Below are 60,948 nucleotides of genomic sequence, written 5' to 3' on the forward strand. Positions count from 1 at the left end.
CATCTTCCTCTCCTAAACCGCTTGGACAATTTTGATGAAACTTCAAAGGAATGATCCTTGGTTGGTGCTTGTTCGAAATTGTTAAAAAAAAATAATTCCATGCAGAACTCTGGTTGCCATGGCAACCTGAAGGAAAATATAGGCTGTCGTGTCCGCGCTGTGACTTACTCTTATATGGACAGATTTTAAAATGACTTGCCATATGTTTTCGACATACCAAGACAACGTGTCGTGTGCAAGACCCATGTCCCTACCTCTAAGGTGAAAGATACACTAAGTGTTTATTCACAATGGAATGCTGAATATGAGGACATAAAGAGTGTTGGCTGTCATTTAGTATGATTGTTGTTTTTTTTCTATGCTCAGAGGCAATTTAATATAACTTGCAATATGTATTTGACACATAAAGGCAAGATCAACTTTTTATGTACTTGTTCATAGATCAATGTCACATTGGGGGGCATTTGTCACATACTTTGACAGCTCTTGTTCAATATTCTTTGAGAAACAAGCTATATTAATAACAAAGGTTAAACTCTTTTACTCAGGTGAGCGATTTAGGGCCATCATGGCCCTCTTGTTTCTATTTTTCATCAACAGTTAAGTTATCCAATCTTACTGAAACTTAGAGTTTTTGTCAGCATGATAATCATGACTGGTGCCAATATGAGTTGCCGTCTGGTAAACATCCAGGTCACTTAAAAGACCAAATGTTCAATCCTTTCAGAATGTCATCAATGTTAATTCAACCTTTCAGAATATGAGTAGTATGATATTAAGCACCAGTGTTGAAATGGATCATCTGTGGTAAAAAACGAGGTCAGACCTGTTTCAATAGGGGTAAGCAGAATTTACATTAGACATGAAAATGCAAAATCACATGTCAAATAAAAAATCTGGCATAAGTGTGTTTATCTGATTAACCCCTGAAGAGCTAGTTGTTACATTAGATTACCAAATCAATGTATAAAGGAGTGATTTTCTTCTTACATTGGCGTCTGCAGTATTGTCTAGGCATCTGGGTAGTTTGGGAGAGTTGAAAATTTAAGTTACAAACATCCCTAAATACTGTATGTCGACAGCTCTGACTGGTAAATTTGGTCTCAGTATGCCTAATTATTTACTGATGCCGATCTGTATGTCGAACAGTTTTTAAGTCCAGATGTAAAGATTTAATCTTTATCAATTTTCGAACACTTTTGAAAAAAAATGTTTCATAGATAATCTTGTTTAATCAATGATGTTGTCAAATTACCATTAGTTTACAAATCCGATCTCATAATGTTGATGTCATTATGTGTTTTACCTTATGTCAAACAGCATGCAGAATTTGCAACCCTTTGCGATACATCACTAATGTATATTTCTGTGTATATATAAAGGGTTCCCAATAAGTTTCGGTTGAACCGTCTCATATAGTAAAGTTACCAACCAGCTTCTACTTATTCTACTGAAAATTCATTTAGTTTTCCAAATTTGAACTGGCCCTATTGCCATTTGAACCATCCATGTTGGCTGGCAGCTGGTTCTTATTGAGAACACTGTATATATATATATATATATATATATATATATATATATATATATTGAAAAACTAGAATAATGAAATTAATTTGTCATTTTTAAATAATTCAAATAACGATTTGTCAGCATGCTTAATTTCTCCTGAAGTGTGACACAGTATTTGTTTAAATACCTATGACAATCTTTCCAGGGACAAAACAGAGACCGTACAAGCCCGTGAACGAAGGGGTGATTGGTGTCTGGTGGATTCAGTCCAATTTGGCCAGAGAGCCTTAAACATTAGAACAGAACAAATCTTCATGAACAGTTTGAAGTTCTACTATGATGGTAGGTTTATTTTTCATTGCTGTTAGTTGAAGTGCTGCTTAAGCTTTGGATTTAAGCATTTCCAGTCAAAGGTATGTAAGTATGTAATTCTTTAGACCTTGCAGGTCAAGGATAACCCATGAAAGTGCAACCACTTTTTTCCAATGTGTCCTTTGCTTTTTGCTGAAGAGATAGGATGCGGTAGAGACAGTGGTGGGATACAAGGAAGTACATGTGAGATACCGAGACCCCTTGGTTCTTTTACGTGCTCAGTGCAAAGCACCAATACATGGGGTTCAATCTGTCTGGGTTGAACCAGTACTGAGTACACCTATTTTCTAGCGATAGAACAAACGACCTCGGATGCCTTAATCACTAGGCCACTGAGACCTAATAAACTTAAACTAGCTGTGTTCTTGTTTACTATTATTGCACATATTCATTTTTTTACAGTGATTTTTTTTCGTGAAATTTACCGCCGAATAACGGCTGTTTCCCGTCGCCGAAAATCGTCCAATTTTGCCAAATAATAGTCATATTTTCCCCAAAAAAGGTAATCAATTCCCCTCAGAAATGAAATAAAAAATACTAAAGTTCTAAAACTTCAAAAGAAAATAAGAATAAAAGACGATGAAAATATAAACAAAACAGTTATTTCCCCTACCGTATTTTCCCGACTATAAGACGGGGAAATTTGGTCCCGATTTTTAACCTTAAAGTAGGGGGCCCGTCTTATAGGCGAGTCTATAAGAATTTCATAAAGAATAGAGTCATAATCAGGAATATTCAACAAAGGGTATTCAACTGACTTACTTATTGTCTGTTGATGACACCCCAATGAAAGTGACACGATCACACCCTTTGGATTAAGACGACCATCTGCTTTGTTTCGCTACGATTAACACCTGATATAATGCTTGTTATCGGTCCAAACACGTTGTTTTTCACAGGAGACATATTTTGCCACCTTTAAAATTAAAATATTTTGACAAAAAATAATTTAAAAAAATTCATTTTTTTTCTATGTCGTATATAAAACTTACTTTTTCCTTACTATAAGGCTTTGCATATATCATGCACATACACGTAACTGGCAGATTTCAATACACATTTCATTAATCGTGTCATTAATTTATCCGCAATCATCAATGGTTATTTCAAGGGCAGTAATGTCAGGTGCTTCCATGCTTCCCGGTTCATTGTTTTGAGTGATAAACGTCCTTGGTTCGGTGAGTATTACCACTGTTTTCTATATGTTTCAACGATAATTTTTAGAACCGACCTTGTGCACCGAATGAAGAGCAATTGCTCGTTTACGAAGACGCTTGTTTTGGATCAAAACAATGTCTGTATTAAAATATCTTGTGAAAACAATGCACGTTCTTACTAGGCTTCCCGACTCGCTCAATGCATTTTTTGCTTCAAAACAATACCGTTCTCTTGCGTACAAACCCCACCCGATGCTAACGAGTTGAGACAAAAACACCAGATTTCATGGGCAAAGTTAGGGGGTCGTCTTATAAGCGGATCTCCTTATAGTCGGGAAAATACGGTACATGCAAGCATCTATTCACAGAGACATACAATGATGTAATATCCGCGTCATGGTAAAAGATGGGTTTTCATTGGTTTAACTATATTTTTTATCCAAGCAGAGAGCATGTAACAGAATAAGAGTTAAAAACATTGTGTTAAAAACATGTGTCATTGTCAACAAAAGGATTAATAATTCAAAAGTGACAGTAAATTATTCGGTGCAGGAGGGGATTAAAATAATTAATAGACAATGCTGTTCTTTGTCATGCCTCACCTACATGTTTACATACATGACATTGATCTGCATTGCCAATATCGGAAAATGAAAGAACTGAGAAGTGAAACTGAAAGTTGACAACAGGGTGAAATGACAAAGTATTTATTATTATAATGATGGTGTATTTACTTTTTGATGAATGCCGAAGGAAACATGTTGATGAAATTTTACAAAATTCATTCATTTGTTTTTTTATCAAAAAAATATTGATATATTCATACCATTCTCTCTATGAGTGTGAAAGTCATCATTTTTAATAGACAGCAGATTTTGTATCCAATTTAAGAGGAAGATATTTAGCCCATTAAATTGTCTCTGAATTTTTTAAGAACTTGTTTATCAATCAATTGACTATTTCAAAGAGTTAAAACAAGGGATTAAACAATGTAAGGTGTTAACAGAGTCAGTTCATATTATTATGAAAATACCAATGTTATTCATTATAGTATTATATAAATTATATCCTTTGTAATTATTTATGAAGAATTTCCCAACATTGATAGGGATCATTTGGCACAAAAATAATGTTTTACATGTTTTGATGATAGTAACTGTCATTGAAGAGAGTTGAAACAGTTTTAATAGGTGTCTTTGTTACTGGTTGTTTTAAATGATTATTTTAATGTTCATTGTATTTTCCCAATTTTGGGAATTAATGCGCTTATTTTCCCAATTGTAAAGCCACAGGTGGTTTTGAAATTTTAAATAAAAATCACTGTTTTACTTGTTTATTTGCAGCCAGGTTTTTAGACAGACCACAGACCTAGACATCAATGGAAATATGACCAAACCACATCAGTTGAAGTGTCCCCAAGAACAGTGTATCGGTGGGAGATCAACATCGCAATCATTGAGAAGAGTTTCCAGTTCTACTATGATGGTATGTTTAGTTTTCTTTTTTGGTGGAGAATTGTAACCACCTTGGAAGCGTGTCAGGTAGGTGTAAGTTACTAAAACAGTACAATGTATTTCAAATTCTTGAAAAGAAAGACGTTTTCCTTTGAAAATTTAAAACTTTCTGATTTTGTGGCCACTGCAGTGATCAATGAATCTTTACCCTTAAAGTTGCACTCTAACAGAGACTACTGACAAAAGATTAGATTACAGATTTTTATATTTATGTCAAAAAAATAATGTTTTATGCATCTTTTCATATTCTGTTAATAACAGTTTAAGCCATAAAACATTAAATTTCGAAGGGAAATATGAAAAGATATGATCTGATATTTAGCTCGACTATTCGAAGAATATGGAGAGCTATACTACTCACCCAAGCGTCGGCGTCTGCGTTGGTGTCACACCTTGGTTAAGGTTTTGCATGCATTCACACATAGGTTAATATCTCAGCAACTACTGGAGGTATTGCATTGAGACGTAATACAATGGTACTTAACCCTCCAACCTACTTAATTAACCAAGTTAGATAACTCTAGTTTGCATTTAATAAAAAAAATATGCCTTTATTATTCAACTTAGAAATTCTGGTTAAGGTTTAGCGTGTAAGCACACATACATGAGGTATTGCATTGAGACTTGATACAATGGTACTCAACCATCCAACTAACTTAATTAACCAAGTGAGAGCCCTGAGATTTGTGGTGACAGGTAGATGACCCCTATGGATTTTGAGTTCATAGAATCAAAGGTCAAAGTCACAATTCATATAGATCAGAGCTACAGATAAGGGTTGTATGGGGCGTAAATACACTTTAAAAATCACCTATTACGACATAAAACAAACAGCTGTTCATAACGGTACAATTAAAAAAAGAAAATAGGGCGTTAAGTTCTTTCGAGTATTTTTGACCGTTTTTACGTTAGCCGTTACGATAAAAGTATTTTTGCCGTTTTTACGCAAGCCGTTTTGACTAAGTTTTAAACTGGTTTGTTAAAATTGATTCACTATCCTACGCACATTCGGAACTCCTTGGCCATTTTATCGAAAACAACTGGAAATAATGGCCAAGAAGCTCCGAATGTTCTACGCAATGGTAATTGTGGGATGTAACCGATGCGTAGCGTTTTTTTAATCGATTCTATTCTCTGTTAAAAATCAAATTAAACAAATTAAAATGTTGCTCAGCAGATTAGTCAGGAATAGTTATTTGCTGAGCAACATTTTAATTTTGTGTAAGTTCTTATATGTGTGCTATTAAAGTTCATTAAATGACATAAGTCATTCATATTTGTAATTTAATGTACCAGTACCCTTTAGAAATCACCATTACACTTTCATGAATGACCCAAGGGTGTACCATACACTTTACCAGTTTGCATAAGAGTATAAAATACACTTTAAGTAAAAAAGTTATCTAGCTCTGATAGATCATTAGAATTTACACCATACTTACTTATTCTCTGTTGATTGGAGAGTGCATATTTTCCTGCAAATATCAGTCATCGTCTGAACATGATTAAAAACTGTACCTTTTATCCTCATTCTTTGAATGGTCATACTCTTGAACTGCCTCAAAGGCATCCAATGTCAATGACAAATTGGTTGTCATTTCAGTCCACACATATTTTGTTTATTTGTCGAAATATTCCAGACAACATGGCGTTCAGGGGGGCACATGGCGTTCAGGGGGGCATAATGTTGACAAACATCTTGTTGATTTAAATCTTAATTTTAAGATAATTTACCTCTTATTTTATTATATCCATTAATCAATGAGAGTAGCTTCCTTAAGTGAGATGTAAACAAACATATTTCGGCTTGATAAGGACTCTGGAAAAGTGTCAAAAGCCTAATACTCTATATAAGACTCAGGCATTTAATTTATAAGAATTCTTAGGGACAAAAGTGTGTCCTATATTCAGTGATTTTAGGTAGTCCATTTTTGTCTCTTTTACAAATGTTGATCATATTTTATTGTGAAAATCAGTTAATCAAATTACAGAGAGGTGCTTAATTCAAAGATTTATAAATCATTTTACCCATATCTGTGATTTCAGAACTGTTTTATCGGGTACAGAGGCAATTGGATACTAAAGCCAGAGGGGGAGAGGGCCTCGTTATTTGTGACCAACCTGTACATTTGGTATTGAGGCAATGAGACCTGCCAGCCATTCAGGGAGAGGGCCTAGTTGTATGTGATCAAACCTCTGTGTCAGGTATGGAGGCCATTAGACCTGCCAAGACAACAAGGAGAGATCCTCGTTGAACGCTGAAAGTGACCAGCCTCCACAAGCTGTACAGGCTAGTTAAATATATAAACTGATGAGTTGTGTGAAATGTCAAAATTTATGAAAGGCTACTATCTGAAGAATGTACACATGTGTGAGATATTATTTAGTTAGACCTAAAAATGCTGACTGTTTTGTTCATGATTACCTATCAACAAAGATTTTTGAAATCATTTACTTTAAGTTAAAATATACTAAACAACATTCTTTATATGAATTATGAGGTATGCAGTACCATTGTAGTATTTCTCCTCCTGATATATCAAACAAAAAACTTCAGAGATTGCACCATGCTGGCTTCAGGACCTAATTTCTCAAACAAGCTAAAGTCCCTCGTAATCTAGCCGGTAAATCAGCTAGATTAGATATTTTAGTTCTTTTTATTTAATTTGAATTACACTTATATTTGAACACTTTCAAGACTCTGAGAATAATCTTCATTGTTTTGAGAAATCCAGTTAAGGCCAGTTAGCTTAGATAATAATATTTGGAGAAATTGGGGCCTGGCCAAAGATCAATGTGTTAAGGATTCAATTTGTTAGTTCAGATAGAGGATCATTCTGAACTCCTTGGTCGTTTTCCATTGAAAACAGCAGGGTACTTCAATTACTGTTGTACTTTGTAAAATTAAGATAATAGTATTATTTTACTGAAGTCTTAACTGTTTACTCTGAATTTCTAAGTTAAAATTTGTTGTAAGTGAAGTGGATTGTTTCAAAACAATTGATATTCCCAAGGGTAAAGTCATTCAGAAAAACTGCTATATTGAAATTACAACATGATCTACATGCAGTGTACATGTAGTTCAATGATAAGATTTCTGATGTTGTAAACTGTCCATTTACATCCAAAGTTGTTATTATTGGAAAATGGCTGAGGAGTTCCAAATGATAGAATATAGTTCCTTGCTCATTCTAGCATTATGTTAATAAGTGTTCACTAAGGGCTATTCCAGTAAAGCAAATAAACCCCGGGAGAAAGGCAATTATTTATATATAGTATATAGGTGGGTGTCTTTTGTTATCCTTAATTTGGAGGCCACAAAGAAAAATTTGCTTATGTAGGCGGGTGGCATAATTTAAAAGTGCCTTCCCCCAGAGGGGTTTATGTTTAAATGGAATAGCCCTTATCTGATATATAAATTTACTTATATATATATTTATATATTAATCTTGCATCCATGGAATGTCTGACTGCACACGGAAAACATGATAACTACATATAACAATGTATCTTTAACTTGATGCGGTTCATTGATATATTTTATCAAAATAGAATTATGTGGCAAGTTCTTGATGGGGTTATGAAGCCTGCAAGGACAGAAAATCAAAAGTATTTTGAAGGAAATGAGTGGCCAGTTTCTATTACTCTCTTGAAGGGGCACATGACGGCCAGTGGTTGTCCAGTACTGATCATGGTAGGGTTGGTTAAATTTGCACGCTCCCGACTGCTCCTTCTGTTAATGGTTACTATGGGTTCAAACTATTTGTCGAATTAATAATGCATTTTAAATTCTCTACTTGCTGCAATTTCCAATATTCGAAATTCCCACTGAAAATTATAATAAAGATACTTAACCAGTAAAGAATAAATATTGCATTTAGTGTACCTGATGGAATGTGTTGCGTCTATTTAAGGTTCAGTTTTGATTGGTGGCTGTTGGTTTTCTTGTATCGGCCAATTCCGTTACAAATGTTGAAACCTTGCTATTCTGAGTGACTCCCATTCCAATATCCTGTTGTTATAAAGCTTGTTGGCAGACTGTGTCCTCTGTATTGAACATTCGTTCCTTTAAGAACTGCTGTTCTGTTTTTCAAGTCTTTGATATCTGCATGACTAAGAAATTTCTTACCATATCCAATTTCAGCTTCTTCTGGGAATTCTTGATTATGTCTGGAACTGAATTTGATTGAAAAATCTTACCTCTTCAATTTTTCTGGCAAAGTTCTCTTCAAATAGGTCTCGCGCTTCTTTCTGGAATGACAAAAACAATGATGGTCATAGAGTCGATTATAATTACAACCGACATAATATCCTATTGGCCAGGGAGAACGCATATGCATGTCAAGATCTCAATTATGTACTAGTATTGAAATGATAAGAACATGGTATACATCACAAGCACTGTGTACACTGACAGAACTCAACTACAGTGCTGACATATCTGGTGTTGTGTGTGCTTTGAATAAAAGTCAAGCCACTTGAGAATTTAAACATAATTGTCTATTTATGTATTTCTCAAAACATGCTGGATGAGAAACCGAAAAAGTTTGTTCTAACATATCGGACATTTTTAAAAATGTGTTGGATACAAAGAGTTTACACCTCATTTGTTGGACTGCTGTTGTGACTCAAGCTGTGATAAGTCAGTCGGTCAGACAGTACAGTCAAGTAGGTCCCAGTTATCAATCAGTCTGTCAGACAGTCCAGTCAAGTAGGTTCATGTGATCAGTAGGTCAGTCAGACAGTCCAGTCAAGTAGGTCCATGTGATCAGGCGGTTGGTCAGACAGTCCAGTCAAATAGGTCCTAGTAATCAGGCGGTCGGCCAGACAGTCCAGTCAAGTAGGTCCATGTGATCAGACGGTCGGGTCAACTGGGGTTAAAAACTAGGTCACCAGGTCAAATTAAAAGAAAAGCTTGTTAACACTATAGAGGTCATATTTATGACTTTATCTTCAGAAAACTTAGTCAGAATGTTAATATTAATAATCCCTAGGTCAAGTTCGAATTTTGGTCATGTGCAGTCAAAAACTAGGTCAACAGGCCAAATTGAAGGAAAAGCTTGTTAACACTCTTGAGGTCACATTTATGACTGTATGTTCATGAGACTTAGTCAGAATGTATATATTGATTAACTCTAGGCCAAGTTTGAATCTTGGTCATGTGCAGTCAAAAACTAGGTCACCAGGTCAAATTTAAGGAAAAGCTTGTTAACACTCTAGAGGTCACATTTGAAACTGTATTTTCATGAAAATTGGTCAGAATGTTGATATTAATAATCTCTAAGAAAATTTTTAATCCGCGTCATGTGTTGTCAAAAACTAGGTTATTAGGTCAAATCATAGGAAAACATGTTAACACTCTAGAGGCCACATTTATGACCATATGATCATGGAACTTGATCAGAATGTTATTCTTGATGATCTTAATGTAGAGTTTGAAACTGGGTTCACCGGATGTGTAAAACCGATGAGTGCAGAAGCAAACTATTTCTGGCTATTTAACGAAATCAAAAATCATCCAACACTTTAAAACAAATACATTAAGATGGGAGTTTTTTGTTCTAGAAAGTTTTAGACTTGAAAAATAAAGCTAATGCGACAGCATATCTTTAGAAACATAGATTCACAATGTTATCAATTTATGTAGAAAACATTTCGTCTTATTGACATTGAATCGCCCATCTTTTCAAGCTATGGAGGCCATAAATACCATTTAATTAAATTGAAGGCTACATGAAACCTATAAAAACATGTTTGTATCCCTTGGCCATTTCCATCGTATGTACTTGTATTTGGAAAATGACCGAGGGGATACGAATGACCAAAAGTACATGGATTTCTAGACATGATGAAGATGAAAATATTTCAAAACCGAATCACGCGCCCTAGCTGTGATGTATTCGAATTCCCTGTTTGATATTTAAGCGTATACATTAGTTAAATGACTGGCGCAGATATATAATAAACGAAACAAAATAAAATATCCATACATAAAATATATACAAGAACGAGAAACACTTCTTTAAACCCAAGCGTGTGAATGTCTAAAATGTATCAACCACATGACAAGACATCGGTCAGTTTGATATCTGGAGTCAGTGTTAATCAAAAACGCGATAGCGAGTGCACGAATTGGCCTTTTGTGATGGGTTACGACAATACCTGACATGTGGCACCTACACAGATTGCTTGAAAAGAGTTTAACGAACAAACAATAAATCCAAAAATTACTCGATTTCAATCGAATGCCAAAACGCCGGCATGTTTTTGTTTTAATTTAGATTATTTGTATACTCTCAAACTGCTTGAAAGAACAGACTTCTTATATCTAACAAACATTTTGAATTGTCTACACTATTTTGTTTTCGTTATAGAATATGAGACAGTTTCTAAATAGCTATACGTCAATTATCATTTAACAAAACATTTACATAATATTGAACAAATAACATAATATTGAACAAATAATTGTAGTCTATTTGACCATTTTGATACTTCTGGTTTACTTCGAATAAGAATTTGAAATAAATAACGAAAATTTGAATCTCTACAATAGCTTTTTTGTGGAGAACACATACTTCTGAATTCCAGCCCGCATGCCACGTGGGCACTGATACTAATTCCTTGTAAAGCGTTTTTACGAACAAACCATGAATTGTCTACACTCATTTTCTCTCGATAACACTTACCTCTCTATTCCTGTCCGCGTGTGAATGACCTTACACAGGACAACTCTGATGGATGTTCCCGGCTCCCAGTCCCAATCCGACTCGCCGGACACATCTAAACACATCGGTTCTGCTGATGCCGTTGCAGTTAGCCTTTTTTAGCCATGAATTGTCTACACTCATTTTCTCTCGATAACACTTACCTCTCTATTCCTGTCTGCGTGTGAATGACCTTACACGGGACGGCTCTGATGGACGTTCCCGCCTCTCAGTCCCAATCTGACTCGCCAGACTCCTCTAAACACATCGGTTCTGCTGATGACGTTGCAGTTAGCCTTTTTTAGCCATGAATTGTCTACACTCATTTTCTCTCGATAACACTTACCTCTCTATTCCTGTCCGCGTGTGAATGACCTTACATGGGACGGCTCTGATTGACGTTCCCGGCTCCCAGTCCCAATCTGACTCGCCAGACTCCTCTAAACGCATCGGTTTTGCTGATGACGTTGCAGTTAGCGGTGTTGTTGATGATGATGATGATGATGATGATGATGATGATGACGACTCTCCATAAACTATCCCTGCCATACTAAATCTAATAACTCTAATAACAAACTCAAATGCGAATATATCAAAACCAAAAAAACGACTCTGCCGTACCGTGGTCTGAAGCTGTTTATATACTGGTCAGAGTGATAAGAACCATATGGAGCGAAGGGGCGTGGTTGGAATTTATTTTTTTATAGGATCAACGGAAGCGATACTTATGAACATATCTTGTCAGTAACTAAAAATGCTGACCATGTTGTTTCGGGAAGGATATGAGGGAAGAACACTTCAAACTAGATTTTATTTACAAACTTAAGATTTTAGAACATTTTCCAAGGTCCTGGCCTTCGCTAGAGCTACATCCCAGCAGAGTGTGGTCACATTTCTATTCTTGTACAATGAAATCATTATAGTTAAGGCATCAGGCACCTTTAGAAATTACCACAAAATATGCTCTTGAACGTGTCTAGTAAACCATAACTGGCTGATTGTAAGCCTTGTTATACCTTAAAATATGCATCTTTTGTTCACGGGAATCATGGATTTCATTCACTCAAGTGAAATCCCCGTGCTCTTTATTGTTATCCCCCTCCTTGAAAAGGCGAGGGGATATAGTAATGGTAGGCGTGATTCCGTGCATGCGTGTGTGTGTGTGCATGCATGTGTGCGTCCGTCCGTCCTACATTCATTTCTTTGCATCTCCTCTTACATTTCTCATGCGATTTCTACCAAACTTTCACAGATTGATGACTATATAGTGACGCAGCGCATATTTTCGGGCTTTGGTGATTCGACCATTTTTGAAAGAGTTATTGCCCTATCTTTATTTTACATTTAAAATTGGTTTCTTCGCAACTCCTCTTACGTTTATGACTATATAGTGATGCAGCGCATATTGTCAGGCTTTTGCAATTTGACCTTTTTTGAAAGAATTATTGCCCTTTCTTAATTTTAAGCATTTCTTATGTTCCTGAGAAACTTCCCTTACCAATGACTGGCTTTCGTTACAAAAAATGCCCCCATGAGGCGGGGGATATAGCCATCTGTGACCGCTCTTGTTCAAGATTTGAAAATCACGCGGAAATATTTATGCATGTATATAGAGAAGAGAATTATGCAACATTATTATGTACATGTATGTGTATACATTTCCAATATCGCGTGATACATTGTCTTATGAAACATGAATTCAAGGGCATCCACCATGTTTAAGTGGTAAGAGAAGGCCAATTATCAAAACTTTTCTAAAATTCATGTTTTATTCAGTTTTGAGTAATGTCACACATACATCATCTGCAACATGGTTTGGTGAATAGGAGATGACCATTTACCAAAGATGATTCTATGAGATTTGGGTTAAAAGCATTTGCATTATTTTTCGCAAAAGCATTTTGACAATATAACTATGACATTATGCTAATATGCCCTATATATAAACACGGTCAACAATTTTGTTTGTGTTGCTGAGATCTTTTGGAATAAGATATGAATTCAACAAAATAATGAAAACATAGTGCATTCAGTTCCATTCCTTGTTTCCCTAAAGTTAAATAGATCAAATGTAATAATATATCATTTTATTTATAGCAAGTATGTTGCCATAAAATATATACTTTGATCGACATTTTAGTTTAGTATCATAACTTTAAAGATATTGAACATATTGTGGCTTAGGAGGCAATATTAACATGTTTATCGTTCGCCTGCTAAATCGGGCCATGGTGAAGTTCAAGTCCGTTCCTGAAGTGAAAAAGTCGATCAACTTCAAATTCTTATGCACATCACATACTAAACTGAAAGACTCGTGATTATTAGCGATTCTCAGACCTAAAAAAGAATCTTCTCAAGGCTAAAAAATTGTTCAAACGTGTGTTTGTATTTTAAGCCGGATAAGTGGGTTTTCTATTTTGCATGTCACAGTGCGTTTTAAGGCTTTTAAACATTAAAACGGATGCAATAAAATCATCAAGGTATCATCCTGTGACAGTTCTTGAATTTGAAGATATTTATCACTCTTGTGACAGCTCTTGAATTTGAAGATATTTATCACTCCCGTACAGGTCTTGAATTTGAAGATATTTATCACTCCGGTGACAGCTCTTGAATTTGAAGATAATTATCACTCCTGTGCCAGCTCTTGAATTTGAAGATAATTATCACTCGTGTGACAGCTCTTGAATTTGAAGACATTTATCACTCCCGTGACAGCTCTTGAATTTGGAGACATTTATCACTCTTGTGACAGCTCTTGAATTTGGAGATATTTATCACTCCCGTGACAGCTCTTGAATTTGAAGACATTTATCACTCCCGTGACAGCTCTTGAATTTGAAGACATTTATCACTCCTGTGACAGCTCTTGAATTTGAAGATATTTATCACTCCCGTGACAGCTCTTGAATTTGAAGATATTTATCACTCCCGTGACAGCTCCTGAATTTGAAGACATTTATCACTCCTGTGACAGCTCTTGAATTTGAAGACATTTATCAATCCCGTGACAGCTCTTGAATTTGAAGATATTTATCACTCCCGTGACAGCTGTTGAATTTGAAGATATTTATCACTCCCGTGACAGTTCTTGAATTTGAAGACATTTATCACTCCCGTGACAGTTCTTGAATTTGAAGACATTTATCACTCCCGTGACAGCTGTTGAATTTGAAGTTATTTATCACTCCCGTGACAATTTTTGAATTTGAAGACATTTATCACTCTTGTGACAGCTCTTGAATTTGAAGATATTTATCACTCTTGTGACAGCTCTTGAATTTGAAGATATTTATCACTCCTATGACAGCTCTTGAATTTGAAGATATTTATCACTCTTGTGACAGCTCTTGAATTTGAAGATATTTATCACTCTTGTGACAGCTCTTGAATTTGAAGATATTTATCACTCTTGTGACAGCTCTTGAATTTGAAGATATTTATCACTCCCGTGACAGCTTTTGAATTTGAAGATATTTATCACTCCCGTGACAGCTCTTGAATTTGAAGATATTTATCACTCTTGTGACAGCTCCTGTTTTCATTGCATTTGTATTTAGCTTTTCAAATAAACATATTGAATAAGGATAGGCCATTAATAATTAAGTGATTTTGAATTGCACCACACACATTTGGTGACATCCTTTGGCCATTTTTCTGTCTTAAATATTGGGTCAATTATTGCAGTTTCTGTGTGTCACAGTTTATCAATAACAACAAATACCTTAATTGCATAAACAATCAAAATGTAGTGCATCAGCAAAATATTGCTGCAGTTTAAATGATCACATGAGGGTATCAAGAAAACTATACATAGATTGAACATAAACTATTATACAACATTTCTTCAACATGGTATTTGTGGCTCAATAGTTGCACAGGTTTTCATATCACCTTTGCATGTTGGTATCCGGTCTGTAATGTTGTCATGCACATGGACTTATCATAGTGAGTTCAAATGCATAAAAAAATACAAAATTGACATCACAATTTATACTGGATGTATATACATATACAGTATTTTGTTCCTTTATCTTGAATGTAGTTACATGGGTGTTGCACAAGACTTTGAATGCTTAACACATTTGGCGTGTTGCAAAGTTGAACCACGCATGACAGAATAAAAATCGGTACACAAGCTTAATTAAAATAAATTGTAAACCTTTTTATTTGTAATTCAGTTGAAACATGTACTTAAACAGCTAGTGCCACTTTGAAATTGGGAAGTTAATAGGCATTTCATGCCAAACAACAAAATGGACCAAAGGAAACTAAACGCTAACTCATACTTACAAATGCTATATATTATATACATTACAAATTTGTAAGGAATCATCTTGTGGATTTGTCAGGAACAGACTACAGTGAGATCTCCATGCTGATTGGCTACCATTATAGTCCATGAACCATTCAGCTCACAGTACTCTCAGTTCAAATAACCCCCTTCCGTACCAATCTTCTCCAGTGCGGTCTTTATTTCGTCCGCTTTCTTTTTCTGGCTATGTCCTGAATTTAACTATATCCATCTTAATATAGCCTAAAGTTGAACAAATAGTCTTACCTCTTCCATATAGCTTATTTCTTCTTTTATTTAGTGAGATCTTTCAGTAGCAGCGAAGCTCTGGAAATACCAAACCGAAAAGGCCAATTATCATTAACTGTTGTATATATATATACTCTTCAAAATAATTTAAGGACCACAAAATCAAAGGGCTAAGCAGATTCGAACCTCCAACGTTTAGCCAAATTAACAATATAATGGTCATCATGGTCAGTTTTTTTGCTTGGACGACCTCTTTCTGCTTGTTCAACAACAGAGCCTGTATCCAGGTACCTCTGCCACACACAACCGACCACAGTATGGCTAACTTTAAACTGAGACTGGTTCAACAACAGAGCCCGTATCCAGGTACCTCTACCACACACAACCGACCACAGTGTGGCTAACTTCAAACTGAGACTGGTTCAACAACAGAGCCTGTATCCAGGTACCTCTACCACACACAACCGACCACAGTATGGCTAACTTTAAACTGATACTGACGGTGCATGTACAGTTACACATCTGTATTTTATACGGAGGAGTTGTATTATGTGGTAGAGAGTTTTGTTAGTATTATGTGGTAGAGTGTTATGGTATAATTGTGTGGTAGAGAGTTTTGGTAGTATTATGTGGTAGAGTGTTATGGTATAATTGTATGGTAGAGAGTTTTGGTAGTATTATGTGGTAGTGTTATGGTATAATTGTATGGTAGAGAGTTTTGGTAGTATTATGTGGTAGTGTTATGGTATAATTGTATGGTAGAGAGTTTTTGGTAGTATCACAAGTTTCTCTAGTTTAAAAACATTAGGATGTCTGTAAAAGTAGAGTCTCAGATATTTCTTCCGTTCTTCATCAAACATATTACACTTGAAAAGATAGTGGAATTCACAATAATGTGTTGAATTAAATACAGAAACAGGCATATCAATAAAATAAGTTAGTGTTGTCTTTTGTGGTGACTCATTGCAAGTATGTGTTGAATTTATTACAAAAACAATACAAAAGCAATAAAATAACTCAAAGCCGCCCGTCTTTCTTCTTTGGTGGTGAATCAATCTCTGAAACAGAAAATAATAACGTCAAGAGCAACTCATTGAAATATGTTTGACTTTTCTAGGTCCTATATCATCCTTTGAATTAATGAATCAATAATTAAACAAATTCTCTAAAACCAGAAGCGTCTGATCTCATAAGTGTTGTAGTGCAAAGGTAAATTAATTATTTGCTTACATTAACTTAAATACATATTTTGTCTTCACTTGCAAGATAAACAAACAGATTTCGATTAAATCATTAAGGAGGTTTTGATCTATTTCTTGAAGTATGCTACAAATTCATACATATTGAGCCAGTAGCTTATGAGAGATCAATATGTGTATCAGTCTCAGGAACAGAATACAATTTGCTCTCAATGCAGGTTGGCTGCAGCTATATTCCACAAACTGCTGAAGTCAGGAGTCCTTTGCAACATTTATCCCCGTCCTTACCTGTCGCCTCTAAGGCTGTGGTAATTTCTCGCCTTTTCCTTTTGGTTTTGGCAATTTGCTGTAAAATAATAAATTCCAGAATCAGTATTTTTTTGTATGTATAGTGTTGATGAAATCAGTGTATGCACTTACTTGTAACAGAAACTATTTAATCTCTGAGACCAGGAATTGAATTTATATCCACCTTGATATATAGCCTCAAGTTGAACAAATATTCTTAGCTCCTCCATGTCGCTTATGTTTTTCTTGTATGTTAAATCCTTCAATCGGAGCGACGCTCTGGAAATATGATGCATCTGATGGAAAGAGCTTGAGATGTTACGATTATCTACAACACTGGTCAAATGAACGTAGAAGTCATCTTTTTACAAACGTGAGCTATATTTTACCTATCAAGGTCAATTATTGCTACTTATACTCATTTACCTCATCAACTTAAGCTCTCCGACCATCCTCTCGGAGCCTTTTCTGTAATATATAAATACGCAGTGTCATGTAAAGTGAACGCGTTTACTTCCATGTACATCATGTAAAGAAAATACAGTATATGGGCTAATATGTTTACAGAAAATGTATGGTGTCAACACATAATCTCAAGTAGAATACGTGTCTTGAATGGCACAAATAAATCTAATAAAGATGAGTAAATAATAAAATGTTCAAGCAGATTAATACATTTTCATTATTAAGGTAAGACATTATTTCACAGTCGCCAAAATTGATTTTATGGCGATAATTGAATTCACATTGAACGTTCTACGGGCCGCAAAAATGATTATCGGCCCATGCCGCAAAACTGTTACTCGCTGAGCCATGCAAATAATCAGAACTTATGAGATTATCGCGATCCCTGTACAAATGAGTCACTATATACAGTATATATTTGTTAAATATGTATTAAATAATCTAAACCTATTGGAGAAAAACCGTTAGAAGGTCAACTTGTTTTAATATCACTTTTTCGTAAACGAACTGAAGTCACAATTTAATTATGTGATTATAATTTGATTGTATTAGATAACTTTAAACACATGCATGCTATCTCATGGCCTTCACCTTTGGCTGGCTTGCCATATGTTTCTTTCTGAAATATATGAAAACGTTGTTCCATAAATACATGATTTTGATTCACAATGCTTTCTGAAAAAGGATTATGATTTAATCATTTCGATGGTTTTGAACTTTTTCTTTTAAGTATGCAGTAATCATAAATATTGAGCCCTAGCATGTGAGGATTCAACTGGTGTAACATTCTCAGGAACAAAATACACTTTGCTCTCCATGCAGATTGGCTGCAGCTATATTCCACAAACTGCTGAAGTCAGGGGTCCTTTGCAACATTTATCCCCGTCCTTACCCTTCGCCTCTAAGGCCGTGGCAATCTACCGTCTTTTCCTTTTGGTTTTGGCAATTTGCTGTAAAATAATTAATTCCAGAATCAGTATTTTTTTGTATGTATAGTGTTGATGGAATCAGTGTATGCACTTACTTGTAACAGAAACTATTTAATCTCTGAGACCAGAATGCAGATATTCAATTGAATTTATATCCACCTTGATATATAGCCTCAAGTTGAACAAATATTCTTACCTCCTCCATGTCTGTTATCGACTTCTTGTATTGCAGATCTTTCAATCGGACCGCCGCTCTGAAAATACCAAATCAAAAAAGCAAATTAGCATTTACTGTTGTATATATACATAGTGTATCTGGTGAAATAATTTACGACTACTATGGGTGAATTTTTACTGCCAGTTGAGGTTTTTCATGTAACAGTCTTATCTGTAACATTGGTTGAATTGTGTAAATCTGGCAGACATGCCTAGCATGCAAACATGGTTAGTTTCTACAATGTACTTAAATTGTGAATATCTTTGTTACTACCCGGTATTTAAAATTCAGATTTAGCTCAATGCAAATGTGAGTATGTGACATATTCCACACACAGTTCAGGTCAGGGGTCATTTGCAACAATAATACCTACCTATTTCCTTCTACGCTGTTGCGATCTTTTGTCACTTGTGTTTCTTTCTGGCTATTTGTTGTTCTGTGAAGTAATTAACCCCTGAATCAGTATTGTTTGATATTCATAGTTTTGGTGAAATCTGTGACTATTCACTGTTTTCATTTGGCAACATCCTGTAAAATACATTGGAACCTTAGAATTATGTGTACATACCTGTTGTCTTAAAGACCTCCTTGTATTCTTGAATTGGCCTTAAAAAGTTGGGTGTATGCACTTATTTGTGAGCCAATGAGAAATGTGTGGTTAGATTGTATGCTTTACAGCAACCACAGCAAGTATCCATTCATCCATACTGACCCATCCATCTTTTTATCTTTTTACTGACCCATCCATCCATCTTTCTACATATGTAATCAAAATAAATAAATGTTATTAGTCAACCTTAAAATTTACATAAGGTTTAAGAAAATTCCTATCACTTCCAAAACCTTTTTCTGGCATCATTCACCAATTCTCTTTATTTCAAGATTGGCTCTGAAAACCAAAAAGTACAAGGTATCATAAAACAATAATGAGTATATTTGTGGTTTGGAGTTGATAAATGTTTAATCAATGGGGTTATTAAACAATTCTTACCCTTCCTTACTTCCCCTTCCTTACTTCCACTTCCTTACTTCCCCTTCCTTACTTCTTTTCCTAACTTTCCCTTCCTTTATTCCCCTTCCTTACTTCCCCTTCCTTACTTCCCCTTCCTTACTTCCCCTTCCTTACTTCCCCTTCCTTACTTCCCCTTCCTTACTTACTTCCCCTTCCTTACTTACTTCCCCTTCCTTACTTCCCCTTCCTTACTTTCTTCCCCTTCCTTTGTTTCCCTTCCTTACTTCCCCTTCCTTTCTTCCCCTTCCTTACTTCCCCTTCCTTACTTCCCCTTCCTTTCTTCCCCTTCCCTACTTACCCTTCCTTACTTCCCCTTCCTTACTTCCCCTTCCTTACTTCTTTTCCTAACTTTCCCTTCCTTTCTTCCCCTTCCTTACTTCCCCTTCCTTACTTCCCCTTCCTTACTTCCCCTTCCTTACTTCCCCTTCCTTTCTTCCCCTTCCTTACTTCCCCTTCCTTACTTCCCCTTCCTTACTTCCCCTTCCTTACTTCCCCTTCCTTTCTTCCCCTTCCTTACTTCCCCTTCCTTACTTCCCCTTCCTTACTTCCCCTTCCTTACTTCCCCTTCCTTACTTCCCCTTCCTTACTTCCCCTTCCTTACTTCCCCTTCCTTACTTCCCCTTCCTTTCTTCCCCTTCCTTACTTCCCCTTCCTTTCTTCCCCTTCCTTACTTCCCCTTCCTTACTTCCCCTTCCTTACTTCCCCTTCCTTACTCCCCTTCCTTACTCCCCATACCTTACTTCTCCTTCATTTCCTCACCTTCCTAACTTTCCCTTCCTTTTTTCCCATTCCTTTGTTCCCCTTCCTTTCTTCTGTTTCCTTAATTCCCATTCCTTCGTTCCCCTTCCTTACTTCCCCTTCCTTACTTCCCCACCTTACCTCCCCTTCTGTATTTGGAAGGTCTGTGACTTTTAAAAAACTACACTTCCTTGAGTTATTGGTTTTGTTTTGTGGTAAATAAAAACCTATTAATATGACATATATTATAAAAAACTATAAACATGATATTAAATACAACACAAGACAAATGTTAAAAAGACATAATACTGGGTACAATACAATAACCACGCCTGTGTAATGAAACTCAATAAAAAAACAAATGTGTGTAATTATTTAGGTATTATTTTAATACAAACTACTAATCTTTAACTATATAATGATTTAAAAGTACTCTCCTGAGGATTTGTATTAATGCGATATACAAAACAATAACCACGCCTGTGTAATGGAACTCAATAGAAAAACAAATGTGTCTAGTTATTTAGATATTATTTTAATACAAACTACTAATCTTTAACTATATAATGATTTAAAAATACTCTCCAGGATTTGATGCGATATACTAAATTGAAATGATATTTGAACAGTTTTGTGATAAACGGTAACATTAGCCAAAAAGAAAATGCTGCCAAACTTAACAATTTGATGTTCAAGTCAAATTAAATTTATGATTAGAGGAAAACATAGAAGGTTAGTCTGTTGCAGCGAAGATATAATTATCAACCAATGAAATTATATATTAAATATATAAAAGCTGTTTAATACATAACCCCAATGTATATACATGAAGATGACATGGACTAAACCAATGAAAATAACATGGACAGCACAAGTGACAAAACAAATCAGACTGCAGGGGTGAAGTTGACCTGTCTACACTTACAAGAATTTTTCAACTGCTCATTTACCTCTTTAAACCATGTTTTTCACATAAGGATTTGTTGGGTGGTTTTTTAAATAAAGTTAAAAATGAATAAAGAGTAATCTGTTGAATACAAATTTTAAAAACAAAAATGTTGTACAAATCCTGTTAAATAATGTAAATATCCTCAGTGTTCAACAGTCTCAATTCATGAACCAAACAAAGAGTTTATTCTAGTAAGTGCTGTTTGAAAGAGCAAATTTCTTTTTTAGTTACAAGAGAACATCAAAAGGGTCTGGTAACTTTCTCTTCTGTAGATGGCATGACAATGACACAAATATGGAGGCTATTCGTTGTCAAAAGTCCAGACGTGTATGTGTGTATTTTAGGTTTGTATCATTGATGATTTACCAATTTACATTTTACAACCGCCAACTCATCGGTTGTATGTTTACATTTTACACTGCACATTTTCATTTTTCATTGTACCGATTGGAGTTTTATTCTCATTGCATCTATTCATCAGACGATTCAGTCGTGTTTATAAGTTGTGTATGTTAATTTAAACACACGTTATTCTGTGAAAGTCACATGCCGGGTTTTACATTGCGGTGTGTAGAAGACAGATTTCAGTTCGTAGTTCTACAAAATACATTGTATGGTGGTAACTTTTCATTCGCAGTTGAGATGGATTTAATTTTATTTATAGATAGCTCCGCCTTAACCATGTCTTAACTCCGCCTTAACCATGTCTTAACTCCTCCTTACGTCTTTCGGAAATTTCCGCTATCACTCGGCTCTATTTAAACCAATTATGGATACTTTGGACCATGGACATTGCGAACCTTATTATGGACATTACGAATCATCTATATTATGACACTATGGACTATGATTTGGAAACAGGATGGATTATAAATTATTTCATGTCGAATAAAATAATATATGATATTACAACATGTTTTTGTCTGTATAATAGTAATTAATACGCACATATGACATGAAATGAGATGTATGCAAAATGATACTTGACTCAAACACAACAAAATGTAAGCTGTTAGCATTAAATTATACTTCAAAAATGAAAAGTCCCATTGTCTTATTTTTCTTTTAAAGCTGCACTCTCACAGATTGGCCGTGTTGACAACTATTTTTATTTTTTGTTTTGGAATTAGCCAATTTTTGCGTAAATGTCTGGATACCAGTGGTATAAGACTGCTGACAAAAGATCAGATACAGTTTTTCAGTTTTACGTTCGCAAATTGATGTTTTATGGCTAAAAGTGATACTACAGTAACGTTTTTAAGAAAAATGAAAAAATGTCGGCAGTTTTCCAAACAATTTAGATCTGGTTTATTGTGAGTAATCTTATTATTTGTATAGAAAGCATTGTTTCCAAACTTAGCCGAGTCTGGGACAAAAAAAGGTTGTCAAAACTGTCAATCTGTGAGAGTGCAGCTTTAAATTACTATAAACACTATTTTAAATTCTACCATTACAGGGCACTTTCTTGCCTTTTTGCAATGTTTAAGATTGCAAGTAATATTAGATAATTTAAAATTTACGAAGAAAAAAATCTAAATTTTCATTAAGTTGAAATTATTCACTAAGATGCCCCAGAGGTTTCTTACCTGGTAGCTGGAACTGTATGGATAAAATACACTTAGATTACAACTTCATATAACTCGTACATTATACTGTAACGAATATTATTTTATAGGTAATTAATAAAGTATTTTAATGATGAAGTCAATTTATTGCTAATTAACAATTATTACTTGCTGCTAGCTTTTATACCCCACCCACACTCAACAGTCAGGGCTTTTTTCACATTTAGGTGAAGCGGACCTAGCCCTTTTGGAGGGGAAAAATGGCACGTTTGTTTTTCTAATCTAAGACTCACGATATCTATTTTTTCACGTTCTTGAAATCCCCTACTTGATTGTTATGGTTCACAGTGGCAGATCCTGTAATTCATAACTGGGGGACACAAGTGGGTTGGAGGGCTAATCTTCCATCCACACGGATATTTTGTTTCAATGATGTATTGAAATTTCACGTTTACACCATACATGCTTATTAAGATAGTAAATGTATAACATCAGACAAAACTAGGTAGATATCATTATGATGTCCATCAAATGTTTCGTGGGTTTGCTGGAGCAGGTTTTGAACAGGGACTTGCGTTAGAGGGGCGTTACTTAAGTGGGCATGACATTAATATGTTTAAAATGTGGGAAGTGGGGTTAAGGGGTACTCCCCCTAGAATATATCAAATATTTTTAGTCTGAATTGGTGCATTATGGCGTAATAAAGTACTTTTTTCTGAGAAATATTGACAAACAAATAACCTTTAAGTTTACTTGCGGGCCAACTGGGGGGGGGGGGGCACAGGCCCTACAGCTCCCCACCCCCACTGAACGATCCGCCCATGGTCCACTTGTAAATACAATAAATGAACAATTTTTGCCTGCTTGGGTATATAAGTAAAAAAAAACTGACAGTGGAAGTATAAATCTGGGTCCGTGAGCCCAGCTCAGATACACCCAACTGCAATTGACTAAATGATGTGGTAATTTAAACCCATTTAGGAACATTGATCGTCAAAATTAAATAAAAGATGAAGTTAATTTTAGTTTTTATTGTGAAATAAGAGAGTACTCGGACTTACAACCGGAAATTTACAGGAGGTAGGCAGAGATGTTATCTCCCTTGCTTGATTCGGCGGAAATAAACGAAAGAAAATCTGATTCGTTAGCTCCGCCCATTCACCTTTGTTTCTTTCGGTGACATTTACCGTATAAGGTATAGGCGAAATCGTCTATCCTTGTAATTCTGAACTTGTCAATTGACTTTTGTAAACCTGGACTTGTTGGACTGCAAATGTTCACTTTACGAATGCGAATGTCGACTGTAGGATTGCAGTTTTACATATGCATGATTCGGCTTTCTAAATTACATCATCATATTGTTAAAGGCAAGTTATACGATCTATGTTTTAGTGAGTTTATACAGGGTCGATCTGACAAATATACATTTTGACTACTATAATGACAAATGACAAATCAATACGGAACAACTGACGAATAGAAACAACAAATAGCACGTCTACATTGACAAATGTAAGAGATATTTAGTACGATTAAGAAGCACATTGTGGGAATTACACGTCTGGACTTTTGGCAACGAATAGCCTCCATACACAAAAGCTATAACATAAATCCTGACTTTTTTTACTTCAAAACAAAATTATTCGAATTTCTTTAATATGTTATAAAACAGCAAGAAATCTATGGATAAGCCAACGTAATAAATAAACTGCTAAGTTCAGCTTCTGTACAGGTCAGGGTCTGAAGACAAAGGCTTCATATGGGGACGTTCTCTGGTTCTTCAGTTTCAGTATGTTCAAGAACAAAGTGTCGTCATCATCAAGCATGTGCACTTCAATCAGCTCAAAAATGTCCCTCTTCCCCACAATTGAAGCACCGGTTACCCATCATCTGTCCTAGTCTCTGGTTCTACCTAGGACTATAATTTTGTCGACGCTGTGGATCTTCTATTGTCTTTGTCAACCTGTCATTGAAGGAGGATAGGGTTTGTCATAAATAATTTGGATCAGAGAGCGATTTTTAGTAGTTTGGCTGAGATGCAGAAGAGAGAGTTCGGTCGAGGGGTGGGGGAGGGGGCAGGCATTTTTATTTTCACTTCCAAGCTGGTTTCTTCTTTGCCTGCCCCCCATGGTCTTGAACACGTTTTCGTTTGTTGCGACTTTCACGAATTTACGTCGCTTGACCAGCTCCTGGGGAAATAAAATGCATTGGATGAGTATTATTGAAAAATAAGTGAGAAATGCTTTCTGTCTGTCTGTCTTGTTTGTATGCCTGCCTTGCCTGCCTGCCTGCCTGTCTGTCTGTCTGTATGTGTGTCTGTCTGAAGGTATATAATTATGTATATACATAAACAAATGTTAATATTCAATCTCTAAATTTATTTCCATACCAACTCCAACGCTTCCAGTTCCCTCTTCTCTTTATTTTTCTTTATTTAAGTTTAATGTTTCATATAACAATTACTAGTAAATATCTGGTTTGGAGGTGAAAAATGTTTGATCAATTGCAACATAACAATGACAACACCAATTAATGATAGAATCTGGATTTTTCACACACTAGCTGTCCCTGGCTAAGCAAGGTTTCTCTAGAAGTGGTATTTGTAGCATTGGGGCTTTTTCATACTGAACATTGCATTACAAATTTACAGATAGGACACAAACACCTATACTGAATAAATATATGCATGTATAATAAAGAAATATAGTTGTCCATTATAATTAACCTCCTTAGTGTGACCATGATCGTCAATGCAGTTACCTGGGTGTTGCATGAGACTTTGTAAGCTCAATACATTTGGCGTGCTGCTTTTGCCAAATATCCTCAAACTCCTACCATGCATGACAAATTACACAAAGTACACAAACTAGTTTAAAATGAACTGTAAAACTTCATTTCTTCTCTATCTGTTATTCAGTTGAAATGAGTTTAATGAGTTCTATTTACACACACTTCAGAATGTGCATTCTTAGCCGTGGTAAAGTAAGAGTCCTAAAGGCAATGACATCTCCATGATTTCTTTCTGTGAAGAACTTGACAAACTCAATAGACAAGATACCTCATGGCCTTCACCTTTGTCTGGCTTGCTATATGTTTCTTTCTGAAATATATGAAAACATTGTGCCTTAAATACACGATTTTGATTCACTATGCTTTTTGCAAAAGGATTCTAATTTAATCATTTGAAAGGTTTTGAACTTTTTCTTTAAGTATGCAATAATCATAGATATTGAGCCCTAGCTTGTGAGGGATCGACTTGTGTGTCAATCTCAGGAAGAGAATACACTTTGCTCTCAATGCAGGTTGGCTGCAGCTATATTCCACAAACTGCTGAAGACACGGGTCCTTTGCAACATTTATCCCCGTCCTTACCTGTCGCCTCTTAAGGCTGTTGCAATTTCTTGCCTTTTCCTTTTCGTTTTGGCAATTTGCTGTAAAATAATAAATTCCAGAATCAGTATTTTTTTGTATAAATAGTGTTGATGAAATCAGTGTATGCACTAGTAACAGTCTTACTAGTAACAGAAACTATTTAATCTCAGAGACCAGGATGCAGATATTGAATTGAATTTATATCCACCTTGATATATAGCCTGAAGTTGAACAAATATTCTTTCCTCCTCCATGTCGCTTATCGACTTTTTTATATTGCAGATCTTTCAATCGCAGCGCCGCTCTGAAAATACTAAATCAAAAAAGCAAATTAACATTTACTGTTGTATATATACATAGTGTTTCTGGGGAAATAGGTTTTTCAACAGTCTTATCTGTAACATTGGTTGAATTGTGTCACTCTGGCGGACATGCCTAGCAATCAAACATGGTTAGTGTCTACAATGTACTTAATTTGTGAATATCTTTGTGACTACCTGGTATTTAAAATTCATATTTAGCTCAATGCAAATGTGAGTACTGTCACATATTCCACACACAGTTCAGGTCAGGGGTCATTTGCAACATTAATCCTCAGACTTACCTGTTTCCTCCTACCCTGTTGCGATCTTTTGTCACTTTTGTTTCTTTCTGGCTATTTGTTGTTCTGTGAAATAATTAACCCCTGAATCAGTATTGTTTGATATTCATAGTATTGGTGAAATTGGTGACTATTCACTGTTTTCATTTGGCAACATCCTGTAAAATGCATTGGAACCTTAGAATTATGTATACATACCTGTTGTCTTAAAGACCTCCTTGTATTCTTGAATTGGCCTTGAAAAGTTGGGTGTATGCACTTATTTGTGAGCCAATGAGAAATGTCTGGTATAAGATTGTATGCTTCACAGCAACCACTGCAAGTATCCATTCATTATTCTATGTACGAGTATATTTATACCCCCACAAACGAAGTTTGAGGGGGTATATAGGAGTGAGCTTGTCGGTCGGTCGGTCGGTTTGTCGGTCGGTCGGTCTGTCGGTTTTCATGGTTTCCGGACGATAACTCATGAAAGGCTAGACAGGTTTGAAAAATTTTTGGCACACAGGTGTAACATCAGAAGATACAGGTCAAGTTCGATATTGGGGCTGGTGGGGCCAAGGTCAAGGTCACTGTTACTAAAAATAGAAAAATGGTTTCCGGACGATAACTCATGAAAGGCTTGACAGATTTGAAAATATTTTGGTACACAGGTGTAACATCAGAAGATACAGGTCAAGTTGGATATTGGGGCTGGTGGGGCCAAGGTCAAGGTCATTGTTACTAAAAAAAGAAAAACGGTTTCCGGACGATAACTCATGAAAGGCTAGACGGATTTGAACAATTTTTGGTACACAGGTGTAACATCGGAAGATACAGATCAAGTTAGTGAGCTTGTCGGTCGGTCGGTCGGTTGGTCTGTCGGTCGGTCTGTTTTCATGGTTTCCGGACGATAACTCATGAGAGGCTAGACAGATTTAAAAAAAATTGGTACACAGGTGTAACATCAGAAGATACAGGTCAAGTTCGATATTGGGGCTGGTGGGGCCAAGGTCAAGGTCACATTTACTAAAAATAGAAAAACGGTTTCTGGACTATAACTCATGAAAGGCTTGACAGATTTGAAAAAAATTTGGTACACATGTGTAACATCAGAAGATACAGGTCAAGTTCGATATTGAGGCTGGTGGGGCCAAGGTCAAGGTCACTGTTACTAAAAAAAGAAAAACGGTTTCCGGATGATAACTCATGAAAGGCTAAACGGATTTGAACAATATTTGGTACACAGGTATAACATCAGAAGATACAGATCAAGTTCGATATTGGGGCTGGTGGGGTCAAGGTCACTGTTACTAAAAATAGAAAAATGGTTTCCGGACGATAACTCATGAAAGGCTTGACAGATTTGAACATTTTATGGTACACAGGTGTAACATCAGAAGATACAGGTCAAGTTCGATAGATCCTTCAAAAACTAAATAAGTGAACGAAAATAGTACTTTTCTAAACGATTCTAATAAAATCTGCCACTTTACACAGATTCAAAACATTTTGTTGTATTATAAGTGTATGATGCATTCAGAATAAGAGTAATGCATCCATTGTTATCGAACCGAACTTGGAGATGAATTTCTGTTCCTGTATTTTTGCCCCTTTCCCATCCTAACAAGCAGTTGTCTAGAGATAACGTACAATAATAAAGTCCAATTAAAGAAATAAAAAAGAAACACCGCAATATAGCGAAACCAGGTTTTCAATAATTAATTGAAAAACTTCATATATCGTTGTGAGAATCATTTTTAACTGTTTTCTTACTTTTAGTAACATTAGTTTGTCCCTGACCCTATGAGCCAAAATTGGAAGTTCACCATTCATAACATGTTTGTCGCAATATTTAAACCCTAATCAAACGTTCGTTTGACGTCACACTCCTGCTAGCCCGCATGCACAACGTGGACCTTTCTTATATCAAGACTCCACTTTCTAGAAAATGGTTAAAAGGATAAAACAGTGCTTAAACCAAACCCTTCAAGTCGATTAGGGGGTCGTTATTTGAGTTTAGCATAATATGAGGTAATGTGATGCCATTGTGTGATGGTCCTGAAAAGATTATTATTATTATTATACCTTATTTATATAGCACTTTTATCATAAAAACACATACGTTCAAAAGTGCTTAACAAACAAATATACGTATACAAAAAAACATATATAGAAAGAATAAGGCAGATACACATGTTAAAAATAAACACTACGGCTACATACAACCAACCTTTAAAATCATCAGAAGGTATTAAAAAGTATAAAAGATAAGAAGCAATACTAAAACAGTACTTAAAAGACACGGGCCGAGTAAAATTCAGTGTACACACATCATAAACTGTTCTGAAAAAATGACCTAAGAAGTACAAATACTTATGATCAGATAGATCGTGTACAATTTACAAAACCAGTGGAATAAAACTTAAAGCAACATTAATACAACCAGTAAAATGGACATACGAAACAATGGCACTAGAATAACTACAGAATGATTAAAAAAATTAATAAAATAAATAAAAAATAAACAAACGTGAAAAATGACAAGTTAAGGATAACTGTGTATAATGACAATTAGTTCCCATATATTTCAATGAAGAAGTGTGTCTTCAGGGCTCTTTTAAAAGAAGCATACGTGTCACAGTCCCTTATTCCTCTTGGAAGAGAATTCCACAGCTTTGAGGCAGCAGTCACGTAACTTCTGTCACCATACATAGCAGTCCGACTTCTTGGTACTCGTAGTGTTATAGAGTTATTGCTTGATCTTAGGTCTCATAGGGGCTATATACCTCTAACATGCTTTTGATATATTCCGGTGACTAAGATGTGGAAGAATTAAGCACAGTCATTTAATAGCTGAGCTTTTAAGATCTGTGGAGAACTTGCCATAAAACAATGATCGGACGCCGACATAGACGCCGACTCTAGGGCAAGTAATGAAACATCCGTATTCTTCGAATGGTCGAGCTTATAATAGTATGTCTTTCTCACAGAAATATGATCAATACTTTTGTTTATATAATGATTCGGAATGGTCTTACCGATTCAATTCACACTAAGAAAAATCCAAATTGCATGCACTTGACTCAATAATTTTATGTTAATTTAATGTCAGCATTCATGCATTCGCCCTTCAACTGAACCATGGTTTGTTTAAATAAAACTGTTTTAGATATTATTTTAAAAGGTCAGAGGAACATTCACAAATGTGTTTGAGTAAGTCGCATTAAATAACAGTGTTAGACAATTACATTTTAATTAAATGCATTTCACTGGATTTAGGAAACTTTCGTTATATACCATCCATTGTACTTACTTGTTCTCATCAATCTCTTCGTACTTCTCATACATTCTGAAAATGGAGTAATACTATATAAATACTAAGCTCATTAGCGTAAAGCACGATTTCTTTTGCACATCAATTTATTAATAGGTATCTTAATTTGGTATCTAATTTCACATTAAATCAATCAATAATGTTCTTTATTTTATCGATTAAATTCATATGTATACTTGGCGACATCTTAAGGAAAACAACAAAAAAGATATGAGATAAAAGTACAAATAATTTGTTAAAACGGTTCTTACTGTGTTATTTCCTCGTGCGTTGTTGGTTCACTCTGAAAATATAAAATGAAATAGAAACTATGTTGAACATAGTGTTACATGAACATATCATTCAATTAAACAAATTGAGATGTCAGTAACATCTTTTGTTTGCCTTCCTCTTAGTCAAATGATCCTTGTTTAAAGTCAATATACTCGTAATCGAATAAATGTCAAATGCCTTTACCATAACATGTCAACATACATACGTATAACAGTCAATCTATTTCTATAGAAATAATTTCACCGTACACAAATTAACTTTCAAACATATATGCACATACCCCCCAATCTAACGCACACACTTACGTCTCGAGTGAGTGGTATTTAAGACTTTCTCATTACAGGAATTAATTACTTAGTCGAGTCCGTATTGGGGTATGAACGCTGTTGGGCTTGTTAAAGTGTAAAGTGCCAAAGGGCCCCACGCATGCTTTATCACTGCCCTTATCTCCAATAATGGCATAAACCGCATAACTCATTACTTATATTTAGACCAATAGTTCATTTATCAATTGCAGTCTTTAAAAAAAATACTGAAATTTTAGAAAATGTCTTAGTCTTCCTTTTTCAACCATTTTGTAATAAGATCGACCGGCCTCTACCGGAAATAGTTTGTTATATGATCTCATAAAAAGCGGGGAAAACAACTTCGTGTTTGATTTGTAAGGTGAAAATGAGACGTTAGTGACAATAATATTATACGTTTTTCGCGACATGCTGACACAAAAGATATACAATCTTCAATGTACATGTATAGTTAAACTTATACGCGATCCGAGCATATCCATTTGCGTTCATCGGGTGAAAATCAAAATCGTCGAAAGGGCCATTCATTTAAGGAATGGAAGTTGACGTGTAAATATTGCTTAATGTAATTATGGTCTACTAAAATCGTTTGTATGAAAACCCTTCGAAAAGATAGACAGATATCTACAGGTTGTGTCTGGTGTATGATTTTCTTCACTACCTTGTGGGGAATCCGCATAAATTTCTTTCGCAGAAACTCCTTCAACTAGAGGAAGAGTAAATACCCACGCTGGTGTATAAAGATATAGGAAGGAATCATTAAGTAACAATATACAGAAAAAAATAAAGAGTACATAATCATTTATTTTAACAGGAACTGTTGCAGGACAGCGCATTCGACTATGCGCCACTTTGTCTTTGAAATGATTGTTATAAAATATGTGCCTTTCAACATCAAAATTAAAATAAACCTAAAATTAAAGGAAAATCAGAAACGCATCGATACAACAAAAACCTGGTTTTCAATGTAACACAACTTTCTCGCTGGAAAGACGTAAAATGTCCCTCTCTTTCAGCAGTGTGTCGAAGTCAAATTCGTACGATTTCTTTGTCGATTTTTCTCTGCGAGTAAGTTCTTGCAATTACCGGGACAAAAGCTCACCCTTTTCCTCTAGGTCGCGGATGGAACCCTGAACATCCACTGCATTCTCCAATCTCGCACCACCAGATGCCATTTTTCAGATTTAATTCTTAACAATGACCGCTCGGCTGGAGGAGCGCTTAACAATGATTTAAGCACTAAAAACAGCACCAGAATTATGGGAAAAGAGTGACGTCAGAGAGCGCTTAATAATTATCGTATTTAATACTAAATACTTAAATTTTTTGTGACATTTAGTTGCAACTAATTTTTTTCTATTTTAGTAACAGTGACCTTAGCCCTGTGGACCCAAACCTAATCCCATGAAAATCCTCTATTCATGTTTCCTTTATACCAACTTTATTCAAAACATGTCGACCCATACTAAGTTATTCAGTACCAAACACTAATGTAGTTAAAGTAAAAGAATCTTGACCGAAGAGACTCTTGAGACAATTCAATGAAATTCTCCATAAACTATTTTCAAAACACAAAATACAAAGTTTAGTCACAATGAATCAACCCTTACTAAATTTTAACAACTAATATTTTTAACATTTTTAGCAACAATGACTAAGACCTTGACCAAGACTCTCCGGGCCCCAAACACAATCCGTGGAATATATAAACTCCTACTTTATAATAAGTTTGGTCACAATAAGTCAAACCAAACAAAGGTTATCCAGAAACAACCACTTTTTCTACTTATAGTAGGCCCGTAAGAGTGATCCTTTGAAAAAAATCCATTAACTGTTCATACATGTACATACCAAGTCTGGTCACTTTATGTAAAACCCAACTGAAGGTATTCGAAACCATATGTGAGTTTGTTGCAGGCTTACCATCAACCTGTCCGAACAACAATGAACATCATTCTAACAACGAATTTTCCGTTGGTGAAAACTGGTTAAAATATAAAAAAAGATGCCGGTTAAAGACAAACAATTGTAAAAGAAGATGAGAAGAAAGTTAAACGAAGGCCTTTATTTGTATATAGGGTAATATAGAGTTATGCAACTTATTTATAAGATTGTCGTCAACTAGCTATTTATTGAAGCATTGAATCAAATGATGAAAGTATAAATGTTGTATTATTATTACTTCATTACTGATGTCAATTCATTTTTATGATTTTCATGTTATGTATGCTTGTTATTGTAATATGTTGTACCCCCTTTATATTTTAACAATTGTCCGGATTTCCGAATTTACTTACACTCTGTTGTCTTGTCGCTGTTTTTCCATTTCTTTTATGATTATTGCAGAAGTCTTGTAGTAAATGAATATGTTGATAATTACAATTTCAATTCATATATAAATTACATAAGTATACCTTGAATCGATGCTGTATAATCCGTTTATAAATTTGAAGTACACACGACTGTTAAATATGTCCGCCATTTTTACTGAAGGGTTACAGCGCAGTATTTATATTTATTAGATATTTATTCATTGGAGTAAACTTTTCCTGTATGAATTGTAAAGTTAAATTGTTTCAAGCATAAGTTTATTATTGATGTTTAATATAAATGTGCTCATGTTACAGATTACAATTACAATGCTGCGAGTGTACTATTTGATCCAATTGTTGCAATGACACTATTTCGCGGATGTTTGATAATATTATTTCTGCAGCATTAAGATATTTGTTTTATTATTAGATTGTTTAATTAAGTGTTAGAATAAGATGCAATTTGTCATTCTCGATCGATTGATGTATATATTATTATGATTGTCTTGCGAGACTTTTCATATTTACTTGTTTTATTGTACTCGAGCCTTGGCACCTTCTTCTCACCTGCAAATGTGGGCTGCAGCCCTACAGATCAATCGAAAGCCTTGCAGCATTGCTGCAGCATCTTGCGGGTATATAAGAAGTGTCAAGTTCGAGATTGGGACAGTTGACATTTCTGAAACTTGAACTATTTTCAACATCTTGAAAATAAACATGCGAGGTATGTTCTTTTGAAACGTATTATAATTAAATCAACATGCATTTTTTATTAAGTAAATGAACCTCGCATATAATTTAAACTAATATAAGAATAAATAATCATTATAATGACATTGAACTTAAAGTGACACTCTTATTCAAAATCAATACATACACATGTATAACAAACATATTTTTTGAGTGATAAACCTTGAACTACTTACTAAATAATGCATTTACGGTAAATATTATTTACTGATAACAAAACTGTAACCGTGTATTTATTAGCTGAAAACGCAAATATATTAAATGATTGGTGAATGCTAAAAGATTTACTGTGATTTACTATCGTCTTATAAGGAAGAAATACCGTGTATTCTGCACCTTTCTTTCCAATGAAACTTGGTTTCCTTCATAAAAACTATTGTCTTCGACATTTATCCATCCTTCTTGGTATATTTTAATATTTATATTTATTTTGGTAAATCTTATTTGGGAGTAAGAGTGCATCTTTAACTTTATTAAACTTTTGATCAAGTCGTCAACTGTCCACTGAACATGTCTTACTTGGTGTAAGCAGTGATCCACCACAGATATACCTTGGCTCACCAGGCACTAGGCCTTGTGTAAGCAGTGATCCACCACAGATACTTTGGCTCACCAGGCACTAGGCCTTGTGTAAGCAGTGATCCACCACAGATACCTTGGCTCACCAGGCACTAGGCCTGATGTAAGCAGTGATTCACCACAGATTTACCTTGGCTCACCAGGCACTAGGCCTGGTGTAAGCAGTGATTCACCACAGATATACTTTGGCTCACCAGGCACTAGGCCTTGAGTAAGCAGTGATTCACCACAGATATACTTTGGCTCACCAGGCACTAGGCCTGGTGTAAGCAGTGATTCACCACAGATATACTTTGGCTCACCAGGCACTAGGCCTGGTGTAAGCAGTGATTCACCACAGATATACCTTGGCTTACCAATGATTCACCACAGATATACCTTGGCTCACCAGGCACTAGGCCTTGTGTAAGCAATGATTCACCACAGATATACTTCGGCTCACCAGGCACTAGACTTGGTGTAAGCAGTGATCCACCACAGATATACCTTGGCTCACCAGGCACTAGGCCTGGTGTAAGCAGTGATCCACCACAGATATACCTTGGCTCACCAGGCACTAGGCCTGGTGTAAGCAGTGATTCACCACAGATATACCTTGGCTCACCAGGCACTAGGCCTGGTGTAAGCAGTGATTCACCACAGATATACCTTGGCTCACCAGGCACTAGGCCTGGTGAAAGCAGTGATCCACCACAGATATACCTTGGCTCACCAGGCACTAGGCCTTGTGTAAGCAGTATCCACCACAGATATACTTTGGCTCACCAGGCACTAGGCCTTGTGTAAGCAGTGATTCACCACAGATATACCTTGGCTCACCAGGCGCTAGGCCTGGTGTAAGCAGTGATTCACCACAGATATACCTTGGCTCACCAGGCACTAGGCCTGGTGTAAGCAGTGATTCACCACAGATATACCTTGGCTCACCAGGCACTAGGCCTGGGGTAAGCAGTGATTCACCACAGATATACCTTGGCTCACCGGGCACTAGGCCTGGTGTAAGCAGTGATTCACCACCGATATACCTTGGCTCACCGGGCACTAGGCCTTGTGTAAGCAGTGATTCACCACGGATATACCTTGGCTCACCAGGCACTAGGCCTTGTGTAAGCAGTGATTCACCACGGATATACCTTGGCTCACCAGGCACTAGGCCTTGTGTAAGCAGTGATTCACCAGATATACTTTGGCTCACCAGGCACTAGGCCTTGTGTAAGCAGTGATTCACCACAGATATACTTTGGCTCACCAGGCACTAGGCCTTGTGTAAGCAGTGATTCACCACAGATATACCTTGGCTCACCAGGCACTAGGCCTGGTGTAAGCAGTGATTCACCACAGATATACCTTGGCTCACCAAGCACTAGGCCTGGTGTAAGCAGTGATCCACCACAGATATACCTTGGCTCACCAGGCACTAGGCCTGGTGTAAGCAGTGATCCACCACAGATATACCTTGGCTCACCAGGCACTAGGCCTGGTGTAAGCAGTGATCCACCACAGATATACTTTGGCTCACCGAGTAAAATACTTGGTGTAAGCAGTGATCCACCACATATATTCGACAGTTAATAATCATTTAACTTTAAACGTATGAGACGGATGATACATTATTCATGTAAAAAATTCTTATTGATGTAATGCAACTTGTTAACATCAACCTAACTATAAAGGTTGCATTCCAAATAAGATGTACCACAATTAATATAATTGATTTATTTGACCGAAACAGATGAATAACCATCAAAAACATTGAATCTGATGAGGGAAACTGTGTTTAATTAAAAAGAGAGCTGTTTCTCAAACATTATGCCCCAACCTCCACCTCTGAGCGCAGTGTTTCCAGGAATATTGTAACATTTGAATGAAATATGCATGTACCAAAATCACAGCTGATATGTCATTGACATTGGATGCCTTTAAGGCAATTCTAAGATAGTTCAAGGGTAAAAGATACAGTTTTAATCATGTTCAGATGATGACTGATATTTGCAGATAAACATGTATCCCTTAGCAGCAGGGAGAAGGTAAATATGACGTAAATTTTAACGACCAACATGACTTGTGTACTTGGCCTTTGACTCTATGACATCACAACCAATAGGGGTCATATAGTGGTTAGGCACATCCTCCCAAGGTCTATTGCAGTCTTGACCTTTGACCCGATGACCCCTAAAATCAATATGGGTAATCTACAGGAAAGGCCCTACCTCCAGATGGAGTTTCATGAGTGCAGGTATTGTCTGTTTATTACTCAGACAACCATTTCAAATTCAAGGTCACTGTGACCTAAAACTTTGACCCGAAAACCCCGGAAATCAATAGGGGCCATCTGCTGGTCAGACCCATCATTCAGGTCAATTTTGACGACCAGATGCACCGGAATTGTTGAGTTATCATTTGGACAAGCTTATATCTATTGACGGACACACTTATCGACAATTGCAAGCAATATACTCCCTCTTCTTCGAATGGGGCATAAAAAGGTACAGAAAACACGGTATGTCTTCCTTATGAAACGATAGTTGATCATAGTTATTCTTTTAGCACTCACCAATCATTTAATATTTGTGCGTTTTCAGCTTTTAAATACATGGTAAAAATATTCTTATCAGAAATTAATAGTTCCCATAAATGCATTATTTAGTAAGAAGTTAAGGATTAATTATTATCTAACTTTGTCTCTGTAAAGCATAAAACATGGTGATCTAAGAAATTGTCCTTAATATATTCTTATTTATTTTTAATGCCTCTTATATTTTGGTGTAAAATGGAAAGACACCCATCTATCTTTTTGTAGACCAGGATGAGTTTCAATATCACCCGAACGAACACGTAGTATATGACACGTTAATAAATACATCAGATCGAGTTGCGTGAATAAATCCATTAGTAATACTGATCTAATGTAAGGGTGTGAATTCAATGAACTGTAATATTGATCAACGATCAGTATTGTTGCGAGTTTCAAAAGTACATTTCTTCCATGGGCCAATTCGTACTTGTGTAAGGACACTTTAAGTAACAGCATCATAGAAAATGCAAGGCAATGCATTGTCGAATTGGATTAAATGAAATAGTAGATTGAAAGAGTGTTGCTGCCTACAGCTATTATACATCAACAACAACTTTTAATACATTCAGGCGATAATGCCAATAGCATACAAACAGTTTACGAGCAAACAGGTAAAATTTAGCGAGCAGCATAAAAAATAAAATGTGAACAAAAAGATAAATGATTGTTAGTCAGTAGTAGTGAACTAATTTGCAATTAAAGGAAAATCTAGAATGCTTACATAAAACATTTTGTTCTTAACAATTTGATAGAACAAAAATTATTCACCAAAGTCTGAGTGTTTGTTTAACAGAAGTTAGATGGAGTAATATTTATCCAGTCGTGAATATCTTGAGCAAAAAAGTGTTTTTGTTTGTACTCAATGACTTGACACCCTCGTGCTATGTGGTACTACAACCAACTTTCTATGAATGAAAAGTATTATACATTTGTGAATGACATTCCAACCGTGGATATATAGTGAATTAGTTGCAGCAATTAATGTATGGTAAGTTGCAATATTTTGTATGATATAATTTATATGTAGACTGTCCAATTGGTAAGATTGAATAATGGTGTAATTTATTTTAAGTTCTTATGTTATTTGCATGGTATATATATTTTGCCGTATTGGTGGTTGTGTTAATGGTTTTTTCGCATAATAATTTTGTAAACTTGTGTATATTAGGCAAGTGGCAATAGTATGGTTTAAAGAATTGTTTACGTACATCCCGAAATTTTGGACATACTAAAAGAAAATAGTATTCCGATTCTACTTAGTTTTGCCTGCAGTGTGTATAAATTCTCTGTGTTCTTGGTATATTGTTACATCTCCCTGTTTCTATTTGTAGTGTGTGAGAACTGGTTCTAAATTTTGTTAATGCTTTTCGATATTTTTAACCAGGTTTTAAACAAAAACCGGGTTATTAGAATGAGGTTGTCATTGGGCAGGCGGGCGGGCGTCAAACATTGGTTTCTGTTCAATAAATTTAGTTAGCATTGAGATATATTGATGAAACTTGGTGGGTAGGTAGCTTATAGGAAGAGCTAGCTAAGGATTGCTTTTGAGGGGGTGGGGCTAAGGTCAAGGTCACTGTTACTAAAAATAGAAAAATGGTTTCTGCCCAATAACTTTAGTTAGCATTGATAGATATTGACGAAAGTTGGTGTGTAAGTTGCTTATGTGAAGAGCTAGCTTGGAATTGCTTTTGAGTGGGGAGGGGCTAAGGTCAAGGTCACTATTACTTAAAATAGAAAAATGGTCAAGGTCACTGTTACTTAAAATAGAAAAATGGTTTCTGCCCAATAACTTTAGTTAGCATTGACAGATATTGATGAAACTTGGTGTGTAGGTAGCTTATGTGAAGAGCTAGCTTGAGATTGCTTTTGAGGGGGGTGGGGCTAAGGTCAAGGTTGCCTGTTACTAAAAATAAAAAAATGGTTTCTGCCCAATAACTTTAGTTAGCATTGATAGATATTGACGAAAGTTGGTGTGTAAGTTGCTTATGTGAAGAGCTAGCTTGGAATTGCTTTTGAGTGGGCAGGGGCTAAGGTCAAGGTCACTATTACTTAAAATAGAAAAATGGTCAAGGTCACTGTTACTTAAAATAGAAAAATGGTTTCTGCCCAATAACTTTAGTTAGCATTGATAGATATTGACGAAAGTTGGTGTGTAAGTTGCTTATGTGAAGAGCTAGCTTGGAATTGCTTTTGAGTGGGGAGGGGCTAAGGTCAAGGTCACTATTACTTAAAATAGAAAAATGGTCAAGGTCACTGTTACTTAAAATAGAAAAATGGTTTCTGCCCAATAACTTTAGTTAGCATTGATAGATATTGACGAAAGTTGGTGTGTAAGTTGCTTATGTGAAGAGCTAGCTTGGAATTGCTTTTGAGTGGGGAGGGGCTAAGGTCAAGGTCACTATTACTTAAAATAGAAAAATGGTCAAGGTCACTGTTACTTAAAATAGAAAAATGGTTTCTGCCCAATAACTTTAGTTAGCATTGACAGATATTGATGAAACTTGGTGTGTAGGTAGCTTATGTGAAGAGCTAGCTTGAGATTGCTTTTGAGGGGGGAGGGGCTAAGGTCAAGGTTGCCTGTTACTAAAAATAGAAAAATGGTTTCTGCCCAATAGCTTTAGTTAGGATTGATAGATATTGACGAAAGTTGGTGTGTAGGTAGCTTATGTGAATAGTAGCTTGGGATTGCTATTGAGGGGTTGGGGCTAAGGTCAAGGTCACTGTTGCTTAAAATAGAAAAATGGTTTCTGCCCAATGACTTTAGTTAGCGTTGACCGATATTGATGAAACTTGGTGTGTAAGTTGCTTATGTGAAGAGCTAGCTTTGGATTGCTTTTGAGTGGGGAGGGGCTAAGGTCAAGGTCACTATTACTTAAAATAGAAAAATGGTCAAGGTCACTGTTACTTAAAATAGAAAAATGGTTTCTGCCCAATAACTTTAGTTAGCATTGATCGATATTGATGAAACTTGGTGTGTAGGTAGCTTATGTGAAGAGCTAGCTTGGGATTGCTTTTGAGGGGGGTGGGGCTAAGGTCAAGGTCGCCTGTTACTAAAAATAGAAAAATGGTTTCTGCCCAGTTAGCATTGATAGATATTGATGAAACTTAGTGTGTAGGTAGCTTATGTGAAGAGCTAGATTGGAATTGTGTTTGAGTGGGGAAGGGCTAGGGTCAAGGTCACTATTACTAAAAATAGAAAAATGGTTTCCGCCAACAGTAATTTTCAGTTACGTCTCGTTTTGATAAAAGTAAAGATAAAGTCATACAACAAATTAATTGGCTATAATTTCTGATTGCCCATAACAAAAACCTGGTTTCGTCGCATTGCAGTGCTTCTAGTTCAATATTAAGAAGTATTAATTTGAGATAATTTTTGTTGTACATGACATACCCATTAGAAAAGAATGAAAGAGATTGTATGTTTGGAGATTTTGTTCACATTTTACATAAAGGAATTTTTCAAACTCTGCCACTATAAATTATATTAAAGTCCATTTAAGGAAGTGTGAAATGGTTGTCTACACGAGGAACTTTGAATCCTGGTATTTGAGCCCAGCATGATTCTGAAACTCTGTCAATTGAAGGTTTCTGCAGGACAGAGCAGGCTTCCAGTCCTCTCCGACATGATGGTAGAAAACGGCTTGATACGATCAGTCGATTCATCCCATAGATCATTTGGGATGGTCATATCATACCTTAGATTGAATGGGAATGAACGATTCATCCTACATATCAGGTATTATTGGTCAAGTTATCACTTAGATTGGATGGGATGGTCAAATCATCCTAAAGATCGAACAGGAATGGACGATTCATCCCACACATTGGGCACAATTAGTTGATTCTAAGGTTCTAGTGGATGACCACGGAGAAGCTGCGTAAAGTGGTTATATTAAAAAATGCTACAAATACCTGTTACAGGAACATTCAAAAACTATGAATGTGTGTATGGAACTTTAAAAGAAAAGAAAAAATGAAGGTCAAAAATTAAAATATGTTTTGTACACGAATGTTATTACCCCAAAATTATCGTGGCTTGTTTTATTGTTAATTTTTAGAGTTTAATAGACTTTTTGAAATTTCATTTCATAAGATCAGAAAAAGTATGCACAGGTCTATTTCAGGAATGCCAGTTTCCATGCAGATGCCATTGACATTGTTGTGATGTGGCTCAAGAGGACTGCCCTCCTCCATCTGTTCATGGATTTTCCCTGAAAGCCATATGGACACTCCAGTCCCAGGACAAGGTCATAAAAAGAAATCATTATTTTAATATTTTTTGTAAAAATGAAAACTCCAACAATATTAACACTTAAAATTTAATGACGTTGTGGTAGATGAATTGATGCATTCATGCACAGGTTCTTTAATTAAATTTAAAAACGAAAATCAACAAAAATGTCAAAAATCAGTTACAAATATAATTGATAGTATAAATTGTATTTTAATTATAACTTATGTATTTTTATATCATTCCACACAGAGACCCATAATGTTTTACAGCTGTTCTTGCCAATCCCGAAACAGACCAGGAAACCAGAAGCCATTGATAATGACAGGGAACCCAGGGGGCCATCGAAAAGGACCGGGAAACAAGAAGCCATTGATACTGACAGCAAAACCAGGGGGCCATTGATACTGACAGGGAAACCAGGGGGCCATTGGTACTGACAGAGAAACCAGGAGACCATTGATACTGACAGGGAAACCAGGAGACCATTGATACTGACAGGGAAACCAGGGGGCATTGATATTAACAGCAAAACCAGGGGGCCATTGATACTGACAGGGAAACCAGGAGGCCATTGATACTGACAGGGAAACCAGGAGGCCATTGATACTAACAGCAAAACCAGGGGGCCATTGATACTGACAGGGAAACCAGGAGACCATTGATACTGAGAGCAAAACCAGGGGGCCATTGATACTGACAGCAAAACCAGGGGGCCATTGATACTGAAAGGGAAACCAGGAGGCCATTGGTATTGACAGGGAAACCAGGATACCATTGATACTAACAGGGAAACCAGGGGGCCATTGATACTGACAGGGAAACCAGGAGACCATTGATACTGACAGGGAAACCAGGAGACCATTGATACTAACAGGGAAACCAGGAGGCCATTGATACTGACAGGGAAACCAGGAGACCATTGATACTGACAGGGAACCAGTAGACCATTGATACTGACAGGGAAACCAGGGGGCCATTGATACTGACAGGGAAACCAGGAGACCAGTGATACTGACAGGGAAACCAGGAGACCATTGATACTGACAGTGAAACCAGGTGACCATTGATACTGACAGAGAAACCAGCGGGCCATTGATACTGACAGGGAAACAAGGGGGCCATTGATACTGACATGGAAACCAGGAGACCATTGATAATGACAGGGAAACCAGGAGACCATTGATACTGACAGGGAAACCAGGAGACCATTGATAATGACAGGGAAACAAAAGGGCCATTGATAGTGACATGGAAACCAGGAGACCATTGATAATGACAGGGAAACAAAGAGGCCAGTGATACTGACAGGGAAACCAAGGGGCCATTGATATTAACTGGGAAACCAGGGGGCCATTGATAGTGACAGGGAAACCAGGAGACCATTGATATTGACAGGGAAACCAGGAGACCATTGATACTGACAGGGAAACCAGGAGACCATTGATAATGACAGGGAAACAAAGGGGCCATTGATAGTGACAGGGAAACCAGGAGACCATTGATAATGACAGGGAAACAAAGGGGCCATTGATACTGACATGGAAACCAAGGGGCCATTGATAATGGCACGGAAACCAGGAGACCATTGATACTGACAGGGAAACCAGGAGACCATTGATAATGACAGGGAAACGAGGAGACCATTGATATTGACAGGGAAACCAGGAGACCATTGATACTGACAGGGAAACCAGGAGACCATTGATAATGACAGGGAAACAAAGGGGCCATTGATAGTGACAGGGAAACCAGGAGACCATTGATAATGACAGGGAAACAAAGGGGCCATTGATACTGACAGGGAAACCAAGGGGCCATTGATATTGGCAGGGAAACCAGGAAACCATTGATACTGACAGGGAAACCAGGAGACCATTGATAATGACAGGGAAACGAAGGGGCCATTGATTGTGACAGGGAAACCAAGGGGCCATGGATACTGACAGGGAAACCAGGAGACCATTGATACTGACAGGGAAACCAGGAGACCATTGATACTGACAGGGAAACCAGGAGACCATTGATTATGACAGGGAAACAAAGGGGCCATTGATACTGACAGGGAAACCAGGAGATCATTGATAATGACAGGGAAACAAAGGGGCCACTGATACTGACAGGGAAACCAAGGGGCCATTGATAATGGCAGGGAAACCAGGAGACCATTGATACTGACAGGGAAACCAGGAGACCATTGATAATGACCAGGAAATGAAGGGGCCATTGATACTGACAGGGAAACCAAGGGGCCATTGATACTTACAGGGAAACCAGGAGACCATTGATACTGACAGGGAAACCAGGAGAACATTGATACTAACAGGGAAACCAGGGGGCCATTGATACTGACAGGGAAACCAGGAGACCATTGATACTGACAGGGAAACAAAGGGGCCATTGATAGTGACAGGGAAACCAAGGGGCCATTGATACTTACAGGGAAACCAGGATGCCATTGATAGTGACAGGGAAACCAGGATGTCATTGATACTGACAGGGAAACCAGGGGGCCATTGATAGTGACAGGGAAACCAGGATGCCATTGATAATGACAGGGAAACAAAGGGGCCATTGATAATGACAGGGAAACAAAGGGGCCATTTATACTGACAGGGAAACAAAGGGGCCATTGAAACTGACAGGATAAACCATGGGGTCATTGGTAATTACATGGAAACCAGGGTACCATTGGTAGTAACAGGGAAACCCAGGGGGCTATTGATCCTGACAGGAAAAAACAGGGGGGCATTGATAGTTACATGGTAAACCAGGGGGCAATTTAAAGTCCAATGAAAATATAGTTTGTATTTAAATGTACATTTCTGCCATGGCTTTTGGGGTTTTATGGTAAATAAATCTTAAATCACGATGAATCTGGCTTATATTTTAATAACGATAGGGTGATTCAAGAATGCTTATTTAAAGTCGACGGCCATTTATGTAATTTGAGGCAGCCTAATTTATATTTCAGAAGCACAACTTCAGTCCTGATTAACATATAAAAGTGCATGATCCTGGCTTCCTGGTCAATTTGAACATCAGACGGTGGCGTCGATTCTGTTCAAACGTTGTATTTTAATCAATGACATGTCTTTAGAACAAATGAAACCAGGTTATTACGACACTTTACAAATGTGAGGTTTCAAAGTTGTTGTTTTTTTAGATCTGCAAGACACAAGACTGCATGCCCTTTAATTATATCATAAGTCAAGACAGATGGCGCCAAGCTTTACACGAAACAGCCGTTGCACAACTTCATAATCTTGATGTCAAGTTAAGTGAGTCTGGCTTCGATTCTTTTGGAACCTGATACCTTCGACACAGAATTTGGCGACGGACTATCAGACTGTACATAGTTGGTAAAAAAAAAAAGCGTCCACAATGTGGTAGTACAGCTAGGTCACCATGACTCAAATCAAACCAACCAAAAAATTGAGACTTGTTAAGCATGCATCAAGAAGAGGGATCAGATTGGAGGTGCATGGTAAATTACATGTACATATAGTAACAGTTTTGAAGTGAATTCACTTAATTAAGTGTGAACTCCTACATACTCCTGTCGGCAGACGTTCGACAGTGCATTCCAGACAGTGCAATCCAATCTGACGCTTGTATTTTAAACAAGAGCCCACTGTGGTTCAACCTGGAAACAGACTATGCTCCCCTGAGCCTGAACCCCTTCCTAGTGATTAGCACAACATCCGATAGTTTGTGGCGAGAAACGACACGTTCCCACTGTGCCACTTGATGATGAATCCAGGCGGGAGAAGGGTGCTCTCGTTCTTTTCCATTGTCTTGCATTGGGGACATTAACAGTGCAAACCCGCAGCCTCATCCTGACTTGACGCCACCGCAGCCTCATCCTCACTTACCGCCACGGCAGCCTCATCCTCACTTACCGCCACCGCAGCCTCATCCTCACTCCATTTTAACCCAAAATACATATATAATATATATAAAATTAAACTTCTTAATCAGGTTTTTACAAAGGGAAAACAAGTAATTAGAATGACTTGCATCATTGTTCAGGCCATCATTGGCAACCATGGTACTTTTTTTTCATTACACTTCATACATACTATTGGACATTTCACTGACAAAATCTAGTTTTAATAAAGAGACAATTCTTTTTCCAATGAATTTACACTTCAACATTGTTAAATAACTTTACAGTGTCAGTAGCCTCTGAAGCCGTGTGGCCTTAACTATTGCCAAACATTATTGCTTAGTGTTTATTGGGAGTATTCGAAGAAGTGTGTGGTAGGCAGACTGGTGGGAGGGTAGCATTAAAGTCAATGTTTGTATCGAATAATTTAAGGTAGGTCTGACATATAGTTACCAAACTTGGTATATACATGTAGGAATATTTATTGAGACCTTTCATGAGATTGCGTTTGTTGCCCCTATGATAAAGGTCAAGGTCAAAGCTACTATGAATAGAAAAATGGTTGGTATTGAATAACTTAAGTAAGGATCGACATATATTTCGACTGAACTTGGTATACAGTATATGAAGAGTTCATAGAGAAGATTTGGTTTTGAGTCTCGAGAGTTATGGTCTAGGTTTAGGTCACTGTTGCTAAAAATAGAAATATGGTTAGTACTGAATAACTTAAGGGTTGACATAGTGTGACCAAACTTGGTATACAGGACAAGTTAATGGAGAGCTTTCAATGTATTGCTTTTTGGCCCCCAAGGGTCAAGGTCACTGTTACTCAAAAAATGATTGCTGTTTGGAACTGCATTATTAAACTTTAGTTATGGTTGACATACTGTGACCAAAATTGATATGTAGGATAAGTATTGAGGACTTACATGGGATTGTGTTTGGTGTCACTGTTACAATGACTAGAAGAAAGAATCGGAAACTGAATCTCTTCTGCCAATCATTAAAACCCTGTTTTGTCACATCGCGATTTCTGTTTACCTTTCATTTTATTTATTTTAAATCGGGCGAATACATTAAGTGTTTTATTTCAAAACAATTTCAAAACCAAGTCAGGCTGTAACACCAACTTTGTATGGTATATTATTATGTTTGATTTCATTATTTCCTGTGATTTATTGAAATATAACAATTTATTATACCTTGCAAGACACAGTTTGCTTATGGTTTGAAACAGTGAGTTTATCAAAATATAATTACTCTGTTTTCTCATATTTGACTCATTTCAATGTACAAATTGTAACATTAATGCATACAATGCCGGTAAAATTGTAATAATGATGAAGGCATTACGATGAAACATTTAAGATAATAAACTTTACATGTTTGTGTGGTTTATTTTATTATTATTAAGATTTTACTACACTATTTATAATAGGCTATTGTATCACTTAATGATCCATAATAATATGTTTATTTGTATGTTTCTTTATCACAATTCCCTTCTCTACCTCCCTCCCTGTCTCTACCTCACTCCCTCTCTCTCTACCTCACTCACTCCCTCTCTCTCTCTACCTCACTCCCTTCCTCTCTCTCTACCTCTCTCCCTCGCGCTCTACCTCTCTCTCTACCTCCCTCCCTATCTCTCTACCTCCCTCCCTCACTCCCACCCTCCTCTCTCTACCTCCCTCTCTCTCTCTACCTCCCTCCCTCACTCACTCCCTCCCGCTCTCTCTCTGTATACTGTTTGGAGTTGATTATCCAGTTAGCTAAACCTGCGTTAGGTATCAATACATATTTGAGGCTGATTCATATTTATCCATGTCATTTTTCAGTGTCAGCTGTCTGGGCTTGTTTGGACCTTAGTCAGTCACGCAGACGTCCTGATGTATAATATCGGTTCCACAACAGTTGGCTTCTACACGGACATTGATGGGGAGTTCGGCATCTGTTTTGATATTGTGTACAGTATACATGAACTTTGAGATTTAATATCTTATAATATTTATAAGTTTTTCAATTCATGTGAAAGAGAATCACAACTTGAAGCTGCTTTTATTTACAAAGTGCTCTCTTATAATCAAACTGTAGATTGTAACCACGAAAGCTTAATTGAAACATATTCCTTATTTTAGACAATTATTCAATCATTAGAAAATGCCTTCATTTATTTGCTAGTTTATACACTGTTCAATTGTAATAACATGACACTTGAAAATATAGTTTGTATTTAAATGTACATTTCTGCCATGGCTTTTGGGGTTTTATGGTAAATAAATCTTAAATCACGATGAATCTGGCTTATATTTTAATAACGATAGGGTGATTCAAGAATGCTTATTTAAAGTCGACGGCCATTTATGTAATTTGAGGCAGCCTAATTTATATTTCAGAAGCACAACTTCAGTCCTGATTAACATGTAAAAGTGCATGATCCTGGCTTCCTGGTCAATTTGAACATCAGACGGTGGCGTCGATTCTGTTCAAACGTTGTCTTTTAATCAATGGCATGTCTTTAGAACAAATGAAACCAGGTTATTACGACACTTTACAAATGTGAGGTTTCAAAGTTGTTTTTTTTTTAGATCTGCAAGACACAAGACTGCATGCCCTTTAATTATATCATAAGTCAAGACAGATGGCGCCAAGCTTTACACGAAACAGCCGTTGCACAACTTCATAATCTTGATGTCAAGTTAAGTGACTCTGGCTTCGATTCTTTTGGAACCTGATACCTTCGACACAGAATTTGGCGACGGACTATCAGACTGTACATAGTTGGTAAAAAAAAAAGCGTCCACAATGTGGTAGTACAGCTAGGTCACCATGACTCAAATCAAACCAACCAAAAAAATGAGACTTGTTAAGCATGCATCAAGAAGAGGGATCAGATTGGAGGTGCATGGTAAATTACATGTACATATAGTAACAGTTTTGAAGTGAATTCACTTAATTAAGTGTGAACTCCTACATACTCCTGTCGGCAGACGTTCGACAGTGCATTCCAGACAGTGCAATCCAATCTGACGCTTGTATTTTAAACAAGAGCCCACTGTGGTTCGACCTGGAAACAGACTATGCTCCCCTGAGCCTGAACCCCTTCCTAGTGATTAGCACAACATCCGATAGTTTGTGGCGAGAAACGACACGTTCCCACTGTGCCACTTGATGATGAATCCAGGCGGGAGAAGGGTGCTCTCGTTCTTTTCCATTGTCTTGCATTGGGGACATTAACAGTGCAAACCCGCAGCCTCATCCTGACTTGACGCCACTGCAGCCTCATCCTCACTTACCGCCACGGCAGCCTCATCCTCACTTACCGCCACCGCAGCCTCATCCTCACTTACTACCACCGCAGTCTCATCCTCACTTACCGCCACCGCAGCCTCATCCTCACTTACCGCCACCGCAGCCTCATCCTCACTTACCACCACCGCAGTCTCATCCTCATTTTTCCGCCACCGCAGCCTCATCCTCACCCTTCGCTTCGGCAGTCTCATCCTCACTCTCCACCACAGCAACCTCATCATTTCCCTTCGCTTCGGCAGTCTCATCCTCACTCTCCGTCACGGCAGCCTCATCCTCACTTACCACCACCACAGCCTCATCCTCACTCTCCGCCACGGCAGCCTCATCCTCAACCTTCGCTTCGGCAGTCACATCCTCTCTCTCCGCCACGGCAGCCTCATCCTCATTTTTCCGCCACTGCAGCCTCATCCTCACCCTTCGCTTCGGCAGTCTCATCCTTACTCTCCACCACAGCAACCTCATCATTTCCCTTCGCTTCGGCAGTCTCATCCTCACTCTCCGTCACGGCAGCCTCATCCTCACCCTTTGCTTCGGCAGTCTCATCCTCATTCTCCGCCACGGCAGTCTCATCATTTCCCTTCGCTTTGGCACCCTCATCCTCACCCTCCTCATCGGCAGCATCCTCCTCACCCTCCTCATCGGCAGCATCCGACCTCATCCTCACCCTCCTCATCGGTGGCCTCATCCTCACCCTCCTCATCGGTGGCCTCATCCTCACACTCCTCATCGGTGGCCTCATCCTCACCCTCCTCATCGGTGGCCTCATCCTCAACCAACGCCTTGGGAACAAGAACAGCAGGATCATCGAGTTGTCATGTGGCAGTCTTCGTGGATACTAAATTGGATAAGATATGCAACAATGTTGAATAAAATAATTTTCAAGTTCGGACTAAACTTACTGGGCTAAGTTATACAGTCGATGACGGACGCCTGAGCGTCCCTCGAGTGACCCACGGCTGCTGGGCGACTGCCGCACGCACATCCTACCAGTGAACCATGACCTGATCACTATAAAATAGCTCACGACAATACTCGACATCTCCAAATGTCGCATTACTAAATTGCAACACGCCCACGACATAGCCATGACTTAACTTTTCCCTAGTGACCACTCGAAACAGATTTTGAGGCATGTTGCAAGATCATTCCACGACAAATATCGTATGGGTTTGCAACGAGAAATATTGTATGGGTTAACCTGAACAATATCTTGTACGATCCGCTGTGCCCTGGGCTTTATTTTTCAAACACTACTATCATACAGGATTATTTATCAACTAATTTAAAAATGAAGTGTGGCAAAATGAAACAGTCATGTATATAAAACAAATACGACTCGATTGTGGCTTTGGATTTTAAAGAAAATGTTTTTGAAACAAAAGTACACAACTCATGCTTAGTACTGTTGTAGACTTCGCATTGAGCGACCAAAATATTCCTTACAATATCATCATACTGAGCCCCTATACCCTTGTCAACGTGTAACGTTTTGATCACCACAGGACACGCTCTGGAACTTGGAATGACGTGGTTACAGTGCTGCTTAAACGTTATCAAACATCAACTGTGATCAAGAAATGCTACATTTTTCATTTCCACTCGTCTAACATTGACCTTGACACTGTCTAAAATTGTCCATAACACGATCTAAGATTGTCTATGACACGGACCAAGATTGTCTATGACACGGTCTAACATGGTCTATGACACAATCTAACATTGTCTATGACACATTTTAACAGTGTCTATGACACGGTCTAACATCGTCTATGACCAAATTCTCACAGTCTCTATGACATGGTCTAACATGGTCTGTGACACAGTCTGACATGGTCTATGACACATTCTAACATTGTCTTTGACGCGTTCTAACATTGTTTATGGCACATTCTTAACTCTCTATGACACAGTCTTACACTTTCTATGACACATTCAAACACTGTCTATAACTCATTTTAACATTGTCTATGACACATTCTAACACTTTCTATGACACAATGTAAAATTGTCTATGACACATTCAAACATTGTCTATGACACATTCTAACATTGTCTATGACACATTCTAACATTGTCTATGACACGATCTGACATTGCCCATGACACATTCTAACATTGTCTATGACATTTTCTAATACTTTCTATGACACAGTCTAACATTGTCTATGACACGATCTGACATTGTCCATGACACATTCTAACATTGTCTATGACATTTTCTAATACTTTCTATGACACAGTCAAACATTGTCCATGACACATTCTAACATTGTCTATGACATTTTCTAATACTTTCTATGACACATTCTAACATTGTCTATGACACGATCTGACATTGTCCATGACACATTCTAACATTGTCTATGACATTTTCTAATACTTTCTATGACACAGTCTAACATTGTCTATGACACGGTCTAACATTGTCCATTACACATTCTAACACTTTCCATGACACAATCTAACATTGTGTATGACACAGTCAAACATTGTCTATGACACGGTCTAACATTGTCTATGACACATTCTAACATTGTCCCTGACACGATCTATTATTGTCTATGACACGGTCTAACATTGTCCATGACACGGTCTAACATTGTTTATGACACGGTCTAATATTTCTATGACACGGTCTAACATCGTCTATGACACGGTCTAAAATTGTCTTTGACCAAATTCTCACAGTGTCTATGACACGGTCTAACATGGTCTATGACACAGTCTAACATTGTCTATGACACATTCTAACATTGTCTATGACACTGTCTATTCCTGTCTATAAAACAGTCTATTTCTGTCTATGACACAGTCTAACACTGTCTATGACTCAGTCTATTCCTGTCTATGACACAGTCTAACACTGCCTATGACTCAGTCTATCCCTGTCTATGACACAGTCTATTCCTGTCTATGACACAGTCTAACAGTGTCTATGACTCAGTCTATCCCTGTCTATGACACAGTCTAACACTGCCTATGACTCAGTCCATCCCTGTCTATGACACAGTCTAACAGTGTCTATGACTCAGTCTAACAGTGTCTATGACTCAGTCTATCCCTGTCTATGACACAGTCTAACAGTGTATATGACTCAGTTTATCCCTGTAACATTTCCTAACATTATCTCTACCAACATATCAACGGATATGAATCGGGAGTATTCATATTTTCGTATTCGTATTTCTTATCATTTACAATTAAAAGCGCCCGTCAGTGGACACGTTTTTCGTTTTATTTCAACCATATGTCCTTTAAGAGGTAACATGGAGGTAAAATTGTTCAGATAAACTTTCATATTTTAACAATTTATGATTTAATACTTAATTGCTGATGCAACATAAAACTCGACAACCATCACATTTTGATTGATACAAGTAGCTTAATGTACACAGAGACTCATTATAATTTTAATTGTGTATCCCTGTATATTTTACTTATTGTATAAACCTGTTCATTTATATATCGTTTTGTTTTAACCGGCGTATCCCGATTTCGAAAAAACCCCGATGGTATATGTAATTATGTTAGAGCCTTTTTTTTAAAAGGATCAATGTTACAGCTAGAGTGCTCGAATTATATTGTTACTAAATCGATCAAAGTAAAGAAGCCTCAAGGAAAATTATATTATACAATATTTCTATAAACACATTTTTTTTATTAATTTGGACAATAATCGAAATAAAAAATGTGTACACACACTCGAAAAGATAGTGAAAGTCGTCGCCTAATTTATCGCAATTTCTCTTTCATTTTGAGGTGTTCTATTCCAGCTTTCAGTTTCAACTGGGAGTCTTTGTTGTTGTTGTTTTTTCTTAATTTGATAATAGAATTTTAGTTTTTAGTCGGTTGATTTTAAATGTATGGCTCAATGCCGAATTTTGTTTTAAATATTCTGTAAAACGTTGCTTCTTTGGACGTTACGGTTAGACTAAACAATTCATTTATCTCATAAGCCCAACGGGCTGGCCCTTAACTAAGAGGGGTGACACTATAATAAACAAACACTTTACTTTTACTTTACTATAAACAATACCTTAATTTTTGCTTTGTTGTTGCCTTCAGCCATTTTTTATTTAATTTTTTGTCAGAACCGCCCCAAAAAGATGCCAACACTGCTGACTGATGTATTTATGAAGCGACGTTCGAGTTGTTGCATTCACATTGACGTCACTATCCTACTATTCCGCATTATTTGTTATTTGGCATCCTGCTAATCAATATTTTTTGTTAATCTTAAAGACATATTTTTAAATGCTTTGGTCAAAACATAATAGAAATAAAATTCCCAGTTTTATTAATTAGCTTCAAACAATGTATACAATTTTATGACATTTTGTTGCGAAACTTCTCTGTCATTGCCAGGGTTTCACATGTTTGACTTGGGGCTACGAACTTGTCATTACGGGTTGTTGAAAACATGTTTTATATATGGCGTTTTCTTGAATTACAAATTGAAAAGTAAAACACACTGCGTTTTTTTGTTGAATTTAATATTAAAACAGGCTTAACAATTAAATAAATGGTTAGTGTCGCCTCTCATTTCTTGGTGGATCGATCTCTGAAATAGAAAAGAATACCTTCAAAATGAATTTATTGAAATATGTTTGATCTAGGTTTTATATCATCTTCTGAATTAATGATTGACCCAACTCGTTAAAACTCTTACAACTGACCAGAAGCGTCGTAGTGCAAAGGAAATGGATTTTTTGCTTAAATATTACTAAATACATAATATATATATTCCCCGCAAGCGAGATCGTCCAATGGAATTCAATTCAATCGGTTAGGTTTTAAACTATGTATTGAAGTATCGTACATCATAAATGTCAAGCCCTCGCTCGTGAGGAATCAACTTGTGTATCAGTCTCAGGAAAAGAACACACTTTGCTCTCGACGCAGATTGGCTGCAACTATATTTCACCTTCTGTTCAGGTCAGGGGTCATTTGCAACAATTATCCCCGTCCTTACCAGTTTCCTCCAAAGCCTTTTTAATGGCGCCCCTCCTCCTCTCTATCCTGGCTATTTCCTGTGAAACGAATACTCCCGGAATCAGTATAGTTTGATATTAGTGTAGATGAATTCAGTGTATGCACTTACTAGTGGGCAAACGAGAAGCGTGTTTTTAACAGATCATCAGCTTCACGAACAGAAATAAAATAACTACTCAATATGACTCGGATAAAAGCAATACACTTGCTTTTCATATTTCACTTTACATTGAAATGAAAACAGGCAACACTTTAAAAATTGGAATAAGCTTTTTCTAACGTGCCACGTGTATAAACCATACATTTTCTAGAATTCAGTTCAAATGCAATAAATTGTGAAAACATGAACTGTATCACTGCGCGCATAACCATGACAACCACGAATTATCGCATATCCATGCGCAAATATTTTCACTAAGCACAAAAGAGTTCCAGCAAAAAAACACATTTTTACTTAATTTTGTATAACTGAGGTGGGAGAAAAAGCATCTACCATAGCCGCTCGTGTAAGATAGGTTTATCACGACCCTCGCGCAGGGTGTTTTGCGGAAACTCGGTAAACCTCGTTTCCGCAAAACACCCTACGCTCGGGTCGGAATGAGCCTATCTTACACTCTCGGCCATGGAAGATACTTATAATCTGGATGCAGGTATTGAACTGAATTTTATTTAAATCTACTTAATATAGTCTAGAGTGGAGCAAATAAACTTACCTCCTCCATATAGTATATTTCCTTCTTTTTTATAAGACTTTTCAATCTCAAGGCAGCTCTGGGAATACCAAACCAAAAATGCCAATAAACTGTTGTATATAGTGTATATGATAAAATATTTTACGTTTATATCGGGTAATTTTGACAGCTAGTTTGGGTGTTTTGAATCGTGTGACTTCTTCGGACATGCGAGTATTTGAAGTCTTCTGAGTCTTCTAAAAGTTAGCTAACTTATTCAATAGCTGTTCTAAGTCTTATTGTTTCTCACGAAAATGCAATTACATACCGTATACAAATGTAGACTTATGATAAATGATACGTATTTGCACAATACCGCCAACGATACCAAGGTATAAACTATTAAAGACACATTTTTCTATGATAAAAACATATACCTCGTCCTTTCCAAATCGTCAATGTTTTTCTCGCAGCTGAAATATATGAACATGCAGTGTCATGTCAAGTGAACGCGTTTACTCCCATGTACAACGGTTTAAGACGAATCAGAATATAGGCTCAAATGCTTTCTAGACAATGTACATGTATGTTGTAAACATATTACCTCATGTTGAATGCAGGATTTATATTAAATATATAATCTGTATCATATGTGTAAAACAGTGTAACACAATCATGAGGTTAATATATTAGTTTTGTACTGCAATGTAGTGCACCAGTCAATTGTTACCACGCCCCAACCCCATGTTCGGAAAATAGCGGGGACTGTCGGTCCAGCCAAGCCCGGGCAAAATCCCCGTCCTGTGGGGACACACTGCTGGTTTCCACCAAATGCCCCCGCACCCAAGGGACATTAGGTAAGATCCATTCCCGTCGCTAATGATGACGCCAAGAAAAAACCACCGCATTCACCTGAAACTACTGGGCCACCTGGAAGGTAAAAAACACGGCCTATTTCCCCAGCTATCCCCGGTATACCCACGGACGGGGGGGGGGGGGGGGGGGGGGGAGGGGGGGTGGCAGTGGTCACAATTGACTGGTGTATTGTTAATAATGTTAATTCCTAACGACACTTAAAGTAAAGGTGTTTATAAAACAAATACAGTTATATACGTACAACTATATATTTATAAGAAAAATACAAGAAGCGTTCAACAATTATTTTTGATAATGAAATCTGCAATTTTACCCAAATTCATATTAACATTCATGGCAATAAAATGTGCGTTTAGCCGTGACAAATTGCGTCATAAATGCTACGTCGGAAGGCAATACCTTGCTTTGAACGAAGGCTTTCAAACAAAAATAATTTTACTATATAATATTCGTGATATTAAATGAAACATAGTACAGTCTTCGCCGCTTACAGAGGCCCCCGCCTTCGGTCTTTTATCAGACTTTGTTTGAGAGTCTACCTGAATAACTGTGACAGTATAACTGATATGGTGAATACTATATGTAAATAAACCTTTTATATTATATAAGAGGACTATTAAATTGTAATAAAATTAATAACAGAACAAAAAATGTTTTTTGCACAGATGCGGAATATTTTGATAGTTACTGTTTTGATTTAAAGAGGAATTATTACGAATGTTTTGATTATTTTAGAAATAACATATGTGATATTACAAGTATAGATACAAGTATGGTTCATGCAAGTAGAGGTAATACGAATGAGGTAAGAAAAAAGAAATTTGTATATGACAAGTCAAAAACATGCTAACTAGAAAATGCTAAAATAAATAATGCAACGTTGTATATGAAGGTGCTTAAAGGAACTATTGTTAATTCATGTCACTTACATCAGATTATTTTGTATAATATATATATATATATATATATATATATATTGTATTTCAATGAAAGATATTTAGAAGGAGAATTAAATGTTATGTTCGAGGAGCTTAATGTACCTTTTGCTATTGAGGCTATCAGAATGGCTTGTACTAAATTAAATAATGGTAAATCAGGTGGTCCTGACTGTTTTATTTATGAATTTTCCAAGTATGGATCAAACAATGATGGATTTAGTACAGCTTTATGTAAAATGTTTAACAAATTATTTGACACTGGTTATTCCCCTGAGAAGTAGTCTGAAGGGTTCATTGTGCCTTTGCATGAAAAAGGAGATGTTTAAGTTGCAAGTAATTATAGAGGTATTAAATTATCCTTGGAAAGATACTCATTAAAGTTGGAGTTAGAAAACAAACTCAAAATAATTTAGATTATGTTGACTAGTTTAATTGAAAAATCTGCATGACATGCATTACTTTGTTAAAGAATTGTAATATAATGTGAACGTTTATGCATTCAACCTGCTAAGGCCAAAAAAAATAAAATTGTTTGTTTAGGGTCACCTTCCCAAAATATTTAGGTAGGGTAGGTAGGGATTTCTTTTTTTTCTTTTTTTCAAAATCTGTCGTAAGTTCAGAGTGTTTTCTTGCACATGGCAGTCTTTCCTACATTACTGTCATTGCCTGACTTGTTTTATCATATAAACAATAATTCTGATCGTCCAATTCGCATTTATCCGCCCTTCGTCACGCTCTATTCGCTAACGAATATTTTTTTGCTCAGAAACGGAAAAAAATAGTTAGGGACGGCGCATTTTTATAGGTAGGGTCGGGTTACCCGAAACAGACATATTTTGTTCTAATAGGCCTAAAAAAAACATTTATGGTTTGGTTAAAACTGGTGTTTAAGTTATCATATTAGAAGGTCAGAGAAACTTACACAAATGTATTTGAATTAGTAACAATACATAACAGTGTTAGACATTGCTATTGAAATAAAATAATGTATTTCATTGGATTAATGGAAACTGCCGTGATTTGCAAACATTGTACTTACTGTTCCTCCGCAACCTTTTTGTACTGTTCATTTAATCTGGATATGGAGCAATACTATATAGATACTACACTCATTAGCACAATGTTAGGCACAATTGCTTCTAATTTTGAAAGCCTTGATAATAACTTGAATTAAAATAGCTTAATTTGCGTATCTAAATTTCTTAATAAATTATTCAATAGTTATCATCATTTTATCAATTAAATTCACAAGTTTCCTTGACGACATCTTGAGGAAAATCACATAGAAATATTATGAGAGAACAGAACTCATATTTTGTTAAAACGGTTCTTACTTTGTAATTAGTTCTTTCGTTGTTGTTCCAGTCTAAAAAGGAATAAAATAAAATAGAGAAAATATGTTGAACATAGTGAATAGTGTTTCTTGCACGTAGCATTTGATCAAATTTTTAGATGTCAGCAAAATATTTTGTTCGCCTTTCTCTGACTCAAATGATAACTTTTTCAAGTCAAAGTACTTGAAAACGAATACACAATGCCTTAACCTCAACATGTCAGCATGTACTCGTTCATACATACGTATAACAGTCAGACTATTTCTAAAGATAATTTCAACGTACACAAACTTTCAATCATATATGCACCCCATCACCCACAACACTAACGCACCCACTAACTTCTCGAGTCAATGGTAGTTAACAATTTCTCATTAAAGGAATGAATGCTTAGTTGATGCCATTATCGGGGTATGAACGCAGTTGGGCTGGTAAAAGTGTGTAGTGCCAAAGGGCCACAAGCGTGCTTTATTAAGCCCAACTCCGTCCTTATCCCCAATTGTGACATAAACCCCGCAACTCATTGCCTATATTTAGATCAATAGTTCATTATTTTTTCCTGGTGTTTTTTAAAAGAATACTTGATTTCATTATTTAATCCTTCTTTCTCAACTAATTTCTAGTAAGATCGACCCGACCTTAACCGAAAATAGCTTGTTATATAATGTCATAAAACGCGAGAAAAACAACTTCTTGTTTGTTTTTTAACGTAAAAATGAAACGCTAGAGAGAACAAGAAATGTTTGTCAAATGTTGTCGGGATTATTTGGTCAATTGAACGAAATATTGAAATTGGATGCCTTTGAGGCAGTTTTACTATTATGACCATTCAAAGTTTGAGGATAGTAGGTACATTTTTTAATCATGTTCAGATGATGACTGATATTTGCAGATAAAAATGTATCCTCTTAGCAGAAGGGGATAAAAAATTGACGAGTATTTATGATTTATATGAGTTATGACCTTAACCTTTGACTCTATGGCCTCAAATTACATACGAGTTATCAACTGGTCACCTTAAACCTACATGTTAAGTTTGAGGGCCATGGGTGCAGCCATTATAAATTTATCACGCAGACAAGCTTTGACCTTGACCTTTGACCCGATGACCTCTAAAATCAAAATCGAACCACCTTTTGCATTCAAGGTCACTTTGACACGATGACTCCTTTAATCAATAGTGGTCAAATACTGGTCAGGCCCAGCCTCCATGTCATTTTTGATGATCATAGGTTAAGACCAATAGGGGTCATTTGTTGGTCAGGCTTAATCTTCAAGTAAAGTTTGAGGGTCATGGGTGCAGGTATTGTTAACTGGTCACTCGGACATTTTTTATCATTTAAAGTCACTGTGACTGTGGCCTTTTGCCCGATGACCCCAAGAATCGAAAGGGGTTATCTACTGGTCAGGCCTAGCCTAACCAATGTTAAATTTGAGGGTCATGGGTGCATGCATTATCGAGCTATCACTCGGACAACCTTTTATCATTCAAGGTCGCTGTGATCTAGACCTTTGGTGGTTTAAATCAATAGGGGTAATATTCTGGTCAGGACCAGCATCCATGACAAGATTGATTATCATAGGTCAAGACATTGTTGAGTTATCACTCGGACAACCTTTAAAATCCTTTTACTATAAAAGGTCAGTGTGACCTTGATCTTTGACCCGATGACCCCTATTATCACAAGGGGTCATGTAGTGGTCTGGCCCATCCTTCATTTCAAGTTTGAGGGCCATGGGTGCAGGCATTGTCGAGTTATCACTCGGGCACCCATACAAATTCAAGGTCACTGTGACCTTGACTTTATAAAGCTTACCTAGATAAACTTATTCGATGCATAAGTCGACTTTGACGCTGCCCTCCCAACGGCCCGCCCAAACAATGACGCAAGTCATTCTAATAACTTGTCTTCCCTTTGAAAAAAACACTGGTTAAGAATATATAAATATCATTACTTGTATGAAGATTTAAGTCAATTGAATGAAGGGTATAGAAGTTCTTTTTATTTAAAATCCGAACTTGCCATACAACTTCAACCTGCCCCATAACTTTATCCTAAGTTCCTAAGTTAATCAGGGGCCATAACTTGTTTTAAAGATAATATGGAGTTATGTAACCTCATTGTGTGATGGACCTGAACAACTGTGTGAAGTATTAAATCAATTGAATGGAGGGTATACATAGAATTTATAAATAAATATCCGAACCTGCCATCAAACTTTAACCTTAAATCTAAAGTCAATCAGGGACCATAAAGAGTATAAAGGGTTATATGGATTTATCTTACCTCATTATGTGATGGCCCTGTTAAACTCTGTAAAGTATTCAGTGAATTGAAGACTTATAAGACAAAATTCCAACTTGCCCTAAAACTTTAGACTGCTCTTAATCTTTAACCTAAGGTCCTTAGTCAATCAGGGGCCATAACTTAAATTAGGGATACTATGGAGTTAAGTAACCGAATTGTGTGATGATCCTGAACAACTTTGTGAAGTATACAGTCAATGGAATGAAGGGTATAGAATTTAATAATGAATATCCCAACCGGCCTTTAACCTAAGTTCCATAGTCTATCAGTGCTATCCCTCATTACATCCAGCAACAACGCAAGACTTTGTTACGCATCTGTTATGTGAACAGACATTACATACATTGGGACATAGCGAAGAAAGAACATACATCAATGACGTATGCAATATGTGGCTGCTTCCCTTTGTAAAATAATAATTCAGTGACGCAACCCTGAGCGATTTAACCTTAAGGCATAATTATTTTTGGCTAATTCAAATAACTGTAACCACGTTATAACCATGTAGTGGGTTGTTCATGTCGTACAAAAACTACAACTGATTTACCCCTAGTGGGTTGTCCAGGTCGCACAAAAGCTTCAACTGATCGACCCTAGTGTTTTTTTTCATTTCATACAAAAGCTACAACTGATTTACCCCAGTGGGTTTTTCATGTCGTACAAAAGCTACAACTGATTTACCCTTAGTGGGTTTTTCATGTCGTACAAAAGCTGCAACTGATTTACCCCAGTGGGTTGTTCATGTCGTACAAAAGCTACAACTGATTTACCCCTATTGGGTTGTTCATGTCGTACAAAAGCTAAAACTAATTTACCCCTAGTGGGTTTTTTATGTCATTCAAACGCTTCAACTGATTTACCCCTAGTGGGTTGTTCATGTCGCACAAAAGCTACAACTGATTTACCCCTAGTGAGTTTGTTTTATTTCAGACAAACGCTACAACTGATTTACCCCCAGTGGGTTGTTCATGTCGTACAAACGCTACAACTGATTTACCCCAAGTGGGTTGTCCAGGTCGTACAAACGCTACAACTGATTTACCCCCTGTGGGTTGTCCAGGTCGTACAAACGCTACAACTTATTTACCCCTGGGTGGGTTTTTCATGTCGTACAAAAGCTACAACTGATTGACCCCAGTTGGTTGTTCATTT

The 60,948-nt window shown here is 36.7% G+C and overlaps 2 protein-coding genes across 2 annotated transcripts; one reads left to right on the top strand and one right to left on the bottom strand.

The window, feature by feature from the left end:
* Positions 1-34,060: 34,060 nt before the first annotated feature.
* On the top strand, positions 34,061-41,918 carry LOC128210811 (splicing factor 3A subunit 2-like). The gene is made up of 4 exons (XM_052915163.1): positions 34,061-34,067; positions 35,118-35,408; positions 35,871-36,208; positions 41,751-41,918. Exons 1-4 carry the CDS (start codon positions 34,061-34,063, stop codon positions 41,916-41,918), a joined length of 804 nt encoding a protein of 267 aa, XP_052771123.1.
* Positions 41,919-45,290: 3,372 nt separating this feature from the next.
* On the bottom strand, positions 45,291-48,921 carry LOC128210812 (uncharacterized). The gene is made up of 3 exons (XM_052915164.1): positions 48,612-48,921; positions 47,070-47,142; positions 45,291-45,402 (listed from the first exon to the last, which is right to left on the bottom strand). Exons 1-3 carry the CDS (start codon positions 48,919-48,921, stop codon positions 45,291-45,293), a joined length of 495 nt encoding a protein of 164 aa, XP_052771124.1.
* Between the last annotated feature and the right edge of the window lie 12,027 nt (positions 48,922-60,948).

The sequence above is a fragment of the Mya arenaria genome, chromosome 12 (assembly GCF_026914265.1).
Source record: "Mya arenaria isolate MELC-2E11 chromosome 12, ASM2691426v1".
NCBI lineage: Eukaryota > Metazoa > Mollusca > Bivalvia > Myida > Myidae > Mya > Mya arenaria.

What these genes read in the sequence shown, in the direction of transcription:
- LOC128210812 (XM_052915164.1), bottom strand. Translation starts at nt 48,921, where the DNA reads ATGAGACTGCCGAAGCGAAGGGAAATGATGAGGTTGCTGTGGTGGAGA. An exon ending in AAGTCAGGATGAGGCTGCGG is followed by an intron (nt 47,143 to 48,611) that starts GTTTGCACTGTT and finishes TACCTAACGCAG; the next exon opens with GTTTAGCTAACTGGATAATC. An exon ending in GGAGTGAGTGAGGGAGGGAG is followed by an intron (nt 45,403 to 47,069) that starts GTAGAGAGAGAG and finishes GTTAAAATGGAG; the next exon opens with TGAGGATGAGGCTGCGGTGG.
- LOC128210811 (XM_052915163.1), top strand. An exon ending in CACTAGGCCTTGTGTAAGCA is followed by an intron (nt 35,409 to 35,870) that starts GTATCCACCACA and finishes TTGGCTCACCAG; the next exon opens with GCACTAGGCCTTGTGTAAGC. An exon ending in CACCGAGTAAAATACTTGGT is followed by an intron (nt 36,209 to 41,750) that starts GTAAGCAGTGAT and finishes AATGTTTTACAG; the next exon opens with CTGTTCTTGCCAATCCCGAA.